This window comes from Dromaius novaehollandiae, chromosome 2 (assembly GCF_036370855.1).
Source record: "Dromaius novaehollandiae isolate bDroNov1 chromosome 2, bDroNov1.hap1, whole genome shotgun sequence".
NCBI classification, from domain to species: domain Eukaryota; kingdom Metazoa; phylum Chordata; class Aves; order Casuariiformes; family Dromaiidae; genus Dromaius; species Dromaius novaehollandiae.
This window is the reverse complement of record NC_088099.1, coordinates 27,679,449-27,750,217: the sequence shown is the minus strand read 5'-3', so window position 1 is coordinate 27,750,217 and position 70,769 is coordinate 27,679,449. Positions and strand designations below refer to the sequence as shown.

Here is a 70,769-nt window from a genome sequence, read left to right as displayed (position 1 = left end):
TAGTATTTTCTTTTGTTATCTCTTATCTATTATCTTTTGCTTCAATAGCTTTTGTGTACCTGCTGAAAGAGGACATCAAATATTAATTCCTGAGTTTTCAGCCTCATAATGGCAGTCTTCCCATAAGCATCAGGTTTCCACGTGGCTTGTGCATGCATGGTAGCCAGCAAATATTTGATTAATGAAGAGGGAATAAAAGGCAGTAAGAACATTTTTCTCAGTGGACTAGTTCAAACAAACACTGTACTTCTGAGTACTGTCTCCGACAACTACTGAAACTCATATACCACCAGGCTTGTAAGATCTTGGAAGTTCTGTCACCAGTTATTGTTTTTATGGAGCTCTAATTTTATAACAGTTGTAAAAATGATTCCTCAATAGTCTGCACTAAGAACAACCTGCTATTAAGTCAAGTGGTTTTACAATCAGGTGCATAAAGGCTACATTTAGCCTTATCAGTAAGAGATAAATACATCTGCAATTCGATGAGGCTTAATTATGTTTTCATTTCAGCTTTCTGTAATTAAATGATCTAAATTGGAGGGATGAAGAAGAGGAAGGGAAATGGGCAGACTGCAAATGTTAAAGTCCTCCTCTTCCATTAGCGACAGACAAGAAGATGCACGTTTCTGCATCCCTGCGCAGCTATGCAATCTTCAACTCAGACTGGGTCTCTGGGTGGCCCACTAATGCAAACCTATTTTTCCTTCGGCCGCTTAGATTCTTATCCTCAAAGCCTTGTACTCATCAACATAATGGGTCAAAATTGTTCTACTTTAAAAGCTTCTTGGTATGTGGGTGGTGTTTTTTTCTATTTTTCTCCTCTCTTGACTCCTGGCTCAGAGAAAATGGCAGTGAGTGTTAGTTCCTTGTCAAACTGGATGATTCTTTTTCATCAGCTGCAGACACACCCATGCCTTTCCTCATCCTTTCTCTGCCTGCTTCCTCCTTAGGCTCCCAGAAACCTCTTTAACACCCAGATTTCTTTGTATTTCTGTGGCAGTCTTTGCGAGCCTAAGCAGCCACTGTCCAAACTGTGTCCCGTTTGTGGAGAATGAGAAGACTTCTCTTCTGGTTGCCAGCAATACAGATGCCCTCCTATAATTACCATGTTCACTTTAAAATATGGAGTGAGAAAACCAATTCACTTCCACTTCAATCAGTCTGAGCACTAGTAAAAATCATTATCTCTAGTCTTCATTAACATTCTGTGTGGTACATCAGTGGTTTGTCTGATACCAGGCCGTTAAAAAATACTTAGCCTTGAGTTTAAAAAGCCCTATGTCAACATCCTAGGCAGCTTATGCTAAGTATGCAGCCACAGTGTACCCACTGTGTTTCAACAGCCACCTTTGCCACACAATTTAAATAGGCATACTCTGATAAACAGAGCAGTTACCTGTATAGGTGAGATTTGATTTTTATTTACTGATGACCCTAACATGAAGCCGAGAGGCAAGAGAGTTCCAGGAAGAACTTTACAGGAGATACTAATTACGGAATATAGCACATGAACTGAAATAGCATAATGAAAGATTGCATGAAAGAAATACATAGGCAACATATTTTTATAAATTTAACAGAAGGAAAAATATCTTAATAATGATTGTTTCTACATTTAAAAATGTTAAAGAACACTAGTTAAGGAAATGTTAAAGAAATACTGGTAGGTGGTCCAACTGTTAAGGATAAGTCTTGCCCAAGTTTCAGATGACAAATTACAAGGAGATGAAACACTTCTTGCATCTTTGGGTGCAAATATCTGAACAAACATGGGTTTCATCCCAGAGGAGCAATGCCTGAGTGTACATGTCTCCTAGTGATTATTGTCTAATCACAAGTATAAAGCTGCATTATCACAAAAGTGACAGGAAAATATATCTAACTTTTCATCCTGTCTCTAAGGTGACTAGATCCCGTATCTGACAGACTAGATACAGTCCACTTTTTATACTTTGTGCTACCTAAACCAGTCCAATTTTGGCTTGAAGTCCTTTCATATGTAATGGGGTCAGCCATCAGTACAGTGCAAAACACAGCAAGGGAGAGAGTATGATTGATATAAAACCAGACAGAACGTAGAAAATGATCAAATGGGCATCATAAGAGGCTCAGATAATGAGGAAAGCTGGCTTTCTGGAAGGAAGAAGTGACATTTTGAGGGCTGAAGATGGATAAAAAGGTGGAAAAAGAAGGCAAAGCTTTTTTATTAGAAAAGAAGACAAGCAGTAAAACACTTATTATTGACAACAATCATGCCTGGGACATTGGGACAGCTAAGAAAAATATTTGATTAATACTGTGATCCTTGAGACCGGACAAAGGTGAACTGCAATGTCACAGAAGACATTTGGTTAAAGAAAAATTAAGGACAATAAATATTCATGATGAATGGAGTGATTTCCTACTGCCTACAAGAAACTGGAAGTATGTCCTACTCGGTTTCACAACCCAAAGCTACCTGACAGGTTTGCACTGAAGTACGACTGGTGCTATTTTTGTGCTGTTGCCTGTTTCAGAACCTCTCCTAAATCAAAAGTAAAATATTAAATATGCCTATATTGATCAGCAAATACTTCATCAGAGTATTTAATACTGCTGGAAAGATGCCGTATAGAGTTCCTTTAGCTGGTCTTTGCGAATACTCCAGTTCCGCAGAGCAGCTTTTTAGCTGTCCTCATTCAACATTTTCTCCTCTCCTTGGTCTCAGCTGATACTGGTTATTCAACTGGATGATTGTAAAACTGACTTCTATTTCACTGTGGAACAAGCCATAGACAAACTATGGAATTTATAATATAAAAATAAACATCAAAATGAGAGGGTTTGACTAGTTTATGATACAAAAGCTAGGACAGAAAAAGAAATTGTAAGAAGCCTTATTTTTAAATGAAAAATTGTAATTGAGTGGTATGGATACCAATGCAAAAATACACTTTGTTTCAATTACATGTTTTGTCAGCTCTGATTCTTCCAAGCAACTGAGGTTTGTACACTTGATTTTCTAATTTTGTTATAACAGAGTAAAACAAGCCATATTAAAAATGGAAAAAGGCAATTTTATACAGACATCTCCAGAAGTTCATTTCTCATGGAACTTGATGTAATTTCAGAGTTATGGTTGTTTCCCCAAATTTCAAACTCCTTTAAAGAAATTTGGGGAAATAACCATAACTTTCTTTAAATTCTTTAAAGGAGTTTGAAATTTGGTGGAATTGGGCATACTTGACTGAGGTCAGGTAGGAAAATATCCATATCTATTGAATTTAGTAGTGTGAGATCAGGCCTTTGGAGAAGTCTTTTCTCATTATTAATAGGGAGATCTTGCCAGGCAATCTAATTTTCCCCTAATAAGAATGACTTTGTTTTTTTTCCTTTCTGATTCCTTAGTGGGAGTTGCAGAGTGCTTCTGAATATTTTTTGCCTTTAAATCCTGAATGGCTGAGATGGTATCTGAAATAATCTAGTACCATAAAACATCCTATTGTAAAGTTTTTCTCAGCTTGAAAGATTCTGTAATTTATTGGTGGAGCTTCATATTTTATTTACATTTTCTTCCCCACAGAGCTCCCTAGCACAATCTGTAATAGAATGTAATGCTTTTAATTAAGAATAGAAAACCACATAGGGTTTAGTGCAGGGCGTCTCTACTACTTGGAGCCAATGTTTAATAAAAAACTTCACTATGTTAACCTCAGGCTCATTAAAACACTAATTTGCTCAAGTACCAGGAAAGGAATAATAGACTAAAATATTACCATGAGTCATTGTTTAAAGATTAAATTGCATAGAAATCATTTAATTTAAGCAGAATACTACCGAAAGTCCTTAGGCTTCATTCTGATCTGTCACTTTGTCTATACAGTGACCCATTGGGTTGCTGTGAACGCTAATGGATCTGTGTAATTTTATGGTGTTGAAATATAAATACACACACACAAAATATCAACATATTGGGCTCCTCTGCACCTCAGGCTTAGCACAGATTTGTCATTTAGGAAATAAGGGATAGCTGAATAGCTATGCCACTTGCATAAATTTTGCGTAAAAGCCTGGTGAGATGGAATCTGTGGAACAGCTGCTGCTGTTTGCTTCCAGCTTGCAATCTCCTATGTCTTATACACTTTAATAGTTGCTTTAATGAGAGGCATATGCATCTAATTCTTTAAGCTGATGTTTTTGCTTATGCTTTAAAAACTCTTGTATCGAGAATCTTCACAAACAGAATATGACTTTCCCTAAAGCCTAAAAACAGAACAAATTTATATGCGTGGAAGCCTGCCTATGCTCTTAGCAGCTCTCTCCTGTTAGCATCTTTTACGATTGTCAGCCTTTCTCTCACAGAGAAAACTTATAGGGTCTCTCTCTACTGCCATCTGCCTATTTTCGTGGTGCATACAAGAATTTAATCTTTTTGAGACATCATCTGTTCTGTGGTGTTGTAGCGTAAAGATCTAAACATTAGGCAAAGAGCAACCAAAATGCAGTTGTCAAAACAGAAGCCAAGCCTCTAGAATACTGTAAGCTTGGAAGTGGGAAAAAGGCACAGGCAACAGCTAAGAAAAAGTGCTGGCCTTGATCTTGATGAAAAAGAGCAAATAAAACCAGAGGAGACCTTCAATCTTGTCTACTGACTTTCACAGAATGCTTCCACTCTACGAATAAGGCACAACTCTTAAAAACACCTATTATTTTTAATAAGATTGCCGTCTGCCCTCACAGTGGCAGAAGACTGCAAGACAACATCAAAGGATCTGGCTGTGGCGATGGAGTAATAGAAGGATCTACTTTAAAATATGCAGGTGCAGAATTACAGCTGGCAGGGTTAGATAGTTTGCTATACTAGTATTAAGGATAGAAGCAGATGTGGAAGAAGGGACAAATACTCCCCCAACAGTGAAGACCATGGTTGAACTGCTTGAACTAAAAAACAATAGCAAATTCTGTTTTTTTTTTTAATTATCACCTTATCTAATTATTACTATTTAAGGTAATACAAATATTAATCAATAATGCTATAATTACATTCAACTAAATTAAATCAAATGATTAATTAATAGCATTTCTAAAATAATATGTAGTTATTACTATTACATTATTTAACTATTCAGACATGCTATTATTCCTGTCAATTATTAATTAAAAAATTATTAATGTAATCTAGAGGGAGGTTTTTCAAAAAGACTTTGAGCAGACTGAGGCAATGCTGCTACCCTGGGCAGTCTGAATGTTAACAAAATGGTTAAACCATGTATTGGTGCTTGACACCGGTATTTTTACAGGACTGCAATTGGGATCAGAGATCCCTTTCTTGCTTTCAGAAGTGGGAAGTACTTTCCCTTTGGAAAAAAAAAATGCATAGTGATAGAAATAAGAGCTTTTGTTTTTGCATGGCTTTGTAAGCAGTCAGGGCCCAATTCTCCCCTACTCCGATTCCACAGGAATGGAGGAAATGGAGGAAACACCTTCTGAGCTCTTACCATGCAATGTAGCGCAGAGGCTGTGCGTACCAAACACCCAATAAACACTACGGCAGATGTGTCATCATGATAAAAGTGTTGGAGTATTGGCATTGCTGAAATAACCCAGTTAGCAGACTTCTGCTGTGACAATTTGTGGAGGAAGGGTATCCACCAGCCATGAGAGGGCATCCAAACTCATTTTTACCTCAGACTGATTTGCTACCATCTTCCCAATTATGAACTTCATGTAAACCCTGTATATAGGTTGTGTAAAGCGTAATTGTCAGGGCTCAAGTTCCACCCTGAGGTTTGGAGACTAATTTAGTGATTTGTGAATAGTTCACTCCAGTATGAGCGCAGTTGTTAATAGGCTCTGTTTACACCATGCGGCAAGACTCTCTTTGCCTTGCAGAAGCAATATTTAGCCTGAGTGAAGGCAGAATACAGGAGGAAAAGCTTGAAACTTCCCCTTGAATAAAACAGAATTAATAAGCCATGGTGATTCCAGTGCGAATGGATTGCTTAGACAGAGATGCGATATGCATGCTGTACTTCTCCAGTCCAGGTCCTCTCCTGAAAACATTGGGTGTGCCCAAAGACCAAGGCCCTGACCATGGGAGCTGAGTGAGCGTCTAGCACTATGCCAAGAAGATAGAGAAGAAGAAAGAGATGCCTGTGAGACTTTATTTAGGGTTTCTTACATTTCTGTCCCCTGGGTCCTTAGAAACCTCATGGCAGTGTTGTGGATCTGCACAAACACAAAGAACCCAGTTCTGCAATTCCTCAATAACACGTTTTGGAAGTGCCATGAAAATCGGTGGGAATTTCACATTTCAAAGTCTGCAGAATCAAATCCGAAGTGGTTTGCTTGTGACAGTTCAACATTTTCTTATAGCACTAACCTGATGGACAGAAATGCATCTTAAATTCTTTTGCTCTTACCTGTTCCAGGTTTCTCTGAGTATACTGCATACCTAAAGTGGCAGAAGGCTGTTTAACAGCAGTATCTTGCCAATTCTTTGCGCAGAGATGGTTGCAGGAAACTGAGAGGTGAGTCACACGGAACACATTAACAATCATTTGATACATTGGGGACCTATTAAACAGATGAATTTGCCTCTGCTGTGTTGGATTCATAGAAGATGACAACTAGAAGATTAAGTTGTTACTGTCTTGAGCCTTTTCAACCCTGAGTGCATCTGCAGTTTGCAGCTTTCCTGGGTTGGACGGGTGTTCTTCTGATAAGCCAGAACTTTTCTAGAAAGAGCTGTGGTGCTGATATTTTGCAGAAACAGCCCTTTACATATTCTTGGCCACAGGCAGCTCTGAAGACTTGAATATGTTTATCTGGATAGCAGCCATGACAGTGAAAGACAGTTCCTTGAATAAGGAAAAGCTACAAAAATACTCTTTATAGGCTGGTAATTACTGTCTGCGTCAATAGGTGGTGCTCTAGGCTTGGGGAAATGGTGGAGAACTGCTGTTTCTGCTCCACTAACGATCCTAAAAATCTGCATTTGGGAAAACCTGTTTCATTTCACCCAAATAACCAATTTCTGTAGCTTGAAAGCTGTAAGAGAACGTAAGATTATTATGTGTTTCTAAACTGGTGTCGGCACTGAAATAATTATTGAATATGATGTATTTCAAATTCTTGCATTCAAAAGGGCATTAAGTGTTACATTTCTTCATTTTGATGCTTTGAGTTAATGAGTCATTTTATGAGTAGCTGGAGAGTATACTTAAACCTGGAATCATGTTCAGGAGATTTTGCTCATGTAATACAGCTGTAGAACCTGTATGAATGAACAGTGACCACCTTTCTTTCTACAATCCCTTTGTAGGTTTTGAAATTTCTTTTTCCTCTGCATTGGCTGAACTTGCATCAGCACCTCTACTTTTCACCTGTTTTTGCCATGTTCATGCGAAGGCACATGCTTCAGAGAGCCCCAGCTTGCTGAGCCTGCTGAAATGGGAAACAACATGCACCAGCCTGGCACTGGACCTGAGAGAGTGAGTTCTGCTCAGGAGGAGCAAGGGAAGGGGAGGCTGAATTCATCCCTCCTTGGCATCTGCTGTTCTGATTCCAGTCTAACCAGAGGATTCCTCTGTACACTGGGATCACAGGCTGTGGGAAATGCGGTTGTGCTAAGAACGCTTATGGAAATATATGCTTACAAAAGTGCAAACCAGTCTCAAGTTCTGTTGTCCACCACAACTAGCAAAATTCAAGTGACAAGAGGAATATGCAGTAGGCCCAATTCATTCACAAAGAGGCAGGTTAAACAGTTCTGAAGACTTGTTAGTAGCAGTTGCAGATGCAGCAAGGGTTATTTGCACGGGAGACTTCAGGCTCCCAGCTTAGATACAATTTGCCTAGAGATGGGAGCCTTGCATTCTTTCTGGTCATATCCTGGAGAAGGGGTGTATGATGAGCTGATAAACATGAGCAGGTGATCGAGCCCACAGCGTACAAGGTAGGAGAAAGATTGGTCTGAATCCAATATTCAGATAGTCCGTATCTTCATTTATGTAGTCATATTGCAGCTGAGCATTGTATATGCCCCCAGCTCCTTAGCCTCTTTTCCCAGTCTTGCCTGGCCTCTCCTGCAAATCTGTTCATATGCAGTACAGCCAGGTATTGCTGCAGCCTTTATCTTTCAGTTAGTTCCTACAAGTTGCTTTCCTTTTCTCCCAGGTTTGTTTGTTGTTCTGAATACAAGCTTTACCTATTTGAACCCTGTTGTTTCAGCGAATTTATGCTGACAGAGGTCTGTCCAGTTGCATTGCTGCTGATGCATACCTGCGAATAGTTACATTCACCAGAGATAATCCTTACAGGGAGGCAGGCAGCTTCTAAAGATGGTTAAGTTCACTTCACTTCATCAGAAGTCTGTTCAACCTTTTACATACCTGATGCTGGACAATATAAAGGTTCCCTGAGCTGTCTGCAGTTTGTATTACTTATTTTCAGCTAGGGTCCTCGAGAGGAAAGACAATTTCTTCAGTATTGTACATAGCATAAATAAAATATTTGATTGTGCAGTAAGATTTCCCGAGCACAAAACTTTTAGGCCAAACTATCTTCTAGATATTAATGTGGGTTGTGAAGTGGGTGATTTGTATTATTTCCTGACTTGATTTCCAAGCGAGTCCACTTTTGTAGCTAAGGTGCAAAATCACAGAGTAAATTTTAATGTGGAGGTTAGTAAAGGATGGGTAAAAGGAGAGTGTTCTTTGCCTGGCAGGGAGTGCTGTGTGATAGATCACAGAGAGTAAAGGAGAAATCAGATAGTGACGAAAGAGAGAGCATTGTAGTTTCCTTTCAAAACCCCAACTTTAACTGTTTTTTTCCTCCTTCCCTCAACAGAAGTCAGCAACAGTCCAGCTCTTAGTCCTAGCAGTAGCCCTTGCCTGCTTCCTAGCAAATTACATGGACCAAGAGAAGTCCCTCTCTCTTTTCAGTCCTTGTACAAACTTCCTGGCTTCTAGATAATCTGTGTCAACAAAGAAACTCTTACCATTTTAAAGCATTTTAAACAAAAAAATAAAATTTTTACAAGAACAACCAGTATGTTGAAATACAAAAACAATGATTGAAATACTAACATTTTAAAAAATCATCAATGGCCAATGAATAGAGGCAGGTATTTACATGAAACTGTTTTACTTGTTTAAGAAAGAATGGGCTGTATTTCATTATGCCCATTCCTGTTTAACTAATTCAGCTCACAGCAGTGGGCACATAGCAACTACATGTAAGGTGATGTTTTGGTATTTGCCCTTTTTTCCTTAATCAGCTCACTATGAGCAAGAATGAAAAACTTTCTTTAGAAACTTTCTTTAGAAAGTTTTTAGGGCTTATTCCTCCTTTCACTGGTCATAGCTCCCTTTGGAATCCCAGCAGCTGAGAGATACCACTCCAACCTTTGGGGTAGTGCTTTCTTCAGGTTACAGGGACCACCTTCTGGATGTCTTCTTCATGCTTGCCTCTGTGGGTTCCTGATAAGCCTGTCTCACTCTCCTCTTGCTGTTGTTCTCATATTCCCTAGAATGTTCCCCCCACTGCCTCCAAAATTCCTTCCACATTCCAGAAACACCACTGTTGGAATGGCAGCTCATTTCATGGCTTTCAGAAAAGCACCTGAAAGCATCTTGACAGGTCTCAGATAGGAACAGTCTTTGGTTCTCATGGTGCTTTTTGTGATTGTTCTCAAAGGTTAGAAGGAACAGATAGTTTTGTGTCTCATAAAGAACCGAATGAAGTATAAGGGCCTAACAAAGGCTGATCTTCCTGACAGGACAACTGAATTTAGAGATTCCTTGCACTGACTTTTGTATGCAACTGCAAAAGTACAGAGGCACAGTCCTGCTGAGTGCAATCTGAGCATTAGCCAGCGCACCTCTCGTAACACCGAGGAACTTGTGCATTCTGCCTCTAAGTTCTCGACAGCAGTCTCCTTTCCCTGCTGCCTTTAAGTGAGATGATCCCTGTTTTGGCCACAAATCCTGATTAGCATATGGAAAACAAGGAAGGAATTATATCTGTTATTGAAATTTTCATAGTATGAAGCATGGTGTTATGGACTTTCTTGTGGCCTTTTCAAAGGTGATGTTAAAATGAAGAGTCAGGTAAACAATCACACCTATAAACAGTTTTAAGCAGTATTAGAATGCTCTAAGCAAATGTTTCACAATGGACTAAGAAAGATATAGTTGCAATAAGGCAAAGGTAGTGTCAATTCTATTTAGAAAGACAATAGAAAGTCAATTTCATCACTTTTAAAACTGCCAAAAGAATTTAAAGCAGTTGAATGCATGTGTGGAATGTTAAAAGAGTTGAATTTTAAATGGTGTTGCAACAGCAGGGTAAATTGCTATAAGCTGTAGCTGAGCAAACAACTGAATTTTTTGCATTTTAAAGAAAATATATTTTACAATGGCTGTTTTCTCCAAATCTTAGCTCTAAACATGGAAATTCTTATATAACTAATTTAATCCAACAGTTAGCAAACCAGCAGATCCTGGGCAATAGCACATATATGCCTGGTGAGCATCAGCTGATGCTTAATTTGGTATTACTTACAGAAGTGGCTAATTTGGTAAAAAAGTGAGCATCAGCTATGTGTAATACATTATCCTGAAATACTGCTGCATCTTTGGCCATATTCAGTATATGTTCAATAAATATTTTAGCATATTTAGTAAACACAAAATTCAGAACAGCAAGTACAGACCTGGACACATCCAGACACACTGCAGTGCTGTTAGATCTTGCCCTGTTTTAGTTTTTAGAAGGCAGATAATTGATGTAAATACTGGGTATGAATATCTACCAATGTATCTAAGCAAGTAACTTTACTCATTCAATAGTCTCTTTTGGAACACTGGACATGCTTTATTTCATTTTTTTTCCACAATTTATTTAAACATCTCACATATACAAAATACATTTTCTTTCTTTTTTTGAGGAATGGCGATTCTTTTTTTACCCATTGTAGAGGATGAAAATGAGATTTAAAATCAGGAACACCTGACTTTGGAGGAAGAAGACAAAGATGAGGAAAAATGATCCACATGCTTAAGCTGGGGGTGAGACAGGACATTCTAGGTTTTGAGACAGATTTCAAAGAAACAGAGAAGTCGTATATTAACTGCTGCTAGCACCATTGAAGTTCAAGTATTGGAAAGATCATCTGTAATAATGAAATTAGCACCACTGTATTATAAGTGGAACTGAAAGTACTTCAGATCATATGTAGAAGTACCTACAAAGGATGTGGATCACACTTGGTTTAGTGTATGAGGTAGTTTAAACCTTTGGAAGCTGTGGTTTTAAACTTCCTCTGTTGAAGATATTCAAAGGCCACAAGTGGTGCAAACTTTCATGATTTTTTATTTTGTTTTTTTCTTTACAAAGGTTGACATTTCCCAAAGCAAGGTGTTAAATCTTGAAAGACTTCCAAGTCCTTTTGGGGCTGCGTTAAATTTCATTGCACAATACTCCAATCAACTCTTCTCCTCTTTCGCCCAGAGTTTAAGCAAGTAGATGAACAGAAGAAGTGGAAGGAGTCAGCTTTCATTACAAAAAGAAATGACAAAGAGAATAATTTTTGGGGGGTTTTAAGTTAGTTTTAGTTCGTTCATTTGAAACAGACTGGGCCAATGTCCAAACCGACTTCTTGGTCAGCGCCACCAATGTCCAAAGGTGCAATGTCAAGGATGGGCAAGCGAGATGGCTTATTTGTTCTGTATTCAATGATTGTTTTGCCCCACTGATTGTTCTTTCTCTGCAAGAGAAAATTCATTAGAATTGTTATTGCACTGTTCATAATATTGAGGATTGTTTCAGATAATTGGATAATTTCTGAAAAAAATTCATATTAATTTTACTGCTATTGTTTGCAAATCAGATACCCATGCCTAACTATTTAAATCTTGGATACAGAGAAAACATTTACTTTAATCTTCTAAAATACGTTTTATGCTCTGCATTAACTACTGTATTATACATACTGCTACTAAGTCCTCAGAGAACCTTGCCTGAGTTGTTCAGGATGTAGAGATCCTGCCTCTCCTGCATCTTGTGTACTACTTTCTCATCATTCTTCGACTAATACAGAATTTGAGTCTGTTCCCTCTGAAATGCTTTTTCTTTTTTGTCACACTACATGGTATAGGTAGGATATATTTGTACTCCAGTCCTTGCACATTCATTAAAGACAGAGCATGGTTGTTTTTACAGGCTTTTATCTTCACTGGGTAAAATTTGGTGGACAGACTGACTACCTAGTTCTGTATCAAAGTGCAACTCTGTCTTAATCATGGTGTCCATGCTTTGTGCTACTTACAGAGCAGCCATCCACAAGAACACTGAAGGTGAATCTGCTATTGCCCTCAGCTCGTAGTTCAACATCATTGGACCCCTGCAGTATAACAGCTTTCTTAAGGTTTCCAGTTTCCTCATCCATGTAGGCAATGCTGTTCTTGCAGTGATAGGTGATGTTCTGGGAAGCATGGTTGGCCAGCAGACGCATGAAGGCAAGTTGGGTAGCCATATCCTTTGAGGTCACTCCTTCCTCATTGTATTCAAACTGAAAAACAGAAAGGAACCCAGTCAGTTGTAAATCTGGGGGATGGCAGATGTTTGTAATGGAAATATGTGGTATGTGCTCTAGGAACATAAAAAAAATCTACAGAAATCTGGGCGCAGCTGTCAATTGCAACTGCAGAGCTAAAGAGCATCAAATGAAACTAGGAAGAGGTAGGTTCAAAATCAGACACAAGTGGATGTAGTTAAGTTGTGGGACACTTTGTCCCCAGATATTATTATGCTAACATGTAGGTTTAAAGGTGAGATCAGGCAAGTTCAAGCATGTGAAATCCACTGTTTCCATAAATACACAGGAACAATGCCTGGCTTAAGAAAACTCTGAATTTATTGGAGTCTAATAGAATACGTGCGTGGATGTTATAAATACTTGCTTCATTCTTACATTTTTTCAGCATCTGCTTTTAGCCACTAAGCTTTTAGCCACTGTAAGCCACTGTAGCCACCTGGAACTTTCTGACCCAGTATGATGACTGTTACATTCTTACATTAAAAATCTTGAACATGGGGATTTCATTACAAGACCAGCTCAATTTCATTTAAGAATTATGTAATTAGATTTCCTTAATTGTACAAAATTGATTTATTTTCATTAGGATGGTACAGTACCTAACATCCAAGTAGACATATTTCTTGTTTTTATGTAAAATGGCGATTCTGAGCATAAAATGGTGATTTTGAGTGTTATGGTGGCATAAACTTTTGGTCTGTTATGTTTTTGTAATATAAATATCTTTCCAGAAACAGAGTAACATGTCAAAAGTAAATCTCAATTAAAAAAATAAGCAAAGATGTTTTGCTTACTTTTTCAGATAATTCCTGAACTGTTATTAAACTGATGCACCATACTCCAGTCCAGGCTTCCCTTAGCAAAAGCCATTAATCATGCTGAATTGATCATTTGCAGACATCATAAAAAATTAGGACAATGCTGAAAAGCCCTTTTAGCAAATCGTAATCCAAGTCAGAACTGAGACCCTGTTCTCTCAAGGTAAAAGGTGGTTCCCCTCTTCATATTTCTCCTCTAAGAGAGAATTTCAGTTATGTGTATGTTTGATGAGAGTCAGTGGGTGGGGAATTTTTCAGACAGCACTGCAGGAAACCAATCATCCTCCAATACATCACTCACCTGACTGCCACCATTGATAGTTTCACCAAACCATACGTGCTTCTTGTCCTTGGGATTCTTGTTGATATACCAGTTCTTAGCAGGAATATTTTCAGGGTTAGCACGGATGCAAGTCTCACCAGTGGCAAAGTCACAGTATGCTCTAATGGCATCTGCAGAGCAGCCTTGGTTAGGATCAATCCAGTAGAAACCTGCCATGGAGGAAAAACATGAACAATAGTTCATTCAGTCTCACATTTGCATTCAGCTTTTATCTGGTGGCTTGATATAGGAACACAGTGGTCATAAATACCAGAACTAGGTACAACATTAAGTTGATAATTAGGCAAAATATGTATTTTTGAAAGCTAAGCTTGAATATTACTACATTATTTCGAAAAGTTATTGCAATAATCAAAACAATAGATACCAACAGCTTTTCAGAATGTCCTGTATGTATATACTCTCGGTGGAGGCAGACAGAACTTCTTAATTCATTTACTATTTTCACTGATTGGCCAAGGATACAACAAAGAAAGCTAATAAACTGAAAGTACTTGAGCTGGAAGGGTCAAATATCTGGCACTAACGTACCGCTGCTCCATTCTGGGTGGCTAAGTCTTAAGTCACGGCATGTGCGAGCTGGGTTCTTTCTGGAGCCCTCAGGCGTCAGCAGGGTCTCAATTTGGTTGTTCAATGTTTTCAAAGTGGCATCAACTTCATAATCTTTGGGTCTGAGAGAAGGCTGATCAGCCCGGTAGTATTCTGCATCGTAGCCAACTTCATATCCACCACCATTGGGACCAGGAGGACCAGGGGGACCAGGAGGACCAGGGGGACCCTAAAGTTGTTCAGAAACAAAAGAGAAGAAGCATCCTATTGTAAATATGGTTCTCAGTTAACTTCGTCCACAAATGCATAGCCTTGCTGAAGTCCTAGCACCCTCAGCTCTAACTGGAGCAGCACATACGGACCTGCCATGTGGTGACTACTATGTGCTACAGCAGTAGAAGATGCACAGGGTAGGACTACCACATTTTCTTTGTGTATGCTGACTGGCCACAGGAATGAACTTCAGGTTTAGGCCCACTAGGACCTGAATATTTTATTTATAAATATATATTAAAAATAGACATAATAAATATGTTTAATGTTAAATAACAGACATTTGGAAGTCTCTTTTTTTTTTTAATAAGGACATGTCTTTCCTTAAATTACTAGGCTCTTGAAACAGTTTTCTGCTATCTGTGACCTAGCTGTGTTAAATCAAAAAAGAGTGATACTCACAGCAGGGCCTTGGCTACCATGAGAGCCACGTACACCAGCAGGGCCAATAGGTCCAGGAAGACCATTGCGACCATCTTTGCCAGGAGGACCAGAAGGACCAGGTGGACCCTAAAAGGAAACTTGAACAGTTTAATGACAATAGAGAACGCTGCAAATAGGAATTTACATGAATAGTTGTGTACATAATATTCCACAAAAAAAATGGGAGGGAGTTATTTGAAAATGCTTTTAAATTCACATACTCTTGGGCCAGCAGGACCGTTGTTACCAGGAGGACCTTGATCACCATGTTGGCCCTGTTGGGAAAAAACACATCCATAGTCATTAAAAAAAAGGCAGTGCCATACATTTGTGTCAGCATGATTCAAGAGGTGGCTACAGTCAAATGTATTTGAGAACTGGAATCTAGGATTAACCTAGTTTATTAGTGCAGCTGGGATTTAAAAAGCCTATTTTGGGGAGTGTGGAGAGAGAGTGTAAAGAGATACTTAATGGGATAACCTGTAGAAGTCTCTATAATGTCTCTCCAGATTTTCAGAGATGGCTCTAAAATAAGAATCAGAATTCCTAAAGGGAATACCAGAAATTAAAGGGAAGAAAATCTACAGATGACTTTTGCTTCTCTGTAATACAAAAGCCCTACAATGTTCTGCTCAAAGTAAGCAATAATAGGTAAGAAAGGCAGAGCTTTTTGAATTCTGTGCTGGCCAAATGCAGTTGAGTTGCAGGGCATGCAAAGGTACTGACACACTTCTAAAGCCAACTATCAACAGTAACATCAACTTGCCATTTTTTGTGGAGAATGCTGAGTATTAAAAAGGATCCTATGGCCTTTGAAAGATGATGCAAATGGAGTTAGTGGTATCAACCTGCAGGGCTGCGTGTATGTATCTCCATACTAGGGTGACCTTATTTACTTGTTTTGCTCTTTATATTCAAAATCCTGAAAATCATTTACTTACAGCGAGACCAGGAAGGCCCTGCAATCCATTGTGTCCCTTCAAGCCAGGCAGACCTCTATGTCCCTTATCACCAGGTTCACCCTTCTCACCACGTGGACCTTGTGGGCCCTAGGAAAGGGATATAGGTGTCAGAGGAATAAAACAGAAAGCTTCAAGGAGATATTACTGTCAAAGCAAGAATTAGGCATGAGTATTCTACATCAGGCAAAAAGTTGCTCCTGATATATGCATATACATTCCTTCAACACACATGGGAAGAGTGTCAATACCAAAAAGTTTCAGGATTGATCCTATGAGAGAGAATGCTAATTCAGATTCTAGGTCTATAAATACTTAAAACCCCTTAAGTACTACCTTTTGGGCCCCTATCTGGAGCACAGTTGTGGACCCTTAGTAATAAAGCCTGTGTTCTCTTTTTGCATCAGTGTGGTAATGTATTTAGAAATCAGACTTACAGCAAGACCTCTTGGACCAAAAGCACCAGCAGGACCGACAATACCAACAGGACCCTGAAACAGGAATAGACAAATGCATGTCACTGCTGTATCTCATACATGAAGTGCTCCATGCTTAACACAACTCTGCAGAAAGCAAAACAATTATCCACACATCACAGGGGTTTGACTTATAATGTATATATGATGGACAAGCTTTTGTCTTAGGCCATGCAAAAAATAAGGTCTCATGAACTTACAGGGTCACCACGGTTTCCAGGCTTTCCAGAAGGACCAACTTGACCATGGGGACCAGGAGCACCCACAGCACCACTGGGACCAGTGTTACCAGGAGCACCACGCTCACCCTGGGAACAAAGAAATGCAACAGGAGAGACAGGGTGTTACTACTGACTTACACCTACTAGAACAGTTCTTCCATGAGCATGAAATAAAGAAAAGAGCAAGTTACCTTGAAACCAGGAGCACCATCCCGGCCTGGAGGGCCATCATTTCCAGGATTGCCCTGTTGAAATATCATGAGAATATTAAATTCCATCACCTTCATCTCACACAGAGCTGTGTGTCAGCCTAATTGCTCCCAATGACAGTAAGAAGACATTGAGATGGGATAGCATATATCTTGAAGATAACAGACTCTTCCTTATAGATGCCATTCCCACATTCCTTAAATATGTTAATGTTTTCAGAAAAAATAAGATAGCCTTCAAATATTTTAGGTTCTACAAGATCAATACAGAAGGAAATTACTGTACTACAGTATTTCTTTAAATGAAAAGTTCAAGACAATAGTGGCCTTTATCTAACTTGCACTCTTGTAAAACTTGGATCTACTTAGGTGAAAAACATCAATGGGGAAAAAACCTTCAAGGACTTCCAACAGTAGTCACAGCTGAATTACTCAGTTGTGGTACTTCACAAGCTTAAACAGCTTCCTTTGCGAGGGTTAATTTCACTTTTAACCGTTTTCCTGTGTACACAAGCAAACCTTTTCCTTCAGAAAATTCCAATGGAGCAAGAACATTTTTTATTTTAAATAATACTTTGTAAGATAAAATGACTATTCTCTTATCTCTTCGAAATCCTGTGAGTCTCTAAGTAGCAACAATGCATCAGGTTATCAAATAAGCTTTCCTGATGAGGCCCCGAGAAAGCTTTCTAACAATCATCCTCACAGGAAGCAAGATAATGTGTGTTTATTTTATTTTAGCTGTCCTTATACTGTAAATCATGTATAGCCACTGTATGTATGCCCTTCTTCAAGGTGAACTTCTAACTTGGATGATTAAGTTTATTCTCTCCTCTAAGAACCAGCTTGCCAAAATGGGCTAGGAAGAGCTGGGAGCAGGGCCCTCTCTTCCAATTAACTATCTGTAAAGCAGAAGCAAGGCAAAAGACGGAGCAGTTTGCTCCAGCCTGGTGCTCCATTCTCCCTTATGTACAGTACACAGCTGCTGCATTCTGCCTTTACCCACATTGATCTGTGTGGCTCAGTATCTGCTACACAAGCCAGTCTCTGATCCGTTATGTTTTAGCCTACCAACATACTTTAATTTATGGTGAGGGAACGTATGTCGGGAAATGCTATGCAGCTCACCTGCAGTGCTAACATATATTTGCTCTGCTAGGACTCCAAGACACGCTGTGTTACACAAGTCCAATAACTGAATTCCAAAATGGTCACGTGCTTCATATGCTTTTTGAGTAGGCCTTAAGTTAAAAAAACACTTTGTCTTTATTATTGTTATGAATCATTACAACCCTCAAGTAAAAGTGAGTGCAATTTTTATGCTTCACTGAAAGATATGCATATTGCATCTAACATGATGTTAAAAAAATGCTGATAATCAGCTTTCCTAATATATTTTTTTCTCTAGCCAAAACCTTATCTCCTGGGATGTAGTATTTTTCCCAGCTTCACCAATCAATTCTTTTTCCTCACACTCCATCTTTCTGGTCAATTAAGTAGAAAGTCAAAAGCTTCTGACTGTGACTCCAGGACACATTTCAGGCACCATTTCTGCCTTGAAGAATTTGTCACCTAGCAGGGGAGAACTAGCTCCATGATCAGGTCCACCGCTTTGTTTTAGACCCTGCCATATCTAGAACCTGTGTGCGTTGGTATCCTGCTATAATTTTCTCTGAAGACACCAAGAGGTACAAGTTTGCTAGCAGAACTGCCTGCAGTTGCATCCAGTCTTCCTGTATATTTGTCTTTGGTTCAGAACAAAAGCAAAGAAGTCCTGAAGAGGAAATAAAACATAGCTTACATCACGACCAGCTTCACCAGGAGCACCATTTGGACCAGGAGAACCCACGGGACCAGAGGGACCACGAGCACCAGGAGGACCAGAAACACCCAGGGGACCAGGTTCACCCTAATACAAGAACAGTGGTAACAAAATGTGACATATAATACAAAACAAATCGAGCTTACTTTTTGGCCTATATCTAAGGGAAACATTTCTCTGCAGTCAATTCTGGAAGTGAAACAGAACAACAGAACAAGGAGAAACATATCTAACTATACAAAACACTAATCTTCACTCTACGTTTTCTACCTCTTGCATACCCTGCTAAAAACAAAAAAACAAAAAACTCTGATGCCATTCAAAGCTTGTATTGCTTGCATGGTGGTAAGTTTTAGAATAGATGAAGTCCAGGGCTCAGAAACGTATGCCCAGAGGCTATGCTCAGATACAAATCTTATTTTATTGCTTGCTGCAGACATTTCTTCCACTGCTCTGTTAAATTCATATAACTAACCTTTTTCTGCACCAGTGATGGAGACAGCAGAATCTACATCTCATGTTCCCTAGCTCGGCTTTTTTCTTTACATGGATCTGTTTAAAGAAGTTAACCAATGTTATATACTCACTGTTGCTCCAGAGATACCTGGAAGACCACGTTCTCCCCGAGAGCCAGGCAGACCAAGGATACCAGGAGCACCAAGAATACCCTGAGGACCTGGGGTACCAGGAGGACCCTATGACATAATGAGAAGACTCTTTTTATTAATGCAGAAAAATCATTTATGGCCTTCTACGTTTGTCATTTGCTTTGCTCTCTAACAGTACCAACTGCATTCCAAGGATCTTACTGTGTGTCAGTTCCAATTTCCACATGCAGAAAGTTATAATTAAGGCACATCATGTTTTAAACACCAAAGCTGAAGATCTCTAAGTAGGTAATGCTGGTTGTATTCCCCGTCCAAGTGTTTTCCAGTGAAAAATACTGTTTGTGAAAAACACTGTGCATACACTTTTCCTTAATTTATAGTAGAGATGTCTTATTGTATCATTCCCGTTCAACGACAGGGTGATGCATGAAAACTACAGTATTCAGGACAGAGAAGATGCCTATTTGAGGGGATTCTATAGTGTAGAAACTGATCTTCTCATCCCGAGACAGCCTTAGAAAATATCTAAGTGATATCTGACATCTTTGAAAAAAATCTCAGAGTCCTTTGCTGACACTTTGAAAGGGAAAACTAGTTTAGTTAAGGAGAGACTTTTCAGTTTCTCTGTAATTTGAGCATGCATGCTACTAAACTGGGCACAAGTGATCATCTTGACAGATTACCCTAGACTAACCAATTTACAATCAGGCTTACTAATTCAGTTATGCTTTACTCACCCTATGAAATTAGAAAATGTACTGCTTTATATTCAAAGGGCAAATGTTCAAGTGTCACCTACAGACCTTTAGCATGCATATCTGACAATGACACTGAAGATTTCATTCTTAGCTGCAACTTCTACAGATCAGAGAATTTCTGTAAATTTCTATTGAGAAACAATGAAGTGCTAATTCACTCAAGTGAATTACAATTCAATTTCCACAATACAGAAACGTGTCTGACTTCAAAAGAGCCAGTAATTCTGGATGTGCAAGTTTAAAGGCATTTATAATTCATTTATTTGTATAATTCTAAGCCAGCCTGGGTCTTTAAACACTTTAACCGTGTGATCCCCCAGATCACTTTCTGATGCAGAAATGACTTGAGATTGTTTAAAATGGACATTCACAAGTTCCTCCTTTTTCCACCCATGATGCTTAATCTCAGAGCAGCAGACTGTCTTCCCTTTCTCAGCCTAGAGTACCAACTTCTTCTGCAGCTAGCCTTGTTGCTTTCACTTGGATTGCTTGTACAAAATGTTGCTATTCAGCACAAGAGAAAGAGAAATACCTGACCCAGAGATCAGGCTCACTTTTTATGACCTGTTTGCCAAATATGTCTAAACAATTTCTTGAGTACAGCTCTGCTGCTTAAGAGCTTTGCTAAATTAGAGGATAAAAGAGAAAAGTCCTTCATAAATACCAGAAGTGTCCTAGAAGCCATAACATTTAAATGAAGAGCCACATTTTTAATGAGAAGAGATACTGAGAAACTTACAGCAGCACCAGACTCTCCAGACGGACCTTTCTCACCAGCAAAACCAGGTGGGCCAGCAATACCTTGTTCACCAGTACGGCCAACTGGACCAACATCACCACGTAGGCCTCTAGCACCATCTTTGCCAGCTGGGCCAGGAGGACCAGGGGGACCAGTGATACCCTAGGATTGAATACAAACATGGTGTCATTAGAACATAGACCCATTATTTTGTGGAAGACAGAGGTAAGCTTCCTATTTTGTCCATGGACAAAAATGGCACTTCGCAATAAAGAAGTTATCAGACATTTCTGGCAGCAACTTCTATTGCTTTTGTTAGCAATGGGTATCTGGAATCAGTGGAATTACCCCACTGAGACAGTTTTTTAAATCAGTGCAGGTAAAAGTAGCAAAATTTGGCATGAAAATATCAGTTGGGCTCTAGAGACATTAGTAGCAACTATAAAGTCAATGAAGAAAAAAACCTTTTCCTGTTCAGCAGGATTATTTTGTTTTGTTTTATGTATTAGAAGATATTGGTGTTTACAATATATTTAAATGTAGGACACCTAAGGAAAGAAGTGCCTTTTTCTAAATGATGAAAACATCTTTGTGAAAAGGAAATCAGCCTTACAAGAGTCATTAAACTATAAACTCAATCTGAAAGGAGACTTTTTGAATGAGAAATAAAGAAGCAGGAGCTCATGTTCTTGAATGTGCTGAGAGGTCGCCCTGCTTGAGACAGGGGCTGGAACTGCAGATATTTCAAAAGCATGGACACAAGAGAACTTTGACATCCTTTGTCAAATGGGTCATGGCTTTCTTATTCCACCCAAAATCAATGGCTATGCACTTACTGATAGTGAAAACGGCAAAAGAATTCAGATTTTTCTAAATGGCTAGACACTTCAAGATGCAGAGGGATGCTTGATGGGAGTGTAAAAAACAAACCAAATGTATATCTCTCACTTGTGGGAGTTTAAATGGTTAAGAGACTTTTTCTTATCTCCCCCAGTCCTGTAAAGATCTGAAATGATTCCAGTACAGCCAGAATTTAAGTCCATGTAACAAGATTAGGATTGTCCCAAAGCAGTGCAATTTCTGACTTGTCTCCCAATGAAATTTCTCCATCAGTTACTTACAGCAGGGCCAGGAGGACCAACCCTTCCAGCAGCACCAGGGAAACCAGTCATGCCCTACAAATGAAAGTCAAAACGAAGATTTGGTTTAAGGAAAACAGTGACTTTATGAAAAGCAGCAATGTCAATGCCAAAAGCCTGAAGACTTACAGGAGGACCACCATCACCACGAGGGCCAGCAGGACCAGCAGCACCAGCAGGACCCTGTGTGTGAATGATGGAAAGAGACATGATGAACCAAGCGAAGAACACTAATGTTCACTATTTAGAGTAAGGGCCCAGTGTCACTCTTGGAAAACAGAAGGGCTACTTTGCCATTTATTTTTAACTGGGGGTGGGGATTGGACCACAAAACAGTTCCTGTTCCGATACTAGGACTAGTAAATTCTCATGGACATTTTGAATCAATATGGTAAGGGCTGAAGAGTTGGGAGAAGAGTTGCATAAAGGATTCATGATTCAAACGAATTTGCCTTGCAAATTTTGCATGCATCTAAGCAAATTTGGGAGTCAAAACATGAAAGGCTTAGTAATTCAGAGAAGAGCAAGTCCTCTGCACTCTATGGCTACTGCAGCCAGGTAGTGCCAGGGCCTAATATTGCTGTATCAGAAGCATACAGCGTGATCCCCAAGCCATGTTATCCCACAACCCTTCACAGCAGTTGAAACACTAGGGCCTGACTTTCTGCATTATTTCAACTGGTTCCCCAGTAACAGGCTGCATGCACATGACATCTTTTTGTGTATATCTTTTTGCTATAGAGGCATTAGGACATGAAGACTCCTGTGTGCAAATGAGTGCACAGATAAATCTGCACATATGGTTCTGGAAGACTGCATCTGAAAGTCAGACTGTGACAGCACATTCTGTCTAAGACCAAGATATTAGTGTCCTCAGCTCAGGAACTTACCCACAAACACCCCCCTGAATGGTCCAAGATAGCCTGACTTTGCTGATCTTCAGGGCAAGTTGAAAATTACTTATTTTTTTCTCTTCATTTCAGTTCCAGACTCATGATCTGAGCCCATATAAATAGACTGACAAAATTTACATAACGTGTGAAAATCAGAATGGTGACTTTCCTCACAGCCTAGTTTGAAGTTTTGTTTTCTTTTTAATTACCTTTTTGAAATTCATGGCCCTTCAGGCTAGCATACTGCTTTCACAGCACAGGTAAGAACCATGTGTTTTACAGACAGATACAGTTCACTTACTGGTGGTCCAGAAGCACCAATTGGGCCAATAGCACCTGTTGGTCCAGTTTCACCCTTAGGTCCTTTAGGCCCACGCTCGCCTTTAGCACCAGGCTGACCAGCTGCACCCTATGGGCAGAAAAGAAATAAATGGGACAAAGAGTTGAAAAAACATGTAGAAGAAATAAATGAATGGTGCTGCATCAAGAAGAGGAAAATGGAAATGATACTCACAGGAGGTCCAGCAAATCCACTAGGACCTACAGGACCAGGCTCACCACGTTCACCCTAAAGACAAAGGGGAGAGGAATTGTTAGCACTGACTTGAAAGGGGTGTTTTTCTGAAGGCAGCATCTTCGATACAGGCATAGTTGTTGGAGTTTGCTACTTACAGGAATACCACGGGCACCAGCAGGACCAGCGGGACCAGCAGGACCTCCTTCACCCTAAAACAGATGGCAGAAATCATTATGACACTGTGGGAAGGTCACACTGTAGTCAGAAAAGATCTTGTGCATGGAGAGGATGTTACTGAAAATGCTTCAGTGTTGACCTGCCCTGTGTTAATAAACATTTCTCATGGTATCTGGATGGGATAAAGAATCATTCTGAGCTAATGTGTGGTCGTTTATCGCTATATCAGAATCTCTTCCCACAGTGTGAGGAGGACTGTGGAGACCGGTCTGAAATGGAGAGAACTCAGACAAAGCCCAAATCAAAATCTTCTCCCCATGTAACCCACTACCATGTGGATGCACATCTCCTCTCCTCCTTTCAGGAAAAGGCATGAGGTGCTATGGTAGACTTCCTTGAATAGTTCTACAGCCCCAATAACCCCTCCCTCCCAGACATGAAAAACTTACAGAAGTTGTATACACTAGCGAGATGAAGTTGTTTTTTTATTAGAATAGAAACTTCCCTTTATTAAATGTCCTTGTAGCATGTAAACTGTACAAACAAACAGACACTCTTTGTTCAAAAGGACTTACCCGATCACCAGCACCACCAGCAGGGCCAGGGGAACCAATAGCACCAGGGAGACCCTATAGATCAAGACAGAGACAAGTCACCATTTCTAACAAAATGTAAGCAAGAATGATCGCTTTAAACATTTTTTCTCCCTGGAATAGGTCAGACTTTGTTCCAGCTGTTTTAAATTGAAAGGACACCTGATTTTGTAAAACTGTACTGTTATTTTCCTTCCAAAGTACGATTCCAGGATGGGCGCCAAAATTCAAGTTAATGATAATGTTTTAAGTGGCTTTGCAGGCTGCCTTCAGAATCAGTTTTTTGGGCCACACCCACGAAGTTACAGAGGGAACATCACACCTTACAACTGTCTATGAAATATAAGGTTCTCTGCTGACATCATTTCTCTGCTTGTGTGTATGATATGTGATCACTTTTCTCTCCCACCCCTCAAATTCAAACCTCCCTGGACAAGAAGCAACAAAAACCACCTGGATTTGGATCAAGAGCAAGCAACTATAAGAGGAAATGAAATACACCAAGAAGTGAAAGTCCTGTACATCCTCTTTAGTTACTAAGTTCTGAAGTGTAGTAAGGTAGACTCAGATATAATCAAAAGATACTTACACGAGCACCATCTCTTCCGGTTGCACCAGCATCACCTCTCAGACCTGGGGCACCCTGGAATACACGGAGGGGGAAAAAAAAGCATTATACTGGCAATGAACACAGTTTGTAAGAAAGAAGCCTTGAACTGTTTGCTGCGTATGGATGTATTAACAAAGATATTTGCCATGCTGATTTTGGTTTGGTTTGGGAATGGACTTTGATTATTATTTCATTTTTATTGCTGAGTTGCAAGAAGAGAATTTGCAGAAAAAGGGATTTGGCATGCTTTTGAGAAATGTGAACCTCTCTCTTATATGGGAAATCTATTTGTTCACTCCCAGGTGGCAAGAATTTTGAATGGGATTTAAAATTCAAATACAAGTTGGAGTGTATTCCAAATGGTGAGTATAAATCCCCCTCAAAATCCTTTCTTTTGGCCAAGAAATAACTGTATGTAAAAATTCTCTTGGGAGTTCATGTTATACCTTATATTTGAAGCAGGAAAAGAATGGTTAAAAACAATGAAGTTGTACGAGTGGTCACATAAGACACTATATTTTGTATGATGACAAAAAGTGACATCCAAGACCATCACTCATGCCAAGAAATCAGACTGGCACTCTGTTCTATCTCTTTTCAAATGTACCCACTATTCTGCATTAATCTGCATGACAGTACATAGCGTTTTATAAAAAGGTGTAAGGAATTTCCATCTTAATTTCCTTACAATTGAATTTATACTAAATGACTTTTGATTCTTCTAGTCAAAACAAATAAAGCAGTTCTACAAATCTCAGTTTAGAGTTTAAACAGTGAACAGAAGAGAACATGGAAGATGTGCCTCACAATAAAAAAGTTATATGACTAATTATATGAATAAAGCAAAGGTAGTGACAGGACTAGCACTTGGCTAGATTTCACAGCTTTATAAGGACTTACACTGTCTAAGGTATTTTCTGATTTTATATCTATCTGATGTAATCATGTAATTTTTGTAACTGATTAACATACTATAGACACTGCACCTAGAACAGAGCTGTTAAGGATTCGACCAGAGGTCAGTCCTCTATGACCAGTAGGCCCATTCCTGCTGTTAAGCTTGTACTGAAAGACAGTTTTAATATGTCTTTGGCACAGGTAGGCTCATGGTTACCTAACCCTGTGAAGCACTGAATAACTGCCACTTAGACCAATTCCAAATGCTAAGCAAAGATCAGAGTACAGCCTTAGTATCTCAAGATTGTGAATCTGTTGGACCAACCAAATGTTTACTTATTGACTATTAATGATTCATCATGAAATACACTTTCACAGTAGATAAGTTACATTTGGGTAACCTATATTTTTTTCAGTTAACAAAATTTAAACAACCCCCAAACATGTGCATGCTGTAACAGAGCAGGTTAGAACATCTACCTTACCTTTTCACCCTTGCCTCCAGGAACACCAGCAACACCTCTTTCCCCTGGGATTCCACCAGGGCCAGCAGGACCAGGACCACCAGCAGCACCAACATTACCAGGCTCACCCTAGCAGCAACAGGATATCATGTAAGACAGGGTCAAACCATTCATAAAGTTTGGAACAAAATTTCCTTATTACTACTTTGCTTGTCTACCTGCTTGCTTGTAAATAGACTTAGTAGTAGTATTTGGCCTTAAGCTATTACACATATTCTACTTTTTCAGCTAGTGAAGATGCCAGATGTGAACACTCTCGCCGATTCTGTGGGCTCATAAGGTTTTACTGAGTCCCATATTCTAATAAACCTGAAAACTCAGCCCCATATTAAATTAGCATCAAACCAACTTTATTTTGGTAGATGATCACTCATTACTGTGCATTTTGGAAAATACTGCATATTAGATACAAGAACTTCTGTCCCACAGTATGTGCAAAGAAAGGTCAGCATGCATGTTGGCTAAAGTCTCTGACCCTGTCTCAAAACAGACTAATAGTATACCCAGCAGACAAGATGCATTCAAAATGGTTCCAAACTAGAGTTCCTTCCCATTGTCTGTAGCGCTAAACATAAAAAACTTTTGTATTAGTGTGGACAAGCTGGGATGGACCTTTACCACTTGGCAACACTTGAGGACACAGCCTAGTGGCCATGGTGTACAGGTAACTGTTATCAGCAACCAGTCACACCAAGGAGGTGTTTGATTTCCCACATCAGGAATTCAAGTGAGGCAGCAGCAGCTGGGAAAGGCATACCTTGTTACCATCAGGGCCTGGTGGGCCAGATGGACCACGGCTTCCAATGGCACCAGTAGGACCGACAGCACCACTTTCACCAGGAGGACCACGCTCACCCTGCAGGAGGCAGCCTGATTTGAGTTCTTCCTTGAATAGTTCTTTAGCTCAGAGACTCAAAAGCACTGATTGACAAAGCACTCATTGACATTTTGACAAAAAGACATCTAAGTGAAATGCCAAAGCCTTTCATCATGATAACAGCTGATAGTTTAAGTACAAATACTTCCTGAACTTTGTAGACTTTGGCTACTGTGCTCATTCTGATAATAAATGTCCTGCACGCCATTGTCAAATAGAGCTTCTGATACCAGTTTGGGGGCAGATTATAGAACCTAATGAAGTTAGAGCCATAGTAATTGGCAAAAAATTATTTTTACAGTGGCAAATACCTACGGAATATTGGAGAACAATGGCAACAACTAACGCCTACTAATGTGACCTCTATTTTATAACAAATAAAAGAATGAATTCTGAAACAAAGGTCAACTAGAGATGCGTAATCAGACACTGGGCTCAAATGCACAATGATTTATCAAAGATAGAAATATCAGTTTTACCAAAGAAATCTCAAATTATCCCAGTGTGATCAAGCCAGACATCAGTAAATAATCTCATAAGGTATAATGGAGACTACGAGTAAAGTTGGAGAAGCGGGCAGTTAGAATGAGAACTATGAAGTAGTAAAAAACTGGCTAAAGGAGAGATGGCATATTGTCCTGATATGCAACTATGATGCGGAAGGCTAACTTATTGTAGTGCTGTTCCCCCAGGGATATATTTCTTATATATTTTTTTTTATTAAAGCCAGAGCAGCAGGGAAAGAAGGAAAATGTCTATGAAATGTGCAGATATCAAAGATGGAAGTTCTTGTCAAGTGGAAGGAGGATTGTCATATTACACAGGAAAAAGTGGATAACCTTGCAGATGACAATAATAGTAGATGTAGGACAAAATTCAATAATGCAAAGTATAAGGCCATGTATTTAGGTACCAAAAATGAGGATCTGTGCTGTAAATGGGAATTTCATCTGCTGAAAATGACAGAAGGGGAAAGGTGATAACCAGTGGTGGCTAACAGTAGGATGTGGACATGAAAAAAGCAAATGTGACCTTGAGCAAGCAGTGAGGTATTTTTAGAAGTGTTAATGCCATTGTACAAAGCACTGGTAAGACCTAATTTGGAATACAGAAACACAGTCTGTCTGGGTTCAAGATGCTTAAGTCAAGCTAAAGCAGGTACAGATAGTGGCTACTACAGTGATGAAGTGAACAGAGAGCATATCTTAGAGAACTTGGCTTGGACAGATTAGCAAAATGAAAGTTGAAAGAGGACAAGGTTGTCTATAATACAGCCATGAGGCAGTAAATGAGGGTGGGGAAGTGCTAGAGGTGGATGATATGAATGAATGGCAGCATTTGTCATGAATACTTTCAGTCTGACAATCAGAAGGTTTACAATCATCACAGAAATGAGGAAACAGTACAACTAATTTAAATACCAACCTCAGTCTCTTTATAGGGGCGTTTGGAAAGCATATAATTAATCAAGCACTTTATAAACAGAGATTCTGAAACCTGAGTACTCATTCCTCTGCATAAATCTCTTCTCTCATTTAGGAAAGCCTCCACATGAAGCTCGCTGCAGATGCTTTCTCCACAGTGCAGAAGCGAAGTGAGATAGGGCAGTATCTACCAGTGACTGTTCCAGGCTTCCAGTGACTATTCCAGCCCACCATTTTTTGAATGTCAGACACTACCTTCATGGGAGGTAGGAGTGGGCTAGCAAGGTATGATAAGACTGAACTGGCCAGGATGGGCAGGTCTAGCCAGAGGTACTGGAGCTGAACATTTTTATATGCACCAAGCCTCAGTGTAACATTGTAGGAAGAATCTTGTGTCATCCACCTTCCCACTGTGAGACTCATTAATTAAAAAAATTGGATCAGCTCATTAGGATATCATTCCATAAGTAATCTTTGTATTGCTTATCTAGAAGTTTACCAACACTGGCAACTAGTGTATTATATAATTATATACCCCAACATGTAGAAAGAGCAGAGGAAATTCTCTTTCTTTTGTAGTAGTTTGCTGCAATAAATTATGTTCTGTAACTGAAAGGAGCTGTTTGTTTTGAAAAATGTGGAAATGTATATAGTTAATATTACTATTAAACACTCCATTAAGACAGTCTGTAGCATATTACAGATGAGTTACTCACCCTTGGGCCAGCAGGACCAGGAACACCAAATTCACCATGAAGACCCTAAAAGGGAGGAGATGGATTAGTAACGTTTATTTCTAAAGCAAACTTGTTACAGTTCTTAGCTTAAATTGTGTTCTGTTTTGTTTCTTAGTAGTAAATAGAAATGCTTCTCAAATGGCAGCAGCATATCAGAAATCTTCAGACTAAACCAGTCTTAGATACACAGAAGTATCACAGAAGATATTCTCATCCGAAGAAAGAATTAGTTATTAACTTCCAAGCTCATTGCTCACTTGTCTGGAACGTGCAGTGTAAGCTCTTTAACAGGGACACAGAGAGACGTAACTATGAGTTTTAAGGGTGGTTATGTCCTGCAGGATGTAAATCTACAGATTACATCATGCACTTCTACTGTACAGAACCTGTAGCCTGAATTACCACTGAATTACCTCAGTTGTATGCCACTGTTAAGCCACTGAAATCAACTGAAATGCAAAAGTATACAACTGGAGTAATACAGGTTAGATTGAACCATGAAGATTTCAAAAGAAATTTGAAATGAAATATTTTTCATGTATTGTTTTGTCTTTTGGAGGGCATTTTATTCCCTCTTAAGACTTGAAAAGCAAAAGATCGGCTTTGTTCCTTTTCATACCAAAACTTTGAAGAAAATAAATGTGTTGCAAGTGCCAAAAGGACTTCTTCATCTGTGGCTAGCTTTAACGAAAAGAACTATTAAACTTTGCATATAATGCAGAGCACTTTGTTTTGGCAAATGGATTCAACAGGCTCTTGCTTCACCACATGTGCAAGCATAAACATAATGCTTATGCAATGCCTGTCCCTACTTGTGGAGTATTGTATCTGTCACTCACCCTTTCGCCTGGTTTACCAGCTTCACCAGCTGGACCTGAGGGACCTGGCAGACCCTAAGTGTAAAGAAACAAGAATACAAATAAAATTAAGGGAGAAGCACTTAATGCATTGTAAACCATGGATAAGACTGAACAGAGCACAGTTATTTACCTGGAAGCCAGGAGGGCCAGCAGGACCTTGTTCACCCTTTCCACCCTGGTTGCCCTGGATAGAATGAAAAACAAGTGATTAACTTGGAAGCAGAAATACAGGAAAAAGGCTTTTCAAACAGGAAGTCCAATGGATGCAAGGTAAACCACAAAGTGGATGGAGGCTGTTACTTACAGTGACACCAGGAGGACCTTGAGCACCATTGTTTCCCTCAGGACCAGGAGCACCCTTAAACATGTTAAAAGCTGTTATTAGAAGTTTTGATTTATTATGAATAGCATCTCTCTTAAGTGCTGCTATGCTGAAAGCAAAGGCCTCCAGCTGTCTATTTTGAACACATCTGTACAGTTAAGCAAAAGTCTTAGTTTTATTCAACTTATATCTACTTGCTTATACAAGCTTCACTATCACAAGGTAGTGAGGGTGCTTACAACTTTAAATTCTGGTTATTGTTTTAGTTATTGCACCAAATTCATCCTTAAGAAAATTTCTTTCAGAACTACAGATCCAACAACCTGGCAGAGAGGCTGCATTTTTTCCCCCAACCAGGCTGTCAGTCATTTGATCTCTTAAAGCAGTTACTGACTGACAGTAAATGTCAGTTATAACAGTCAGTTTTATGACAGTTATTTGATCCCTTAAAAGTCTAGTACGTTTCAACCATCAGTAAGAAAGCTCTGGAATTTTGCAGGATAAACTCTCCTCTAAAATTTGCACATGAAATGCTATTTTTCTACTATTAATAGGAAAGTTACCCAAGAAGGGTAACTTTCACATATGTTAGTGTTAATCCTTAAGGAAGAGTCCCCACGGAGATGAAGTTAGATGCATGCATTGCAAAGTGCTATTCTGTTTCATCATCTATTCATGCTTGCACAAGACAATGCTATCTTGTTACAGTGGCCTTGAATATCTACTTTTTTCTCTCCATAGGTTGATATAGAAAATATATCCACATACCCGTGGGCCAGCAAGACCAACATTGCCTTTTTCACCAGGTTTGCCAGGCTCACCCTGAAGTTGAAATAAAAAGATACAAAAGCTAATCAAGACTTTGTATTAGGATAAAGACTGATACTCTCCTTGTCAGAAGGTTTACTGTAATGCTTTTTAACTCTAATCTTAAAAAAAAAAAGCTCTATCTGGCTTGTTGAACCAGTTAGAAAGAAAACCTACACAAGCAAACGTAATTTCTTTTCAAAACTCCTTTCCTTTTTTCTTGTATTTATTTTTTTGAGATCATAATCCAGGCCTATGACACTCTGCATAGTGGCATATGTAATACATTACACACGTGTGCACGTGTATGTATAGCAACACCACAAATTCAGGAGATAATTACTGTTATCTGTTGCATCTGTGGGACATATCAAGAACCCTACTGCAATTGGTAGCCTTTCTTCTATAAAAAGAGAGCTTTGGATTGTGCTCCATAAATAACAATATCCTGGAACTGAAACTTAGGCTTGGTGGCCAACTTTTACAGAACTTTTACTGAAGTGTACATACAGAAATGATAAAATGGGCATGCGGAAATGGTAATATGGACATATATTATCACTTAATGTTCAAATATCCATAAACCATTCTTTTTCATTTGTTTAATCATATTTTGGAAAATTGGAAAGTAATTCAAGACAGAACCTTTGAATGTAAGTGGATGTTTTCCAATGAAAAACGCAGCAGGACACAAGAAGACTTGTTTGATTGTTAGAGTTGGGGACCTACAGCTCTGTCCAGAAATACCTTCATAGTAACAGAAAGTTCTTCTATTGTACTTACAGTGGGACCTTTTGGTCCAGGGAATCCAATGTTGCCAGGCTCACCTCTGTTACCAGCTGGGCCAATTGGCCCAACCCTACCATCTGCTCCAGGGAAACCCTAGAATTAAAAAATCACACTATTAAAAGGCTGGGGTATCTTAACTGCTGCTTAGAGTTTAGTTTTAAGAGAAGTGTGCATTGAGAGGAACGTGCACTGAGTTAAATGCCCTTTAACTTTTAAAAGCTGTTTACAGATCACATGCACATGAATTCTTCCATTTTTCTCCCTTTTGTAGAGATGTTTATTTCTTCTTCCTTAATCCAGGACATAGGCCTGATCTGAGACCCACAAAAATGAATGGAAAGATTCTCATTGATCTTCTGGGTAGTATGGTGGTAAACAGTTGTGTTAGAGCTCAGTGGTGAAGTCTCTGCTTCCTAAATCTCAGTTTATGCCTATGTTTAGAATGCACTGGGCAAACAGTGAAAAACAAGGTACTTACAACAGGGCCTTCCTTGCCAGCAGGGCCTGGGCTTCCAGGCTGACCTGGGAGACCCTGAAAAAGAGGAGGTTTCTCACCAAACAGCTTACCCCCACAAAATTCTTTTTTCTACACATACACACAGAGAGTATCTATATACATTCTGGAAACAGGACTGTGTGTCTTATCAAGTTTACCTCTAAAACACAAAGTTTAATTTGATGGTATGTGCTTCCACTCCAGCTGAAAATGACTCAGTTTAGGTATGTACCTACTTCATTAGAATGAACTCATTTAGACCCTGCTTTTGCAGAAAATGTGATTAAACATTTGCAAGTCCCTAACAGTCCACATGTGCATTGGAAACGCACTTCATGAGGTGGAGTAGGAAGGGAAGGAGGGAGGATTAAAGAGGATGGAAGTAAATGACATGCACATAATCTGACTGGGATCCTGCACCACTGAAGTGGATGGCTATTTTCAGTGAAATCAGTTGCAAAATAAAATCAAAATAATTGAGATCAGTCATCCCACACCATTTTAGTAGGATTTCCTTTTCTTTTAGTTAGTATGAGTTACAGAGGACATGCACACTTCCACTATGATCTTAATGATCATGTTCTGTAAATCATCACAAGATGAACCACCTCTCAGAAGTTAGTGCAGTATCCAGTCCAGGGGAACCTGCTTCCTGACCAAGGCAATCAGATGCTAACCACGTTCAAAAGAAATTAATTTCAATAAACATTATGACGTTACTTAATCATTTTCTCACGGGTGGTTTTTCAATGGATTGATGGAAATGCCTTAACTGTGGTTAGCACAGACTGATTTTTTGCAGTTGGAATTCTGAATAGTTTTGTCCCTAAAAGTTAAGTCATTTAAGTCATTTCTTTTTGCACAGTTCTGTAATAAAATCACAGAGTTCAAACTTACTCTTGGACCCATAAGACCAGGCTCACCAGGGCGGCCAGCATCACCACTAGGACCCTTAGCACCAACAGGACCACTAGCACCACGGTTACCAGCAGGTCCCTACCAAAATAAATAAAATTAGACAGATGTAACAAAAAGCATCACATCTGTATGTAAAAGGAAATGGTTCAGAAACAGTGACTCAGACAAAAGCCTCACCATGACACCAGCTCTGCCATCAGCTCCGGGGAGACCACGGGATCCAGGCACGCCCTGCAAATGAACACAAAATAAATCAAGAAAGGGAAAGAGATAAATCCATTTCTGTAAGGTGGACACATTCACTAAATTTCAGCCTTCCAAGCAGATCTGCTGAATTTGAGATTTAGAGTATAGTTCTTTAGAATTTATAGTATACCTCTAAACACACAGAGCTCAGTGCAAATGTATATTCTGAAAGAAATCACTCCCCCCTCTTTTTGATTTCTTTAAATTCTGATCTTTCGGAATCAAAGCATTTTCAGTGTTCAGTGTAACCTAACCACAGGTCTGGCTAGCAGCTAGGATCCCTTACTTGATCTGTGCTGTTTCACCTTCACTTCTCTGCAGAACCTTACTGGCTTCTCTATGGCTCTGTGGACCCTATACATGATGCAATACTGCATCCTTATTTCTATCAAAAAAAAATGGTGAAAACAGTCATTTTCCCTATCCTTTCCCAGTGAATTCTTGCTCTCACAGGAGGCCATGTGCCTCCTGAAGGTCACTGAGTTGTTTTCTTGCCCAGTGAAAAGGGTACCAAGCACCCCTAAAGACACTGAATTGAAACTTTTGCCTCATATTAACATGTGAACCACTATTTCTTTTAAGCAGTTAAATCCTCTAACAAGGCTTCAACAAAAGTCAAAGATAATGCACTAAATATTAAACACTGCATAAAGAAAGCAGCCTGTAATTACATTTCAGGGATAAGACAGTAAACAGCATTAATACAAAGCAAAAATAGGTTTGGTCAAAAGTAATCAAAGGGCTCAGAATGGCAAATGGTCTTTACTTAGCAGCATTACTGTAAATTTAATGACTCATAATTTCTTAATTTGCCTTTGTGAGTCTAGTTTTATCTTCTCTTTCCTTTTTGCTTCTAGTCTGGAACATGAGGGGGAAAAAAAAAAACCTACTCTCAGACCAGCGGGGCCTGGGGGACCAGCAGAGCCAGGTTCACCAGTGCTGCCTCTCTTGCCTTCCTCACCACTGGGACCAGGAGGGCCAGCGGGTCCAGCAGCACCCTGTTGGAGGCAAACAGAGGAAAATGTCGTCAGACGTTGTGTAGGAGATGCTATCAGACTTTATCCACTGAAACAACTTTCACATGTCACCATACTTACAGGCTCACCCTTGTTGCCACTTTCTCCCTTGGCACCTGCAGGGCCTGGTTCACCCTAGCGTCCAACACAAAAAGAGATCATAGAATTAAGCATCATTCTAAAATATTTCTTCTATGCAGCTTTTCCATGAATCAAAAAATAACCATCCAATGTCATGCCTGCTTCTATTTTGTAGTCAGAGAACCTTCTTTGCCTTAACAGGCATGACTGATGTATAGACAACGAGTATGTTAAAGATGATTAGAAATTACATTAATTGAACTATGAAACATTCAGGGTTGGTTTCTCTGGTAAAGATACCCACTCAGGGCCTGATTGTGAGACTGCTGCCAGATAGCATCAACACAGACAGAGCTTAATAGTCTTTGCACCTAAAGGAGTACAAAGCAAACCTCTTCAGTCCCAGTGGCTGAAGCAAGCAGTGAGATACAGAAATGAACTACGATGTTTACTTATAGTGAAACAATGAAAATGTCTGCATTAAACTCAAAAATATAACCAGAGAAAATCCTTTACTACTGTGGACACTTTGTTCAATTTTCAAAAGAAGGCGTGCAATAGATGAGGTCACTTACCACAAGTCCTCTAGCACCACTAGGACCAGAGGGGCCAGGAGGACCAGGAATACCACGGGGACCGGGCAGACCAGGAGCACCAGCAACACCAGGAAGACCCTGCCAGCAGAGAGAGAAAATGTGTTGTGAACCCATTATCTTTTCTGTAACTGAAATGTTTTTTGAAGAAATGAAGCATGTGTATGGCTGTACTTACAGCTGCACCTTTAGCCCCAGGAAGACCATTAGCACCAGGGTTGCCCTATTAGGACAGAAAAAAAGATATCAGTTAATTCAGAGCCTCAGATGAACCCATCGAACAATAGTTAAGGTTTGACAATTTACTTACTGGAGGGCCAACAGGGCCACTAGAACCAGGAAGTCCAATCTCTCCTCTTGGACCAGCAGGACCAGTAGGGCCAACATTACCAGCAGGTCCGATTTCACCCTGTTTGACAAAAGGACAGAGCCCTCTATCAGTGTGCACACTGTTAGGGCAGTAGTGTACCAATCTGGTGTTAACCTGATATTAAGAAGACAGCCTCATATATATTCCTGTTTCAGAGGGCAGGCAATCAAGGAGCTGAGAGCTTTTTTTGGATTTTAGAGGCACTGAAGCTGGGAAGCCTAGGCAGGCCCCATTGAAGCTCATGGGTAACGTGTAAACAATGGATGTTGAACATGTCTGAGAAACTATGTTATCACCCTGGATCACACAGAAGGTTGACCTAGACTGCAGCCTAGTGGCCTCCATGACTGTCCTGAGATGCCTCCCAAAGTTTAACAGACCTATTTCACCATTACCTGACACCCTAAACTGTCATGTGCACTGATGCTAAATGATGCCTGATGTTGTGGGACAGCGTTTACAGTGGTGTAAATAACAGGAAAAAAGATTCCTGGTATAAGTATTCACTAAGTCTACTATAGATGAGTAAACTGAATAAGACAACTTCTCTTCGGCAATTTTGTAAGTAGCCAGGATTTACCCTGGACATGTACGTCTTCTCTCAAAATTACATGATCTAATCACATTGACATCTGCATCAGAGAAGACTTCACGGTTTCCAGAAGTATTGCATTTTGACAAGAGTAACCAGAGTAGGACCTCAAATTCGCCTCATCTTCCCTGCAGCTAATATACAGAGGACTAGCAATCAATGCTCCAATTTCTTCTATATCAAGACGAGAGTTTTGCCTGCTCAGATATGGAGTTTGTGTATTTGTGTTAAGGATGAAAAAAGCGCCACCCTACATCAAAGTGTGTGCAAATCCAATACAGCTCTAGTTTTTTTGACAAATGGTCAGTGGAATTTTTAAATGCAGCAGAATTGAACACTTGTCCCAAATCCTCTGTCATTCCTTGGACAAACTAGAGTTCAAAATAATGAGTTTTACCCAGGTGAAAATGCTAAGATCTGAGCAATAAAGCAAAATGGTATTAGCCTAAACCTGAAAAGTTTAAATGCAATTTCTCCACTGCAATTTTAAGAACCCACATTGGAAGGAGCCTGATACTCAACTGTAGCTTCTGTGCCCTCCAATACTTCTGTAAAGTGATGTAAACTGCTACTTTGCTTAGTTGTCATGATCCATGTTGCCTTTCAAAGGTGTATACAACTGAACCATGTAGGAAACAAGAAAAATTAGATTCTATACCTCACTGAGCCTGCCTTGCATCATTCCTGAGTCAATGTCTACCTAATTAATTAGTAACCATAGATCCTAGAACATGACTTGCTGGTTGTGCTGGCCTCCTGGTCTTTATTCTACAAATATTTTGGATGTAGAACTGCAACTGTCACACAAGCCAAAACAGTCACTTCTGGAATAGAATGAGATTCAGATACCATAGCAGAATTCTCCTCTCAGTAACACTGTATTGTATTAAACAACCTGGGAACATTTGAATGCTGAGAGTGGGAGGAAATCAACTGTGAAATAACACATGTACTTTAAAGTAGTATTCCTGTAAATGAAATTCTGCAAGTGCTGTAGGGGCTTATCCTCATTCTGGTCTATAACTGTCTGATACAAAAGCACTTCCATTTTAGAGAGGGGTGTTTTTGGCTGCCCATCAACACTAATTACTATATTTCTTCTCTATCAAATATACCAACAGAAGCAGATTTTCATACCTTAGCACCAGGAGCACCTGGGAAACCTGGAGGACCAGCAGCACCAATAGGGCCCTACAAAATGAAAGAAAAGTAGTTGTTTAATGGGGTTTTGTGACAATACAAGCACCTCCTTGCTAAAGTAAACAGATAAAATAAAACAAACAAAACCAAAGTTACTTAGACATCACATTATCACCCCAGAATATCAGTGTGCCTTTTCCATCTCCAAACCGACAGGTTTGGTTGAGATCAAGGCTGAAAAATGTTTGTAGAGCAGCTATGAAAATGTGAGTTAAGCAATGTTGGGTCAAATCTTGCCCTGAAGCCAAACACCTGAGACAGAATAAATAGAGGATGGGCAGAGGCAGACATCCGCAAGGCAAGCTGTCTTGCTGTACACTCCCACAGTGAATGAAGGGGAGCACTGCACCCTGCTACTGTAAGTATTAGGTGGCCATTTCCAGCACATTCCCCATGCTGAAGAAATTGTGCACACTTTCACTTCAGCAGCCATTCTGGCCAGCAGCAAGAGCCCTGTGTGGCTGAGAGCATCTGCTCTTCTCCGCACATGGGAACAGGACTGGTTTCCTAAGATCTTCGGAGCGCTTTAGAAATCGGTGTCTGACAATCTATACTGGCGTCAATGAGAACGTTTCCATTGACTTCTCTAGAAATCGTGTCAGCAGCTGAGAGCAAGAGTTGATTCTAAGGGATGAATGGATTAGAAATCTTGATTCATACTCAGAGGATTTGTTTTGAGGCAGTGAGTATGTGCAGTCCCCATGCCCATTCACTAAACTTTTTTTTAATGGCAAAGGCAAAGACACGTCAGCTTGATGAGGGCCTTTACTGATTCTACTATGTTTTGTTATCACTGTGAGATTACTATGGGACAAGCTTCCTAGAATAGGATACACAGACACCACAGGAGAAATACACTGATTGATTCATAGCCTTGGTTATTTTTTAATACCTACAAACACAAAGGGATAGCTTTTCTTAAATTTTCTTAATACATTAATGAAATATCCAACTCATTCATAGCTACTGGGGACTGACATCTCATTTCTAGTAAGATAACATCTTTTAATTATAAATATTTATTTAAAACTTATTGGCTTTAGCTGCCTCACAAATCCAAGGGAAGGCAATTGGTCAACCTGTATTGCACGGAGGAACTGGATTCTGACATTCTATAAGCTATTGTGGTTGTCATATATTTGGTCCCTGGAATTCTCACTAATGTTATGCAAGTAATGAGAGAGAGGCTAAGCGCACTCTAAAATATCTACTTGCTGAATTTCCATTATGTTGACTCTTCTGATGTTTTAAATTCCCAGCGGCAAGGAGAATATAGAAGTATATACACATACATATAAAAGTATATATTTTAACACTCTTTTTAAACTAAACAGAGAAATTTTTTTATATATATAAAAAGTGCTATAGAGAACATTTATATCACTATGTCCTAAGTACGTGTAAAATAACTTCAGCCTGGCATAGTTCAGACACTGGGACCCAATGCAGATCTCATGCTGTTATTGCACACACAGAATAACACCTCAGCAGTCAGCAACTTCAGAGTATATTTTCCTACAGCAACTCATTAACTTTCAAGATACCTACAAAGGTTTGGTTCTACTAAAAAGTTTAAATCAGATCTTGGCTGTAAGGTCTCTATTTGCCTGCAAATAAAAGGCCAAATCATATATACTTTTAAAATGTCTCAAATGGGAGAACTGAAGTGAAATCCATACCTCTACTAATGTTCTACCCTGTTAAAGCATGACAGATGTTTGCATTGACTGGGAGTATTTAAATCACTTCAGCAAATCTGACAAAACCAAGTGCTGCTCCATCAGCTCCATCTATCCAGATTCTTAAGGCTGGAAGGGAAAGCTATTCTGGGCTATTCCTGAAGTTTTTACAGCTTTAAAAATATACCCCTATCCACACATTTATTTCAGGAAAATAAATGAGGTTTACTGAAGCCAGTGGTAAGCAATGGCAATACTAACTCCTTTTAAGGGGATAATTCTGCATTGGATCAGCAGTTAGATTAGTCATTGTTTTACCAGTCAGATCACAACAGTCACATCTTGCTAGCCTTTCATACTTAGCTCACATAACTCAGGTATCGGTGCCAAATGAAAAAGGTTAACTCCTGTTAGTCAGGCAGGACAATGTTGCAGGTGCAAAGTTGTGTCCTGGAGTACATATACAGCTTCAGGTTGTGTATAATTTTAGTCATTTGCATGTGCATGGTATGTACCTGTTAAAGAAGGTACACAGTATCTTTAGTTTTGGGAGGAGAACTGTTCTGCTACACTGCTGTAAATGAGGAATCTGATCACCAGGTGTTTCCCCACGAATTTTCCAGTATAAATGACAGAACATTTGGTCCCTTGACACAGGTAACAGCTGTGTTTAATCTAAATTCTGAGGCTCTTAGGAAATAGTCTGCAAAAGGGTTTTTTCATTAATTCTTTTTGTGACAGTCTGATATACAACAAATAACAGTGTTAAAGAAGTCCACAAAGTCAACTTCCCTGAAGTCCAAGAAGCCCTCTGTAAGCAGAGCTAGACACAAGACCTAATGGAACTGGACTGTCAAAGATCAAGAATGGAACTTACAGCAGGTCCAGTGGGGCCACCACTGCCGTCACTTCCACGAGCACCCTATGAGTAAAGAACATGAGAACTAGAATCTGGCAGAAGATCTGAAGATCAGAGAAAGCCACAGTAAGTGGCTGGTCATGATAACAGACAGATGGGTAGCCACTTACAGCTGGTCCAGGGGCGCCTATTCTTCCTCTCTCACCAGGGAGACCACGAGCACCCTGCAAAAAACATTGAATTAACTCATTTAGACCTATTCACTGAGCAAAGATATATTCTTTTTTCTTCTGCTAAGTCTCTGTATGAAGTGGGTTGCAGCCAGGCAATGCTGTTCCAAATATTCACTTTCTATTACATCAGAGCATCTTGCTAGATGGAATGTCATTGATGACAGTAATTGGCCAAGATTCTGGCTGAACTGTATCCAACAGATCATCATTTTGCATATTATGAACAGTAGTAAATACTTACGGGTTGTCCTGGGGTACCATTTTCACCAGCGGCACCAGGTTCTCCCTACAAAAAATGAAAGTTCAAAGGCTTAAATCACCCAAAGGATGCTTCAGACAGACAGCACTACAGCATCTAGAGACATATTCAACAAGCTGGATCCTGCTCTCATTGTCTCCTGTGGCACTGACAACACAGTGTACAACAGCACATCAGCTCCTGGGGGCGCAGAGGCTCTAACTGTCCCTGCATATATTGGAATATAGCTGTTTGCAATCCTCGTAGAAGAGGAGGCCCAGAGCAAGTAGCTCCTCTGACCCTTCTCAGCTTTCTTTAGCCCTTTCTTTATTCTCTGACATTTACTGTGTAGTACATATTTCAGAGAGACAGTATAGAGAGCCAACTAGCACTTCATATTGACTGACAGCTTTTTCTTAGCTAGAGTGGAAACATAATCATGTTTTTGTTTGCCTTAGATTAAGGTGACAAACTTCCCATGCTGTCTTGTCAAATGGCTGGAAATAAGGATCCACCTCAGCTATTTGTATCTTAAGACCAATAATAGTGAGATATGAACGACAGCCATTGCAACATGACTTCTCTCCCTTTGCTATTAAGTGTTCCCAACAGGTCTGCAGTTCATCTACTCTGGTATCCTGAATATATATGAATATACCTAATCTTAGATGCTGCAAACAACACTAATTTTTGTTTTCATTACTGCTTTTAACACAGTTATATCATGAGTGACTTTGATTTATTACGCTCGTGTTTTCCAGTCAGATTAGTACTCTTACTAATAACTGTTCTCTCATTTACGTAATTGCTTTATCTGCTTTTAACCTCCAAAGACTGGACAGACTGTTTGCTGTCTGGTTACTAAAACTTTTTCTGGAGATCGACAAATTGCACTGATATTGGAGAATGCTATGCTACAATCAGTAACTCTATAAACAAGTAGTGCTAAGCTCTTGGAAACAAACATTAGGGAGAATTAGTGTTTGAGTTGTACATAGTTATATAAATGTTTCTTGAATCCATAACTACTGTGAATTAACAGCAGCCTTAAAATTTCCTATGACCCAGGAGTGGTTTTAAGAACATTGCTATTAGGGACTGAAATGGAATGGAAGAACAGAGAAAGGGTTTAGGAGATGGAGAGTTTGCTAAAAAATGTTTCTAGACCATGTTGAAAAAAATTTTGTAAAGATTGTCTTTAAATAAGTGTTAATCTGAGGGAGGTAAAAAGGGAAAGATTTTGAATGGATGATTTTGGTCTATTTGGTTTTTGAAGCTTTACCAGAAAGCCCCAGAGTAGAGCATGTGCCTCACACAGCAAAATTATGTAGAAAAAATAGGTATTTTCATTTTAGTGTGCTCAAAAAATATACCCAAACCCAGAACACATTCCATAGCACAGCAGAGACAGGAAAATCAGCCTTATTTTAAGTGCTGCTAGAAAGCTAATCATTAGGAGCCCAGTTCTGCAGCTCTTACTCTTTAGAAGTACTCACCTGACTACTTGCTTAAGGATAAGGCCCCCAGCACAATTTCGCATGTTAAGGTACATTATTTATCTTACATGGATTCTCTGGTTTTTAGGTTATTTCAGCTGAGCAACGTTTAATGACAACATGGAATATTAACTGGAAGGGACTTCATAAGTATCTTGCTAGAAAGAGTTGTAAATGCATTCTACATTCTCAGATTTCATCTTTACCTTGATGCCAGGAGTACCAGGTTGTCCCTTTTGACCATCCAAACCATTGTGTCCCTATATTGGATAGAAAAATAATTAAGCATGTTTTTCTCACCAACTGCTATATACAAACTCTTGTCACATAAGGTAAATCCTTCTTTCCATACAAAACTATTTCTTAATGATGATAACCATAGGATTTTTAAAAAAATCATTTTCTTATATCAGAAGACATTCAAAACTTCAAAAAGATTCATGCACTTAGAATACATACTTCCATCTTTGAGGGAATTTCCAGAGGTTTTCAGTATGCTGAAGTGTCATCAGCCTTAACCATACAGGTAAAATAGACACACACATACACACTCACCCTAATTCCCTTAAAGCCAGGCAGACCAGGAGTTCCGGGGAAACCACGAGCACCCTATAAAACACAGAGAGCATGAATGATTGTCTCTCATGTTATATATTTCAGTCAATAAGCAAGTAAAAGCGTAAGCCTTTCAACAGAAATTTGTGAGTAGATTGGGGCCCTGATCAGTCAAATATGCAATACAGTCAATTCCAAAACCTCCCAGTATCACACTTGTTCTGAGACTAACAATAATCAACCTGATTTTCCAGTTCTGAATCCCACAAATTTCATGCATTAACGTGATAATACAGCTATTTCAGTTTTTTTATGCCAATGTGCCTGCTCACCTCCTCCCGTGTGACTCCTAATTAATAACAGAAGTGACACAGTGAGAAAAGCTTTTCTGGGGAAAAAAGATCCATAACTACATAATATCCCTGAAAGTAAGGACTAAAATTGAGTATTACCCATTTGGGGTATATTACTACATTGTTAATGTGGTGTAACTCAGAAATTTCCTTGTTTCATTGATATGAAAACTGTTTTGTATTATATACAGTAGATCTTTACTTACCTGAGGGCCAGCAACACCCCTCTCACCAGGTCTTCCAGGTTTGCCAGGGTGACCCTAGAAAATGCAATAAAAATACACTAAAAGGAAAGCTCCTTTTATAAAAGAAAAACCTAAACCATTTAAAAAAGACAAGACAGTAACAGAGTGTCTCCTTTTCAATAAATACAGAGGGCTTGTAGGCTTTTAAGTTTCCCTTTTCCTATATTCAGAAAGCTAAATAATATATTTTGGAGAGATTTTAAAGTTATCCATTTTTCTGTATATATTTCCAACATACTGCATCTCTTGTACTATAAAATAATTATTTCAGGGGTTTAATTCTTCTATCAAATATTAAATGAAAGATGTAAAAAAGTTATGGCCGCTAGAATGCTTAGCTTGATAACCTAATGTACAAATTTGAATCACAGCCCTAGTGGAGATGAAAAACACTTAACAACCACTTACGTCTTCACCAGCCTTTCCAGGAGGACCAGGGGGACCACGAGGACCCTGCGGACCCTATTAAAAATAGACTGAGGATTAGTTCAAGCATCCCTCTTCAAATAAGACTCTTTACTGGTTTCTGACTTGAGTTTGGGCATGACTGGAGCCTGAACTGAATCAAGGTCCTTCCATCCTAATTGATTTTGCAGTTCATGAATTTCCAATCTGTAGGAGTCTGAATCTGAGAGTTCAGCTCTGTTTCTGCAACAGGATCAATCAGGAACATCCAATTTGAACACGCATGGATGTGTATATGGGTAGGAGTAACAGGCCTAAGCATTACAGGCCTACCTCTGCCTCCTATGTCTAATGCTAACAGTGTGTGCAGGGGGAAATATGTACTTACTGTTTGACCAGGTTCACCAGGCTCACCAGGAACACCTTGGAAACCAGGAGGACCCTAAAAGAGGAGTGAGATTTTGTTAGTGTTTGAAAAGAATACTTTGGAATTTTATAGGTATGTCTAATCTCTCCCAGAGAATCAATGTGATTGTACTTACAGGGGGTCCAGATGCTCCAGGTGGGCCTCTAGGTCCCATTAAACCCTAGGGGATATAAATACAAAACGTTAAAAAAAAATCACCATTATTTAAACTCGTCTATAACACCAATTCCCAGTGACCCTAAAAGCATGGTGAGGATTACAATTTTCAGTGTGCAATGTCTAAATCAAGCAAGTTAAGAGGAAGTTAAGAGATCTGCATGAATTTGCATAGGAAGCCCAATTACAAGCAGATCTTGTGATGCCGATAAACCAGCAGAGAATCCAGAAAGATCATTAAGGATGTACTATTATGGCTGAGAATCTTGTAATTAGCTTATTTTCCTGTTCTAGCTTGTTAACGAATACTTTTGTGCACCATTTCATTCCTCTAAATACCCTCTGCTTTCCTGTGCAGAAACTTCCACAGTTAAAAGGCTGGGAGCGGGGGGTTATAACTACACACATACCCACAGTAAAACCACAGCCAGCTATTATTAAGAGAGGTTGTATTTTGGAGCCTATCAATTTTATGACATGTTTCAAGAACAGATGTCTGGGGAAGAATGATCATTAAAACAACAGACAAGTATAAGGGAAAACAAATTTGTATGAATGGCAGTATGACCTTGAACTGGAAAGTTCATGCACTCTTTTGGAAAGAAATCAAACAACTCTGTAAGTATTGTGTATACATCTATTTCAGATGACCTATTTCTATTTAAATCTTTTTATATTCAGTTTTTGACTAAATTCTCTTCATTTTACCCCTGAAAATACGTCACTAACATACTTTTCTTGACTGAATTTAGAAATCTACATACATCCTGAAAATGCATCAAAAATCATTCTTAAAAGGAACTTTTCATAGTGTACTGCACTTTATTAACAGTTACCTTAAGCTTTATTAAGCAGGTAAACAGCTTCAAACTGAAATTTAATTTATGCTTTTATTGTCCAAATGAATATCTTACAGGACTGTTTCAACAGAAACCATTAATTTTTTAATTGGTTTTAATCTTGCTTGGAAATGCTTTTAGATTTTCTCATTACAAGATGAACACCATGTAATAGCTTTTCAATAGCTTATGTAGCATTCCTGTAAGACTGTACAGTCTATTTTTTATTAATAGTCTACTTTTGTATTAAATACAGGCATTTATTTATGGGATCTAAAGCAATCTTACTGCTGTAAGAATATGCAGCAATCCTAAAAAAGTCTGTTTCTGGACAGTCTGAATCATATGTGCTAAATAAGCCCTGTGAATTTCTTCACAAATTTACATTTCATAATAGTTTTTTCCTGCCTTTCTGTCTTCCAAATCTCTCCCATCTTGGTGGAAGTTACAAATTTTGCATGGTAAGTAGAATCTACTGGTATTGCTGTCAGATGAACCGTAACTGACTCAAAAATTGGAAATTTTAAATTGTGAGAGCCCCCAAATAAATTCTCATTTTCTCATTTCTTCTCAGCATAGACACTGAGGACAGAACTTGTTTAAAATAATTAGATACTAATCATAGGAAAATAGGAGTTAACATTACTGTTAAGTATAGATGCCAACACATTTTCAAATATTCATTTAACATTACACTATTTTCAGAAATAGAAACAAATCCAGAATAATCCTGACCAGCCTTCATCCTGCTGCTCACACATTAAAACATCATCTGTGATGACAGTGTTTGATGAATTTAACCCATATTCTGCTATCTATGTATGCTGACAAGATCTATTAGAATCAGGAAAAGTTAGAAATTCATGTGGAGAGGCCATGGTCTCCTCAAATATCCATTTGGATACTATACAGCAACAAGAAAGGATTCCTCCTCAGAATAGCCTTGTAGTAGCAAGTACTAATGTTCAAATTGCTTAGACCCAAATGTGGTGGCCAATGTTCTACCAAACTTGTGCAATGCAAGAATGTCAAAAGTATTGTTCAGACATGGGAGAAAAAATGGTCACCAGCTGGGGCTGAGATATGGAGTTATCTTCTAGAGCTATGTTTCTTTCAGAGCATCTTCACAGTCAATCTCATTCCTAAAACCGTTTTCCTCTGTCTCAATATGAGTAACGCAATACTAGATCAAACTAGAGGAGTTATCTGGCATCAGATTATAAGATTCACTGATTCACAAAAGTGATCAACGGACAGAATGACAGCACAAGAAGTAGAAGAAGTAGCAAAACTTATTAAAGTTGAAGATACAGTCCATAGACTATACTTCAAATGCTTCACATTGTCCTACACAGAAGCATCAGCTTATAGTCTGACTCAATTACATGATCAAAGTGCTAATTTTAAACTATGCTTTGAGTTAATACAGCCAAGAGAATGATTAGGATTCAGCAGAAAACACTGAACACAAACATCTGTTCAAGTTATCAAGTGATGAATCGTATGCCTACCATAGGTCCCGGGCCAAAATCAGCTGCTTTAGATGGATCATATTGAGCAGCGAAGTTCTGTAGGCAATAAAAAGTTTGAAATTAAAATACTAACAATTTTACTTTAAACACAGTATTAGTAGTTATCACTCTCTATATACCTGTCATCTGACTTACCATGCTTGCTAGATGGTATGTTAAAGCAATGTACTTAACACTCAGTAAACACAGCCCTATTATATATAATTTTCTGTTCACTTGTTTCTAGAAAGACTTGATTTTACTAGGAAAGCCATTTCACACATTGGCCTCAAATATTTATGCAGTAGCGACAGCGAGGCACTGCAATAGTGTGAACTGAAAAGTAAGAACAAACTGAATGACCGTTTAAAATTGAAAACATTCTTCAAACACTAAAATCATTCTGCACAATTTCTAATGAGAGAAGTTGGATATATTTTTCACTGCATTGCTTAAGTAAAATTCACATCTCATCCCTGACAGACTATCAGACGAGGTGGGCCTTTCAGCTTTAAAAATATGTGAGGATCCTACAGTCTTAGAAACATTGCTTTGGATTCTTGATCCTTTGTCAACAGAAGTCTTGCAGACAGTTTTGCAGGGAACATTTTCCTCTTCAGTTAAAAAAAAAAAGCTCTATGCAAAAAAAGAAAAAATCTAAATGTAAATAGGAGACAATCCTATTTTCTTGCTTGTTTTTTTTAATTTCCAAATTTAAATAGAGACTAATGAAAACAGTTTTAGGGTTGATAATAGGAAAATAAATTACAACTATTCACACTGAAGGCAAAATAATATTCTTCCATGCAGGAGGATTTACTTCACTTGCTCAGTAAGATACTTTCTATATGCCTTCATGCTCCCTGTGCAAGTTAATGTCAAGCAAATAAAGAGTTAAAGCCAGTATTCTTCAGGGAATAATGATGGACACTTTATTTCTGCAGAAAGTATATGTGAGACGTAGTCCACTTATGTTCTGCAGCATGAATACAGATAGAAATAAATCAAAAGGAAACGAAGTAATGACTTTTAAGTACAGAATTTTAGTTTAACAGCACATTCTTTCTTCAGCTTGTTCCAATACAGTTGCTGTCTCTTGAACCAACAGCACAGTGCTCTTTCCTTTGCCAATCCAATTAACAGCAAAGATTTCATTTAGCCAGGTCCTAATCGATATACATTATGGGTGCACAGATCTAAATCAACAGGGTTGATTTGCTCCTGTGCACAGGTCCTATTGAATACAGAATCCAAACTTGCCATGGAAAATATATATCCTAAGGAGAGTTGCATTCGAACTGGGGCCACAAATTTTATGTGGAACACGAAAGAACATTCCCACTACTATCCAGTGCAGTCTCAGTGTTTTTCGACCGATGCTCATTTAGCCTTTAGATGTCACAAAGCACAGATTATCAGTTTCATTAATAGAAAGCTTGGATGCCTTACTCCACCAAGACCTGGAGGACCAGGGGGGCCTGGAGGACCTGGTAGACCATCTTCACCATCTCTGCCTGGTGGACCTGGTGGACCCTAGAACCAAAAAGGTGATTATAAAGTGAATCCTAGAAGTGCATAAAGAATCTATGAAGTGATGAATTCCTTAAAAAACAGGCATCTATGGTACACATTGTAGCATGCATATATATATATATATATATATATATATATATGTTGTTTCAGTTAATCACTAACTTTGGAAGACAAGCACAGCCTGAACTTATACTACTCTGCCACTCATCATATCAGATATTTATTATAGTTTCATATTTCAGAAGATTCGCAGGGAGTATACTGAATCCACGCTATCAAAGCATAACCTCCAAATGGGGGGTTTTATTGTAAGCAACCAGATTTTGGACCCATGATTTCCACACAGCCTGTCAGGTTCTGCTAGTGAGATCCAAAAAGTCTCCCTGGGAAACTAAGGATTGGTAGAGGTTAGCCCTACTGGTATGAACTAGCATAGCTCTGTCAGAGTAAATCAAAGGCCAGTTTTTATCAGTTCGCATTATTTGCTGGTATAATTGCAAGTTTGATGACAGTAACACAGCACTGTCCTATACACTTTCGATACAGTCACTCTGCTACTATTGTCATAACAACTTCTATGATAGCTTCAAATTACATGTGTTAGGCAACATTTGTGCTTTATTCTTATTAAGCCTCAATACACACAGCTGTTAAAGTTTTTCTATTAATGTAATTGATGTGCAGTATTTCATTTGGTCTATATTTTGGGCCCCATTCAATGCTAGATGAAATCCAAAATAAACTTCTTACGGATTTTCTAAAGGAGCAGGATTAGACTTGCTATATTCTGGACATAAAATACGTATCTCATTTCATTGAACAGATTTAGATAGTGGTAGCCTAAATCAAATGTACAGTCCACCATGTAGATATACTCTTTGTAATAGTTCTCATTATCTTTGTAAACATTATATGACCTAAGAAATTGCCAAGTACTAACAGTACTATGGCATTTTCATTTCAGGAGAAGATATGAAAAGGGACACATCATAACTGCACACAGCTCAGGTAAGTGTATGAGTTTCAAAATACTGCTTTACAAAAACCAGCAGTGATACAGAAGCAAATTGGAAAAGCAGAATTCAACAATATGAAATTGAATATTATAATTAAGTTATTCAACGGGTGTCATTTACAACTACTTTTACTATAGCCTTTAACAATACAATATCCTCTTTGACTGACAGGATTTAGACGACAAACATCTAACTGCCAAGCAGAGTTTTTTCAAGCCACCTTTGGAGGCACAGGTAATGAACGATCCTCAAGGCTGTTTTTGTCTCTTTGTGATTTGATGTACAGAGCTTATCTTTATGCCATAGCGTTGCATCTGTATGCGACAGCTTTCCCTTCTGCATTTCCATGCACTATTTCTACTGTGTGCATTTGGAAAAAAAGTTATTCAAACAATCACTTGGAGCACTCAACAGATTTCTGAACTCAGTTGTATCCGGTCAGGTACAATGACCATAATTAGGTTGCAGAGGTATTGCTGAGGCACAGAGGTAAGTTACTTTTTAATAAAATTATCCATGCAAGTTACCACAGGTAAATTAATTTTATTCCACATTAATGCCTAAACTTAGTTTTTCCCCATTGGTCTTCCAACAACTGTTGTTCTAAGATCACAAATAAATGAACGTCAACCCAGTTCCTCACCCTTTCTCCCTGCGGTCCTTTGTCTCCTCTGGGGCCCTGTTGGAAGAAAACAAAACTCACTGAGTTACTCTGGCAGTTTTCCAGGAAAATACAGGGAAATAGATCCCTTAAAAATAATTAGTGTACATGTAAAATGGAAACAACACTGCCCACATAGGTTCTATAGTTATTTTCCATAGACAGCATATACTTTTTCCTCAATATACTACTGGAAATAGACTAGTCAGTACGAGTAGTACGTCAGTTAAATTATCATTGCACAGTTCACAAAAGTATATGTAAAATTTTTGTTTTGTTCCCTACTGAATAACTAGCTCTAATTTAACAGTAGTGACTTTTAGAAATTAAATGGAATCTACCTAGCCTTTTAGACCCATATGGGTATTCTTGTACTGTTCAATTCATGTTAATCTGTCCAAAGCAACTGTTCCTGAAAAAGAATGCTTCCTTGATGCAGTTTGGTTCTTGGTAGGCTTAGTTCTCCTCTTAGGTAATGCAATTTAAATCCAAAGTTTGAGTTTACCTGGGTGTTAAGATGGCCCACCCACTGTTCCCTTCTCTTACTTCCTATTCATCTCTGTGCTAATGCTATTCTCATTGAACACTGGATATAATGAATTTAGTTAATTTTCCTTTCATTCAACAAAGTACTCATCTGCCTACAAATATCTGATATTATCTTCATTTCCACATAAGAAAAATAAAAACGCTTACCTTCCGCCCTGCAGGTGTCTGGAGAAAAAACAAAGCAGAGTATTAAAAAAAGAATTATCTCAATACTTTAAAATAATATACAAACTTAGGCTCATCTTCTTACACTACAGTTTCTGTGATAAATATATTTAAGGATGCCACATGCTTTTTAGATTACGAGGAAGGCTAGGAGTTCACTACATTGTGAAGATATATGCAGCTACATTAGAACATTCCATTGAAGACTGACTACTTTATATTTACTAGCACCTACAAAAGCAGTGTAAATGAAAGTCACACCTGAATTCTTTCATAATCCTTCTGTTGCAATGAAGTTTACAGTGGAAGACTGGCTTTAGAGTATAGTCATCTCTAGTCCAAACTGCCAGGTATAATATCCAAATGCCACTGCTCTGCTATTTTCTCCTCATGTTCTTTACACCTATGAAGGCAGTCTCTTAAAAAGGCCAGCCCACTTGAAAAATTGGGGTGGGTACATTTCCAGGCAGTCCCTTCAGGACTTAATCAGTATCTTTCCATGACTATCTTGGGAATTAGTTATTAAATACTGGTCTTGTGAAAAATAGTCTAGCCTGTTAAATGAAGTTGAATGTTACATACTAGATGAAAAATAATTATACTGACCTCATTCACATCTGGAAAAAGAAGGGAGAAAAGAGAAAAAGAGATAATTAGACTGTGGACCCAATTATTTTAGCAGGTTTACATTTCAATGCTCTTAAAACATAATTTTGTTAATTTTCCTAATGTAAGAAACATTTTAATGTATTTTCTTTCTTTCAATGTAATTACCTCAAAACAGAATGTAAAGTCTTACAGGAGCAATTCCAAATTCAAAACAGATTTTCTAATGAAATCAAAACAAGTGATACGGTTGATAGAGTAAAAAGAAAGATATTTTATATAAGCTTGTTCTAAATATATGTCTTAAAAACTATGGAAAAAACAGAAAAAATAGTGTGCACATATACCTATATACACATTCACATATGTGCACATAAAACAAGTAGACAAACCCAGAAATGCTGATGCATGCAAACATATTAATTGCAAGGAATAATTTTAGACTTTAATATAAGTGGCCATCTTAATTAATGTGAAGTGGCCCATCTAACATTTTATGTGGAATGGGCCTAACTAAACGTATTTGTTCTCAAAATTTTCTGTAATATTGCGCATAACAGGACAGGTTGAAGGTCTTAAGTACAAAATAGAAAATAACTTTCTTTCTGTATGTTATTTACTACTAAACAGATTCTCATTAATTACTTGGAGGAATTCATTTCAAAAATCTGTTTTCCAAATTGCACGTAATTAAAAAAAAAATTATTTCGGATGAAATTTATCATGGTAGAAATCTCCTGCACCATACTTCTATCCCAGCAGTATGACTTCCTTCTGCTTACAGATTCTTGGGGTTTTTTTCCCCATAAAAGATGAGTTTGGCAGTGTACTACCACACTAAATTCAAACGGTTCATACGGTATAGTGAAAAAAGCTGGAGAACGCTGAAGTGCAAAACATTACAAAGCACTGAAATACCCCAATAGAACTGTGATCGCCTGTACTAACACAAGATTAAAAAAAATATATTGCCTTCAAATGATGATGACACAGGTGACTACCCCATCTTATTTCTGGTAAAATATAGTCTGTTCTAAATATCGGGATGACTGACACAATTATGAAAACTATGAAAACTCCCAGTTTTCACAGCTCTACCACAAGGCTTTTGCTACTCCTGCCTGTCACCAGGGCGAGGAAATAGCCGCGGCCTCGCCGAGGGGGCGGCCAGGACGCGGCCCTGGCCAGGCCCCGCCGGGGGCGGCGCCACCTCGCGCCCCCCTTGGGCCGAGGCCAACGGCCGCCGCGCGGCCAACCCTTCGCTGCCGCCGTCACCGCTGGCGGCAGCTGGGCCGCCGTGGCGGGGCGCGGCCCCGCGCTGCGTTGAGGCCGGGGGACAGGCTGCGGGGCGCTGCGTGGAGGCAGTGGCGCTCGGAGAGCCCGTGTGGCGAAGGCGAGCGGAGGACGGAGGCGCTCGCCGCCAGCTCAGCCATCTTGCGCCGAGAACGCACCCGGATCCCGCTCGAGAGCGGGTCCCTCATGGGAACAACGGCGGGGAGCCGGGGGGAATTTCGCAGCAGGCTGCAGAGCAAAGCGGGAGGGCGGGCCCTACCTCTGCCCCAGCGAAGTGAGGGACCTGCACTTCTCCCCCAACGAAGGGGACGCCCCTCCATTTCTCCCCCAGCAGAACGAGGCCGGGGGGGGGGGGGGGTTACTAACGGCTCACCCCAGCGAGCGGAGGGGCAGCGCCGGGAAGCCCCGTTCCCATTTCGCGCTGGGGCTAGAACATACCCCTCCTCGCTGCCCGCTCCCTCTGCCCCGTGCGGTCTTTCCCTGCCCGGAGGCCTCGGAAAGGGCGGGTTTCGTGCCCAGGGACCCCCCGCCCCGGGAGCGCGGAGCACCTTTCCCCGGCCGCCGCGGCCCTGCAGGGGCGCCGTCCCGCCTCCAGGGGGCGCCGGGGTGCGCGGCGCGGCGGCGCGCAGCCCCCGCGCAAAGCGGAGCGGCGCCCCCGGGAGCTGCGGCTGCGGGGGAAGGGGAAGGGGCGGCCGCGGCTCTGCGGGACCTCCCGTCTGCTCCGCTTCGGACAGCGCGCCTGGAGTGCCGCGAAAGTGCCGCTCGGGTGCGGCGCGGGCTGCGCCGCTCGCCGTGTACTCCTAGACTTTAAGCATCTGCGCTTGAATTAGGGTTTTGCATTCTCCTTTGGATACGAGCCCGTCTTTTGGGAGTGGGGGGATCTCGCTGGCCTTTTGCCATCCCTTGCTATTTTTGAAGAAAAAAGCTAGATTCTGAGCTGGGACGGAGGTGGCAGTTTATGAGATGCTCTCTCTAGCTTGGAAAGCTGCGGGTCGACACTTCCAGCCCCGCAGACTACCATGCGCGGGGAAGACGTCGAGACAGAGCATAGAGAGTCGGACAGCCACCCCATGACACCACCCATGCCACAAACAAGCTAAAAGCACTTACGTTGACTTGTTGCTAGGTATGAAGTTACTGCAAGCAGCAACAAAATCCGTGTATCCACAAAGCTGAGCATGTCTAGTAGCTAGACATGCAGACTCCTTGTGTTGCAGAGTCCCTGGTCCGTGGTTAGCTATTACCTGTGGGACGCAGGCATACAGTCTTGAGGAGTAACTCCAAACTTAGCAGAAACCTGCTGCCCGGGATGCTAAATTAATCAAGCCCCGGTCCGCCCTATTTATACCGCAGGAGGGTCCCGGCGCTGCGGGCCGGCGGGCGCGGCGCAGCCAATGGCGCGCGGCGGCGGCGGGGCCCCGCGCGGCTCCCAGGCCGTCACGTGCCCCGGGCCCGACCCGCCGGGCGGGCGCGGAGGGGGCGGCCGCGGCCCGGGCCGGGGGGGCGAGGAGGCGGCGGCGGTGTTAAATTGGTTCCATTCCTTGAGGACGTGGACACTTTGAGGCTTTCCGAAGGAAAATCTGACTCGTCGTCTGATGTTTTTTTTCAGATCCCCCCCCGCCCCTCGCGCTTCCCCCCCCCCCCGCTCCGGGCTGCGCCGCCGGGAGCCGCGCAGGGCAGCAGGCTGGCAGCGGCCGCAGGCTGCTCCGGGAGCTTTCAAAGCAGGAGCTGTCCAGGTCCTGCGATACCTCTCTCCCAGCTCGGATCAAGGTGGGTGGGCAAGCAGCGGAGGGGACAGGGAAAGTGCTGGGTCCCTCATCCCTCCCCGCTGCCCCAGCGCAGCCGAGAGCAAAGGGAGACGCTCCTCTTCAGCGAGTAAAGCCGAGGTCTGGAGGCACCCACACACGGGACACGGCCAATGTTTGACCCCGCTCCCTCAGCCCTCCTCGCTGCCCCGCAGATAACCGCTGCGGGTGCTCCGCGCTCTGCAGCGAGCCCGGGCAGCGACCAGCCGCAGCAGCGAGCCCGCAGCCGGCCGGGGCAGAGCTCGCCCGCGTCGCCGTCACCCGCCCTCCCCGACACGCCGCGCGGGGCCGCGGGCTGGCGGCGGCCGCTCGCCACGTCTGTGGGGCGGCCGGCGGGTGCCTTCCCCGCCGCCGGCACCCCTGCGCCGGAGGGCAGCCCCGCGGCCGCCCGCGAGCAGGGAGCGAGGACGGGGCGGCGGGCCGGCCCTCCCGGTGTCTGGGGCCGGGGCCCCCGCGGGGGGGAGCCGCCTGGGCCGCCCGTCCTCGCCCCGCTCGCCTCCGGCCGGGGGAGCTGACGTGGTGCCGGGGGCCGCGCCAAGCGGCGGCCGCGGCCGCAGCCAGCCCGCCCGCACCGGCCCAGCCGCGGGGCTGCTCCGGGGCGGCCCCCAGCCCGCCGCCCGCCCCCTCTGCTCGCCGCAGGGAGTCCCGGGCAGGGGCGACCGCCCGGCGAGTGGGCGCCCCGGGCGGGGCGAGGAGGGAGCCGCGGCTGCCCGCTCCCCTCCCCTCCCCTCCCCTCCCCTCCCCTCCCCTCCCCCGGCGCCCGGGTCGGGGCGCCGAGCAGACGGATGCCCGCTCAGAGAAACCGGCCGGCAGCAGCGCGACTCCGCGCTCCCGGCGGGGCGGCGGCACCGGCGGAGCCGGGCGTCCCCTGCCCGCCGCCCGCTTCGGGGCAGCTGCGCGCTGCCGCGCACCGCGTGTGCCGGCTGCTTCCGAGGGGCGTCTACACCCGGCGGAAAGCTTTGCCCGGCCCTTCCGAGGGGGACCCCGGGCACCGTGGGAACCAGCGACCCCGCGCCGTGCATCGCCCACGTGTCAGGGAGAGCGGTCTGAAACCGGCCCCACACGCGGGACCTTCGCTAGCGATCAGCAGCGTGATGGAGTGGGTGACACGCGCGACAAACGTACACGGAATTGAACTGATTACTTAGAAGAGAGCGTTAAAAAAGTCTAATCTGACAAAATATGTCTGACCACAAAATGGTAGGCCAATGGATGATGCTATATGGAAACAATATAATAAAAGTATATAGCATGAACAGTACATAAATAATGTTTATGATTACATCTTTCACGTGAAGATATAAATTTCAATTGAATAGGATTTAAAATTACCGTGGGCAGTAAAGTTAACTCAACTATACTTACAAGTCTATACCAGCATAAGTCTAAAATAATTCAACGAGCTCCAAACAAGTTGAAATAATGACTGAAGTTAGACCCAAAGCACTGAAGCTCTAGTCCAAGAATCAGTATTTCCTGACATTTCCACTTCGAGTGAATAGTGCTTTATTCAGACTTGTCCCTTGAAATCAATCATTTGACTGTAGCCAGAATTTCTCTTAATTTTGTCAAGTAAATTTTGACTCTGACACATCAAGCAGGAATGTTCATTGCCTAATTATAATAATAATTAGTGTCTTTTGAGATGAAATCTGTTCTAATCTATCTGGTAGATAATGTCAGACAACTATTGCTTGCCTACTTATATCCATGTTTTCAAGAAATGATAGCCCTTACCTCCTAATGGAATTCTCTGATAGTGCAAGAGTCTGGGCACATGTATCCAAACCAAACCAAACCAAACCAAACCACCATTCCCCTCTGTCCTTCCTACCACATTTCACATAGAAAAGACAAGCCTCAACCCAAAAAAGAAAAGAAAAAAAATCCAACCCAACAACATGGATTTTCAGCTACCACTTCTTTTACCATAAAGCAAATGGCTGAAGGAGAAACATAGCCAGAAGCTCAGCAACACAAAATGCTTTTGAGATAAGAAACTACAGCTTGCAGCGTTCAAAAGGCACATATTTTAGATGGGCTCCAGTCCTTTTTAGGCATGGAGCACATAGGTAAGTATGCCCTTCTCTAGGAAAAAAAGGAGGAGATAGGGAAGAATAATTCATTGGTATGGCTATTTTGACTAAAGATCAACGGTCAACAAACTTCCATGCTGAAAACCCCATAACTGAAGTTCTATAGGCCTGGCAGCTTTGACATAACATGATCAGATGTATACCTGGCCCTTGGAACTTACAGAGCCATGGGCCATTTTGCTCACCAATACTCATCCTTCTTCATGTTTGTGATGAAGGAAACAGAGGGATCTACTTTCCTCTCTACCATGCAACGCTTTCTAATTCAAGCCACACTAAATGATTTTCTGATAAGTGATAAAGGTCTATCATGCTGATCTTCCTGCAAAATACCTTTGTCATGCAGATACGGTCACAGCTTCCACTTTGAGGGTAGGCTACATGGCTCAGCTGGTGTAAGCATGCAAAAGTCGTCTTGTTAGAAACTCAGAAAAACAAATATCAAAGTATTTCCAAAAAAGGGAGTGCTAAGTGAAATTGGATCTATAGTGTGAACTTGGAAAATATTTTTTTCCCTTAAAATTCAATTATTACAAATGCTTGTTATTATGCAAATATCTTCACCAGTACAGGATTCTCTAAATTCATTAGAAGCAACATGGCAGCCTTTGGAGCTATTAACAGAAGCGATTTGATCAGCTAGCAAGTAAACATCTGAGAACTCATTTTCGCTTTTCATTATATCAATTTAAAGAAAGTATTTCACACTGAAGCCAGTAATACCTATGGCACAATTTAAGCTGAAACTGATGATAATAAAAAATAACCTCTGGAAAATTTGCTCTTGGGGCAAGCTTTGACAGAGACGAGATCCCAAGTGATGTCAAAGCAGATATATTTCTTGTAATTCTGAGGAATTCATTAAAATGCAGACCTAAAATTCTGCAAGCTATAACTGCTTTTAATACACGCACTGAGAAGTGTTTGTCCTGTCTACTCCTTTAAAAATTATGAGACAGCCCTTGGGCCACTGTTCAGTCTAACAGTTTAATACTATCTGGCCAGTACCACAGTACAAGAAAAAAGAGCAATGCCAGAGGTTGAAGGAAGAATCTGCATCATTTTAGGCTATACCCAAACCTCATACCCTGAGGCTGGTAACCGCGCTTGGAATGCTCTCCTCAGGCTGGTAAGGATGGGAGGACTGCAGCATTCATGGCTGTAATTAGTTACAGATTTCTCCACTTCTGTTCCAGCACAAACCTTCACACATTTGGTCAGATAATGGATACATGCACAGTTATATAGCAGTGAAGGATCAGCGACAAAGCTGCATTAAGTGGGTGTAGCTTCCCCGTGGAACATCTTTGAGTGCTAGGGCTGGTTAAATGACACAGTCTGGCTGTAGCACAGTGCTCAAAACTATCTTTCGTAGGATATGTGGGGATATTAGGGTCTATATTACCTAACGCAGCACTAAGTTGGACCTTGGATAGATTCTGCTTCATGTCTGCTGTGTAGACCTATCAGCTTAATTGGCACTAGCTTGAATGAAAGTCTGCATGATTCTGCACTTAACTTCTTGGCTTGGTAGTAGCCAGTATCTTGCTCTGAGTTAAAAGGAGATTAATGCTTTGTCAGCAGAGTACAACATACCCCTCTCCCCCCAATTCATTGTTTCACCTTTGCTTTTTCCTTCCTGTTTACTTTGAAGAAAGAAAGGAAGGAAGGACAGGAAAGGAAGGAAGGATGGAAGGTGAAGGAAGGATGGAAGAGAGAAAGTAAGTTAGTTGTGCCATGCCCTTAGAGGGATGCCCTGAGGAAAGAAGGAATGCAAGAAACTTTCACCAACCATCTGCATGTTGTGTTGAAAGGTGAGGTGTGCTGAGCTCCTGCAGCCAGGACACCATTCCTCCTAGGGCATCTGAGAGGATGGCACAGGCACTTAAAGAATCATGACTCATGCTGGTCCATGGACCACATTTAGAGGGAGTCTGCAGAGTGCCATGAAAAGGTATAGAAGTGGGAATACTGTTCTTAATGCAAAAATCTCACAACCATAATTCTTAATGCATCTTTGATATGTTAAAAGAGTTCTTTCAGAATCATCTAAAAAGGCTTTTGAGAAGTAGTCCAGCAAATTGACTTTTAATGAGAACCAAACAAGTTCTATATGAACAACTATAGCAGTCGCTACTTCCCCAGTGGCTGTAGACGCTTGGAATAAGTCACTATCCATTAGTCTCAGCAGGAGCAATGGTCCTGGATTCTCCAAGAGGGAACTGCTGGTAGGCAGCTAATGAGAGGAAAAAGTGCAGCTTGGGGGAGTGCTGTTAAAGGGAGCGCTGTTAAAGGGAGCGCTGTTAAACTTGTGAACAAGTTTAATGGAGAATTTTCCTAGATTATGCTTAAATAAGGACAAAATGGACTTGCTCAAGGCTGCCTCACCGAAACAGACATTTACTCAACTGTGGTAAACCTCTGCAGTGACAGTCAGTGAGCTTTGTGGGTGCTGCTTTCTTATTTAAAATAAGCTTTTTTTTTTTTTTTTTTTTTTTTGTTCCTCAAAGGTTACATGTTTAGGAATTGAAGTTGTACCTGCCCCATTGCCAAAACAAAGGCTCAGTCCATGGACAGAAGGCTCCACTGGTCTTTATTGTAGACAAACTGATTTATCAGGCTTAAGTAAATTCAGGACACAGACTACTTTTAAGATCATTATCAACTCAATCTCAATCTATTCCTCTATGATACCAACAGACATCCAATAAAATAATGTAATAATTTAGTAGTAATAGTAATAATGTAGTAGTAATATGCTAACTTAATTTACTTCTGAAAGTGAATTTTAAAATTAATTTTTTAAGACCACGTGAACTTTACCTCTCTTCTATTTAATAATGCTGTAAGTCTACATGGCTATTCTAAGAAGCCCTCCATACTGGGTCTGATTCTGTTCTCATACAGATAACAGAATGGAAACTCCCACTCACTTCAGTAATAGCAAAACCAGGCCAATATTCACTGTATATATGTAAATCTCACATGCTCAGGTTTAAATATCTCAAATGTTTTTATGTCATATCATAGAACAATAAAGATGTTTTTGTCTGTTTTAACCATCTCATTAGTTTTGTTGGCCCCTTCTATTTGCCAGCCTTAGAAATTTGGTGCAAAGCACACAAAATTCTGATCAAAATAAGAAGATGAGATAAAATGAGATAAATGAGATAAAATAAAAGCAGGTGGTGCTTTTAAAATAATCTTCAGTCTCAGTAAGCAGGTAATGGTGGTGAGAATACTTTATCTACACGAACACAAATGTTAATGAATGTGTGTAGATAGATCCTAAATAAGCTGGTAAGTCTCTGATGTGGCAGTGTGTTCTGGTATACCAAGGTTGTACCACTATTAATCAGCAGATCCCTGAGATGGAGATCAAACAATAATAATAGCAATAGTAATAAAAAAGGTTCCATTTATGGCATAGCCCTGTGATGTGACAGCTACAGAGGCCCTCAGCTCCTGAGGAGTTTCAGAATTTTCTTTACATTGCAGACAGAAAAGAGAGAAGAAAATGCAAACAATGAATGTCACTTGTAGCAGATCTGTGTAAATCCATTCTTTCACATTCTCAATAGGTTTGGGAGCGCTAAGGTCAAGTACTTAGAGGTACATGAATAACATAAATGCTAGAAAATGTAGGGGATAGAGATCAATGGAGTAATTGAAAATAAGTGAATGTGATCATGTGTTTAGTTTGTGTGAATATGTATCTGCACAAAAGATTTTGGAGGGTATCACATAAAGCTTTAGTTACATGATCTAGCTTGAAAAAAATAATAAAGCAATCAAAATCACACAGGCAGTATTCCAGGAGGTTACCAAATTATTGATACCTTGCCTTAAAATTAAACACTGAAAAAGTTTGTTGCACACTAAGAAAAAAAAAAAAAAAAAAAAAAAAAAAAAACACAGCTCAATGCCCCACAGCTATTTATAGCCTCTGAAAAACTAATCAGTCATTTTTTTATTTTCAAGTAGTGAATTTCAGCAAATGTTAACAAATGGTGGTTTTAAATATCAAGCGATAATTTCCAGCTGGAATAAATCTGGCTCTCATCAATGAAGGAAGCACTTTCAAGATGATCCTTCAGTATATGGATACTGCTTGGTAGGCTTGCTGTCACTCTAACACAAGCAGCAGTGCATGTAATGACTTGTTAACTACAGAGCACATCAGTGAAAGTAGCTTTTGAAGCAGCTAAATTCCCACAGGCAGTGGGTGTAGTTTTCATATTCATCTAAATCCTGCTTTCAAAAATGAGGCAGCACCTAAATATCTGTAAGGCTTAAGAATGACATTGCTCTGTCAGTTCATGCTTTTCCCTGAGTTTTAAGCTTTTCACCCCTTGTCATCCCGCAGAGAGAAAACCCTTTCTGAACAGGCCTGAAATGCTTTAATCTCTTCCAGCAGCTAGGGACAGAGATCTGTTCTGCTTTGTGTGTAGGTCTGTAGCTTGAAACAAGATGCTCAGTAGGTGGTATGGATCAGACTTGGCAGCAGACCTCTATATGAAAAAAAAATATATATATGCCTGCTTTCTTACAAATGAAAAAAATATATATTTTATAGTTAGTGCATTTTTTTCAATGTTAGAAATTATGGAATGAACGATTAAGAGATAGGACTTCTTTCTGAAATTTCTGTGTGCACATAGGCCCCAATTCTAAACCTCTGGGAAATCTTTTTCCTTGGGAAGCCAACATATTTTACCTCTCAGGAACAACTGCAAGAACCTAGGCCAGTCCCCAGTGGAACCAAAGCTAGGTTGCCTTGTAAGAAAGGTACTGGAGAAGAGTAGGGCTATACCGCTAGTGAGCAAGCTGCCCTGCTCTGAAGTGGCTACAGGTAAGGCAGGGAAGAGCATGCATTAAAAGGGAACCCTATGGTGCAAGGTTCAAGCACATGAGCTGCGTGGATTCCTTCCTGAGCCCCTCCAGAGCTCAATGCCCTCTCAGTAATTTGGGGCTGCAACCAAAGTAGCATGGATAGCCTCAGGAGGAGTGATTCAGCAGTCGCTCAATCTCTCCTGCAGCTGGTCACAGGACTGGGACCACAGGCTGTGGTCACATCACGGTTTATCCAAACTTGATATGAAAACGTTTCCTTAAATGTATAAAACTTGTACCAAAAAGGGAAAGAAATTTCACAGGACAGAGAAAGAAACAAACCAACAAAGAGTTAAAGTGCTTCCAAACCAAAATAAACTGGCTAATTAAATGAGTAATTACAATTCAACATTTCTTTGCCTTTTGAAAGGCTACTCTGAAAAGCCTCCAACCACAGGGAATGGTGCTTTTGTGTTATAAAATTGCTATAGACAGGAACAGGGGATCAAGCCTACTGCTGTCCCCTCAAGCACATGGCAGCAAAGCTAGCCATGAGACTGATCCAACCTGCCTTCCATCTAGTTAAACTGAAAACTCCAAGTGATTTTCTGAACAGAGCATGATTGTGGGCAGGTATTTACTGAGACAGGGATCAGATCCTACCTTCGTTGAAATCAGTAGGAAAACTGCCATTCACTCGAATGGCGGAAGTGTTGGGCCCGTAGGCTGTGTCCTAAAGCACAGAAAGTTGTTTCCGAACAGTGCTTAAGTGTTCAGAAGTGCCACTTGTGGCAGCCTCCCCCAAAATTAGCTTTTATTTTTCACAGAACTCTTTCTAAATTCACACTTAAAGATAAAGCAGACTTTAATTAAATGCTGATCTAGCCTGATCTGTCAGTCTGCACTGACCATGCTGTGGCCCTCCCTACAAGGACACTTCACACACATGGTGTCACCTGACCAGGGCAGATGTCCTGTACGGCCAGTTCACAGAGCAGGCAAATATGCAGCAGAAGGTCCTGGGAAGGCGTTGCGGCACTGGAAGGATTCCCAGGGCAGCTTTCTCTTACTAGAGGCCCTTCAAGAACAAGGTCCTGCTCAGAAGCACCAGCTTGGGTTGAAGCACCTATATTGCTATGACCTCTGGAGTGGGAGGCAGGGAGTATCAGGAGGAATTGCCATCAAATTTCAGACTCTGAGTACAGCAAAAGTTTATAGGCTTAGGTCTGAGAAGCCTGAACATTAGCAACGTGACTACAGTGCTACTACTTTACCTAATGGTTATGTCCAGAGATTTAATTTTCACAATTCATAGATTACCACTCTTTTTTCCAAGCGTCAGGACCCACTCTGGAAAAGATCGCACTTTCTGAGAGAACACACAGCTATATCTGTTCTTTTTTTCCCTCTAGCAGATCTGGATTTTGGATTATTCAGCCATCTGAAGCTGAACTCTTTCTTAGCCATCAAATGACACACTATTTTCATGAAGTGTGTATGTTTGCTGCAGATGAAATGTGTCTCACTGCCTTGATCCCTGTCATGAAATTGAAGGAAATCCAAATGAAGGCCACTTTCAGCTCTTCTGAGAGCTGCTGTGTGCTTTTGGAGGTGCAACCTAACTGTACGTGTGCCCTCCAATATTAATTTATAAAATTAATCTCAGTTTAAATGCTCCCTAGAAATGATCTCCTGAAGCTATTAATTTTCATTCAAAGAAAGAATGTGGAAGAGTTATATCAGCCTCAGTTTTTTTATTTTCTGTACTAAATACTCATGCCTTCATCTCAAATTCTAAATAGTGAGACAGTCTGTGCTCTCAGTTACAGCAGCCCAGACTCCAGTTCTGCATGGATAACTTCGGATGTACTCTAGCACCCAGAGACCTGCGCAACCATACATACCTTTGTGTGTGTATAGACACATCAGCATAGTTGGTCTTGTAAGCACGTATTCCAAGAATTTTACACTTTTAGCTCAGGCAGATGCATGGTTTGAAATGCAGGCCTCATCCTGTCTCTGCATCACAGGCTCAGGACAAGATTTGCTTGTTCATTGCTTGCAAATTCTAACCTCATCATACAAATACATGATCATCAGGGGAGTCTGAGTGGTAACAAAGGGAAAAGCAAACTGCAGCAGAGAATCTGTGTCTGAGCTTGTGCAGCAGTTCACATTTTCTTTGCTTTGGGTTAATTACATTTTCCTTAGCTGCTTCCAAGTTCATCACTTACCCTGCAAAGCACTCAATGTTGCCACATTCCAGATGATTTCTGACTGCAGTTGCCCAGCTGAACTTTTATTGCTCTGCTTCCAGACTCTCATATTTCTCAGCTCTTTCCCAGTTGCTGCAACTGCTGCCCCTATTGCAAGGAAGTGAAACACGCAAGCTTGCTGTCTATTATTCATGCACAAAGATGAGCTTGGGATAAGAGGAATGGCATTCTTGAGGTTTAGGCAATACCAACTGCTACAACTGTGTTTGAATGGTGAATTTTGTCATACAATATGTAGTATCCTAGGATTTCATTAAACAGTAATAGGGAAGCAGTGATCTTGCTTCTATTTTAAATCAACAGGAGAGATGAGTGGAAACTGAATCATTCTGTCTGCTTAGCAAGAGTTAATTTGCTCTCCAAGAAATTCTCATGATTCACAAACTTGACTTCAAAAATGCAATAATCTAGAGAATAGTGTAAAGTTCCCTCTCATCTGCATTTGAGGAAATACAGAAGGAAATAGTTCAACAGAAATAGAAGGCGGCTCATAATTTTTAAAAAAATGCTAGTTCTTTAGCTAAATGAAATATGATTATTTTATGCAGGGAGAAGGTTTTTTGACTGCTGTTCACTGATGGTATTTGAAGCAACAATATTTCTCACCAACTATAGGAGATACACTGGATTATAGATAGACTTTATGTAACACACAGATAAGAAGTCCATGACATGCAAGGTAACGTATTAATTTGCAAGTAGACACATACTTACAAAAGAACTATAAGCCATACATATTTAGTATCATGGGGTAGACACTTTATAGCCAGAATCATAGACTTTTATTTATAGACTTTTCCCCAATACACTGCTTTTAGATAAGAGCACAGAGCCACAATGACTCAATTCTGAGCTGCTGGTGCATTCACAGGAATTAAGACTATGAAAGATGGGTTTGAGTCCTCTTCCCCTTGGGAGCCTGTATGTCTGCAGCTCTGGTGCACTTGAGAGAATTCTTCCAATTACAACCAGGGAAGTGGGAGAAAGAAAGAATCAGAAGGGTCTGTGGGCGACTTTTCTGGCTTTTCCAAGGAAGCCTTGTTCAGTAACTAGCATGGAAGAGCTGACATCATAATTTGGTGAGCAGCTAGATTTTTTTCATTCTAATTCAAATTACTGGGAGTATGCCTGGGGAGAATTGAGGTTTTAGGGTTTTGTTTGGTAAAGGAGAAAGCCTGTTATAAATTTATTCCTATACTGTTATTCTTAAGTCCAGAAAATTTAAATTTGTTCTCTCTCTCTTCCAACTAAGATTTTAATCAAGAATATTATCTCTTCTGAAATCCAGGGAAGAAGTGTACCTAGACTGACCTCAGATGTTCCAGCTCCCAGTGAGTTCTGTATCAGAAGCCTCAAAGCAAACTTCAGATTATATAAAGCTGCCAAAAAGTAGAGAATCTTTCAAAGGACCTCAGATATTCAGTGGGTCCAGTTCTGTCTTGTGATTTCCCACTTTTGTTTCTACAGTGAGTGATGAGGATATCTCAAAAATGGGGGTGTAGGAAAGCTTGTCTTCCAAGGCTGGCAGTGAAGATGCCAGACAGACATTAGCCTGCCTGTGAAGACTGTCAGAAAACTGGAAGGAGGTAACAAGTATCTGTGGTAAAAAACAATGATAGAAAATATAACAAGAAACAGCCATTTCTTTCTCTAGTCTGATGACTGATGATTTTTACTCTATAATCTTTACCTCTAATAGCTTCAGTGTTTTCCCCACAATTAGCCTCTTTTCCTACATGCGTAATCCTCTTTCTGGCAATACGAGAGATGTTCTCAGTTTTGGTTTTTTTGTGTGGACAAAAAAAGTCTCTCTAGCTTGTAGATTAATTATTTGTATATAGAACGTCATCTGACAGTTGCTAAGTTGTTCACTAAAAACAAAAACATACCTGTTATTTACACTGATTTCAGGTTCTCAGTTCTTATTTCACTAAAGTAACAGTTACTGCTAAACTGAGGTTAGAGTAGGAACAAGGGCTCACATTAGAGATCCAGAACTAATAAGGATTGCATTTACACCTGGGAGAATCTATCACAGCACACCATGCAACTTCACTGGTGCAAGAATTACACTATTAAAACTGACAGCACTTCGGCTCATTCTCAATATTCTTGCCAAAATTAGATGCAGTAAAGCAAAGAATGCCTTTACACTCACTCCTTGCAGTATTAATATCATAGTCTTCTGCTCTTCAGTTTTCACCTTATTTTGCCATTTTCCCTCCCATGCCCTTGTTTACCAGTTAATCTGATTTTCATTCAGAAATTTCTCTAAATGTTGCATGATAAACTTGTGGCATACACCAGTATTGAGTTTTCAGGTCATCAATACAGTCAAGGGACTTAGATTAGTTAAGCATATCCCCTACTTTATATCTTAATAGAGCTTAGAATCCCACAACTTCAAAGGCCATCAAGCTTCCAGATCAATTCTTGATTTCATACAGCAGTGGGCCATCTACATACAAGTTATATAGAAAGGCAGTATGATGGTACTGGCTGCAAGACCAGCAGTCAAGCATTTGACCTCACCTGAAGCCAACGATTTACTAGCTAACCTTAGGCAATTTACCTCCTGGGTCCTTGTTTTTTCCCCTCTGCATAATGCATATAGGAGCCTTCATTTACATGCCTTGCAGATGTGTGATGCATGCTAGTAGTTTCATGCTGACACAGGTCTTTGAAGACACAAAGTACAACAATGGAGCTAAATATTCTTCTTTGAGTCAGTCCTGCCTTAATTTCAACTGACACATAAGTGTTAATGTTTTGGCACAAGCAGAAAATATGGCTGAGCTCTAATGCTAAACTGAATCTTTAGTGTCGTATCTATTCACTTAGCTCTAACTATGCCTGGGCATTATATCTTATCAAGTAATTGATCCTTCAGGAGCTGTCTTTCAGTTGTCACTTGTATGCTTCTTTTAGACTGCTTGCCATTGTTATATTTGATCCCTGAATCTAATCCTTATAATTCCACCAAGTAGATATTAGGCCTTATTTATTACTGAGTTGGCATAACTGTGAGTAAGGTTAGGAAACTAAATTTTCATTACCTAAATTTAATCATGGATATAATTCACCTCTTCAGCCTTCTTCACGCTATGAAGGTATGGGCAGAGGATGTTTGGCCATTAACACATCGCGTGGAAGACTCTATCTTGATGGCCAGCTCTACAGAAGTCAGTTCTAAAGAACTTCTGAGGGAAAACCTGTGGCCAGATACGGTTCTGAGGACCTGAGATACTAGCTTTGAACAAGAGGAAGGTGTCTGTGCTCTAGCTATGCTCTCTTTTTCTCACATTTATTTCTTAATGAGTTGCCCAGAAATGCATTATACTGTCACTTATAGAAACTTTACCAGTCAAGTAAGGGTGTGAAACAACCAGAGCAAAACAGACCACCTTGCCTTCAAGCCCTAATTTGAACAGTATGTGTGTTTACATAGAGCCAGCTAACAACTCTTTAGCTATATGATTGTGCAGATGAGAGATTTGCAGGTCTGTCGAGTAGGCAGAATGCAAACACATTTTGCATTTCTATGTGGGGAGAGAAGACAAAGTACAGCCAGAAGACGCAAAGATGGGCCTGTAACATAGGGATTGTGAGTGAGGTCAGGAAAAGGCTGAAGGCTAGCTTTCCGCTGCTTAAAGAGTTACAAGTGTACATGTGTGTTTGTATGTGTGACATAAACTGCTTTTCAGGCAGGAGCACAGTCCTACTCAGATTACCTTGTTGTGTATGTTGTTGTGTGACAAATAACTCTCCCAGGACTTGACCATATTTCTTATCTTTTTTAATCTAACCTGAGTTATTGTATCCCTATTGCGCTACAGTTGAGCTGGTAATAAGCTGGGTGCTGTGTTGTGGGGAAAGCAGCCAGGCTCACTCAGGTAGCACTCAAGTAGCAGTAGTATGGAAAAGGGATGGAGAGAAGGTGAGGACCTTTGAGAAATGGCTGCTGTTCATCTGGCAGCAAACATCTGCCTCTGTCATGATGGGCCAGGAGCTGCAGCTGTGTGCCAAGTGTGAGAACAGCAGGAACAGTATGCTTTCTGGGAAAGATTGCAGGGAGGCATGAGAGAAGCTGTATGAGCAGGCAGAGCTGGCTTTTCAGGGAGTGGGTGGAAATATTGTACTAAAATGGGGATCACTTACCACTTGATTTCTGAGTTCTTCGTGAGCTTCTTATGCAGTTGGGTCTAAACAGCTAATAAGTGAGAGCTGCAGTTCCTGGATGTGAAGTGGGTTGACTTGCTCCTGCCTGTACAGAAGATTCTCCACTTTCTTTTCTACAAGCTGTTGTGTGTTACCGCTATGAGCTACTAGAATAGTTTCTTCACCATGCCACGTACCCTTTGATGGCAGATGAAGTACATCCCATTCTTTGGGATAAAATACTCTGCAGTCACACTAATTGGCAAAATAAGCACAGAGCCCTATCAGTCTTCACAAGTCTTTGTATAAAATGCAATCACAAATAAAGATGTGACTACTGATACATGTGGTTTAACAAATTATCTGGCACCAGCTGAGCTGTGATCAGTGTCTTTGAGCACGCACAGATTAAGTATCTGTGTCAAACATGAGAAAATGAGATTACTATATCCCTGTTCCCCTAGGATAAAGTAAATTGTATTGTCTTACATTTTACATGAACTGAACATGTGCATCTATGCAATATCACAAATAGTTGATATACAACCATATCTTAAACAACAAATTTGATTGTGTGTCTGGGATTTTATGTGTTTCCATTTAAAACTGTGTAATTGTGGAGGTTGACTGTGTCCTTTAAAGAGGGAAGATCTAAATGTGTTCTTAATAGGAACGTTTGGTGTAAGTAAACACACGTTAATTCTGATGAGGTTACGGTCTTCCTATAGTATCAATAATTATTATTTCAGAGAAATACTCCCTATTACAGAGGAAGTTTTCTTTCGGTATTTATGGTCAGCCTTTTTTTGGACAGATCAAAGGCTAAATTTTAATGGACTGGTTCCAAAACTGTTAAAAAAAGAGAGAGAAAAAGCTGGAATGAAAAAGTGGGACTTCTGCATAGTCAGTTCTGTTTCAGCCTGTGTCCCTTCGATATTGTAATTAGGAAATCTAGAAGTGAGCTGGTATTCCCTCTTCATGTGTAATGCTACCGTGATCACCCAAAGCGGTGGCTTTGTTTGTTTCAACTGAGCTCCCTGTGCTCAAAGAACTGAGGGGCTGCCTATTTTTCGGCAGATTAGGTAGAATGAAATTTTGACAAGTTGCTTGGTGTTTCAAAGATTCTAAAGCAGCAGAGAATCATGAGTCAGAGCAGACCTAAGGAATGTTTTCCATCCCAAATAGTTTATTTAAGTAAAGCGCAGCCTGAAGAATGGGGGCAGGGAGGGAGACGGGACTTCAGCTCAGACATTCTTATGATTTCAGCTGGAGCTTTTCAGGTCCTGGGGCGGAGTTATTTTTCTTAACCCTCTCACTAGAGCTTGACTATCAGAATAGCTACAGGCAGCACTGCTGACAATCAATGCATCTTTTGCATTGTTCCTACTATAACAAGAGATATATTTTCATGAAAAATCAGAAAAGGAGAATAAAGATACAGCCAAAATAATTGACTTCTCTTTTCTGAAAGGAAAAAGAAAAGCTTCCCTCATATACACTAGTTTTGATCTAGAGTAGCTAGTAAATTCAGTGATATTTTTTCATGCTATCACTAGTTTGAGCAAACAAAATTTTCTATACCTTTAGCTGTCCCATTTGCTGTTGTCTATATTATTAGATTAATACTGTAATGGACTACTATATGGATTCCGTCCTATAAACTTAGCATATAAATCACAGCAAATAGATAACATCTGATGATCTATATTACTGACAACTACCCATATATGTATACCAGCCTATATACAGTGGTATACTGGCCCAGCTCTTTTTCCTTTCCTTTCTCTCCTCTATCTTCCACCATTGAAAAAGAAAACAACCCAAAACAGTCTTGTCTGGCTTTTGTTTCCACTGTGCTCTAGGGAGCTGCTGCAAAACTATTTTGTGGTTTGCCTTGATGCAGTGCAGCTGTTGGGAAGTACAGTGTCTCTCCCGCCCCCCAAATGCTCTTTACTGCCATTTCTCCCTTCTTCCTCTTACTAAAACTGCTTGCAAGTCCTTCTTGATTTCGATATTGAGGCAGAGAAAGTTCATTCTGAGTATGTTCTTTATCCTGAGTGCAGTAAAAGGGGAGAAGGAGAGAAGCCACTATGAATAAAGACTTTGGTCGTCATAGGAGAGTAAGGGACAGCCACCAGTGACTGGAAATAATCATATTTTAACCACTCTTTTCTTTCATGCAGCCCTTCAGAAGAAGAGAAGGAGTGTTAGTCCCAGAAAGAAGTCTGAGCAGAAATTGTCAGCAATGCGCTTTGATTCACTCAAAAAATAGGGGGCATGAAATGATGCAGGGATAAGTTAGCTGCTTCGTTAGTACCCACTTTTGAGAAAAACTTTCGATTTTCCTGCTCCTCTGCTTCTCATCAGTGCTGTGCAGCATTTCACGGGCATTCAGCTCACAGCATATAAACATGGACCCCAAAATTGAAAGCTCGGAGAAGGGCACACCCTTTGGTCAGTATAATAACCATTTACCTTGCAGTGAAATCCACATGACTCACGGCTTTTTAACCAGACACATTAAAGAACTAAATATATCTATTACTCTGAGATATGAAAGGCAGCTGGGAAGGACTGGTTGAACCATAGTGTCTATCTGGCTGTGGTATCTAGTTGTACTCTCTTATTTAAACACAATGTGCAGTGAAACTCCCATTTTAGACTTTAGTGGTAATTTATTCAGAGTAATTGCATTTTGTGCACTGCACTTCTTGGGCAATATTGTCTCTTTTCTCAGTTAAGCGAAACTTCCTACTGAGAGCCAAAAAAAAAAAAAAGAAAAAAAAGTGCTGTATACATGCGCCAAAGCCCCACAATAGATAACTTATCTGCCGCAAATCCTGTTATTTTAGAGTGTACTTTAAAGCCATTGCAAAGGTCCTTATAATAAGGGATTTTTAATGGCTTCTGATTCAGAGTGAGATGCTATGAATGGGAAGGTAGAAAGATGGTTTAAAATCTCAGTGCTGATAATATAAGTGACTTCTGACTCAGTGTCTTCTCTCTCCTCCTCATCATGAGATTGATTTAAAAATCACAACACGGGAAATAACAGATATACATTTGACATTTATTTTGCTCATTCTCTGATTTTTGAGCATAAAAATTATGCCTGGAGTTGATTTTGTTCAAATGGAAAGCTTACATTCCTGTTTAATCACCTGAATCCAGGACCTTCAACTAAAGAAAAATACCCAATGTCTTTAGAATTGGGATTAATCATGAGATTGAAAAATGCCTTGGTGTATTTGTACAAAGAGCAATGAAACTCCTTGCCAGTACAGATTACTTCTGTTCCTTCAGCTTGGTTACTCCTGGGTAAG

The 70,769-nt window shown here is 40.3% G+C and overlaps 1 protein-coding gene across 1 annotated transcript; it reads right to left on the bottom strand.

The window, feature by feature from the left end:
* Nucleotides 1-10,837: 10,837 nt before the first annotated feature.
* COL1A2 (collagen type I alpha 2 chain) lies at nt 10,838-53,623 on the bottom strand. Its single transcript, XM_026098592.2, has 52 exons — nt 53,389-53,623; nt 50,986-50,996; nt 50,362-50,379; nt 49,648-49,683; nt 47,905-47,988; nt 46,456-46,512; nt 44,065-44,109; nt 43,911-43,964; nt 43,526-43,579; nt 43,079-43,132; nt 42,520-42,573; nt 42,171-42,224; nt 40,472-40,516; nt 40,168-40,221; nt 40,016-40,060; nt 37,397-37,450; nt 35,608-35,706; nt 35,476-35,520; nt 35,280-35,378; nt 34,705-34,758; nt 34,498-34,605; nt 33,539-33,592; nt 33,341-33,439; nt 32,426-32,479; nt 31,942-32,040; nt 31,120-31,173; nt 30,334-30,387; nt 30,160-30,213; nt 30,009-30,062; nt 29,149-29,193; nt 26,889-26,987; nt 26,093-26,200; nt 24,690-24,743; nt 24,083-24,136; nt 23,486-23,539; nt 23,328-23,381; nt 23,115-23,222; nt 22,050-22,103; nt 21,903-21,956; nt 20,782-20,943; nt 19,264-19,371; nt 18,656-18,763; nt 16,837-16,890; nt 16,625-16,732; nt 16,386-16,439; nt 15,931-16,038; nt 15,211-15,264; nt 14,969-15,076; nt 14,276-14,522; nt 13,703-13,893; nt 12,314-12,556; nt 10,838-11,752 (listed from the first exon to the last, which is right to left on the bottom strand). Exons 1-52 carry the CDS (start codon nt 53,456-53,458, stop codon nt 11,606-11,608), a joined length of 4,092 nt encoding a protein of 1,363 aa, XP_025954377.1. The 5' UTR covers nt 53,459-53,623; the 3' UTR covers nt 10,838-11,605.
* Between the last annotated feature and the right edge of the window lie 17,146 nt (nt 53,624-70,769).

Excerpts from the sequence above, each read along its gene's own strand:
- COL1A2 (XM_026098592.2), bottom strand. The coding sequence starts at position 53,458 with ATGCTCAGCTTTGTGGATACACGGATTTTGTTGCTGCTTGCAGTAACT. Across the intron at positions 33,593-34,497 it reads CAGGCCCCGCTGGTCTGAGA|GGCGTGCCTGGATCCCGTGG; the intron begins GTAGGTTTTTTT and ends GTTCATTTGCAG. Across the intron at positions 32,480-33,340 it reads CTGGTCTTATGGGTCCAAGA|GGTCTCCCAGGTCAGCCTGG; the intron begins GTAAGTTTGAAC and ends CCTCTTTTTCAG.